This window comes from Trifolium pratense, linkage group LG2, assembly GCF_020283565.1.
Source record: "Trifolium pratense cultivar HEN17-A07 linkage group LG2, ARS_RC_1.1, whole genome shotgun sequence".
NCBI lineage: Eukaryota > Viridiplantae > Streptophyta > Magnoliopsida > Fabales > Fabaceae > Trifolium > Trifolium pratense.
Window position 1 is genome coordinate 19914877 of NC_060060.1, and position 71228 is coordinate 19986104.

General features: G+C 30.9%; 3 protein-coding genes and 1 long non-coding RNA gene across 4 annotated transcripts; 2 read left to right on the forward strand and 2 right to left on the reverse strand.

Moving 5' to 3' along the window:
- Positions 1-13221: 13221 nt before the first annotated feature.
- LOC123906865 (protein NSP-INTERACTING KINASE 3) lies at positions 13222-18015 on the forward strand. Its single transcript, XM_045956881.1, has 11 exons — positions 13222-14283; positions 14645-14777; positions 14898-14969; positions 15334-15477; positions 15577-15648; positions 15806-15865; positions 15965-16059; positions 16160-16306; positions 16393-16734; positions 16948-17339; positions 17492-18015. The coding sequence occupies exons 1-11, from the start codon at positions 14181-14183 to the stop codon at positions 17807-17809; spliced, it is 1878 nt and encodes a 625-aa protein (XP_045812837.1). The 5' UTR covers positions 13222-14180; the 3' UTR covers positions 17810-18015.
- Positions 18016-23705: 5690 nt separating this feature from the next.
- LOC123906866 lies at positions 23706-25445 on the reverse strand. The gene is made up of 2 exons (XR_006809046.1): positions 25236-25445; positions 23706-24012 (listed from the first exon to the last, which is right to left on the reverse strand). It is a non-coding gene; the product is annotated as an uncharacterized LOC123906866 (long non-coding RNA).
- A 2356-nt stretch (positions 25446-27801) lies between these two features.
- Positions 27802-29163, reverse strand: LOC123906867. The gene is made up of 2 exons (XM_045956882.1): positions 28942-29163; positions 27802-28824 (listed from the first exon to the last, which is right to left on the reverse strand). Exons 1-2 carry the CDS (start codon positions 29014-29016, stop codon positions 27856-27858), a joined length of 1044 nt encoding a protein of 347 aa, XP_045812838.1. The 5' UTR covers positions 29017-29163; the 3' UTR covers positions 27802-27855.
- A 9017-nt stretch (positions 29164-38180) lies between these two features.
- On the forward strand, positions 38181-42388 carry LOC123906868 (protein trichome birefringence-like 2). The gene is made up of 5 exons (XM_045956883.1): positions 38181-39030; positions 40134-40326; positions 40417-40607; positions 40989-41147; positions 41822-42388. Exons 1-5 carry the CDS (start codon positions 38294-38296, stop codon positions 42162-42164), a joined length of 1623 nt encoding a protein of 540 aa, XP_045812839.1. The 5' UTR covers positions 38181-38293; the 3' UTR covers positions 42165-42388.
- Positions 42389-71228: the final 28840 nt, after the last annotated feature.

Here is a 71228-nt window from a genome sequence, read left to right on the forward strand (position 1 = left end):
TTTTAGTAGTGAAGAACTTATGGATTTTAGTACTATTAACTATCACTATCTTATCTAGCCCATTTGGTATAGTGAAGATTAATTTTCTAGAGTTTGCAGTTTTCTAGTGTGTGAAGGGTCTTGTTCTGTTAATTGGTTTAGTGTGTGCAGTTTTCTAGAGTTTTCAGGTTTTGTTTTGGGTTGTGACTTTAGTGTGTAGTCTATGTCCCTTAGTGTCTTGTGGCGGGTCTGTTATTGAAATCCCATTAAAATTCACCAACTATGAGACTAAGTTATATTTGATTTGATATTTATGATAGAGCAAAGAAAAACAATAGATTGGTTTGTGTATTGTTGTTTTATGTATATTTTTATTAAGCTAATGTGGCAACAGTTCTACACAATACCTATTATAAAGAGAGATGAAAGATCATCGATTTTGTTTATTTTACTTATAAGCCGGGGTAATCTATATCACACTGCTTTTTGTTGTTGCGCACTTCTCTCCAGTTCAGTTGTGTGGCGTTAAGCTTTTGAGAGAGAGAAGCAAGACAAGCAACAAGCCCGATGAAATAATAGGGAGACAACAACCCCTGGAACCGGTAGGCAACCAACAACCAAAAGGAGCTGTAGAAAAACAACACCTAGTGTCAATGATTCATGCAACCCTATTGACTTCAACACCATTCCTAAGGTAATTTTTTTTTATTAACTCCAAAGTTGTAGTGATTAAACACACTTATGAAAGAACTTCTTTCGCTTCTGTACTTCTTTTGCTATGAAAGAACTTGTTAATAATATGTAATGGTTTAGGGTATATCATCCATCAAAATATTTCAGAAACTGTGAAGAAATTGATTCATAAATTGAAATCAAAGAACAAGTCATCCATAACCCTTAAATTTGATGGAAGAGAGCTCTCTCTGGCGCGATGCCTTTGACTGCATTCCTTATCCAAAAGGTATCTGAAATTTCTATACTTGATTTTCATGACATTTCAAGTGCTGGTGTATCTTGATTAGACACATACCTCTGCTGTTTCACTGACTGGCATGGTTGATGATTACTTCTAGGGTCATTGGGTTATGAGGTTTTGGAAGAAGGAACCTGTAAGTATCCATCCATAACTTAAAATGTTATGGTCAAGTACTACTAGTACTATTTTTACAAGCTTATAAATATCACTGAAAATAAGACTAATAACATTATCATTATACACTAGTGAAATGGAGTGATTGTAACAATCAATAAAATTATTTTTGTTAGCTTTCATCTAATTCTTTTGTTTTGCTTTCGGGATTTTCCTTGATTTAACATCTCAATGTCTATACTCTTTTTATATTGCTTTGAATACTCAGGTTGAATTATTTCTAGGGAAAGAAAACCTATTCAGATTGGGGCCATGTCGGTGATGCTATAATGTTTATGATCAACTCATATCTACTCACCCTGATGACTTTCGTAGAGTCTTAGCTAAGGTCTGTTACGCAGTTGATATTAGTTGCTTTTTAGGCTATGTGTCCTCTCTTTTCTGGTTTAATTGTCTTCTACAGTTCTACTAATTTGCCTTTATCCTGGTTTATTTCTAGTAGCATTTGTGCCTTTGACCTGTTCTTACAAGGCAGTGGCAGGGTTCTTGGTTTTGGTATTCTGAATTTTGGTACAGTTGTTATGCTCATCGCAACAGTCGGCTTGTTTTGAGCTTCTATTGACACAATGTGGAATCTCTTTGTGCCTACGTTCGTGTTGGGTATCCCATGATCACTGATGCTCTTAATGCTCTCTAGGAGAAGGTATGAATTATATGGTATATGATAGCGATGGTGGCATTCTTTGATTTTAAAATTTTGGTGATGTATGGTTGAGATTGACTATTATTGTATTTGGGTTTTCAAATTTGGACTTCAGTTTTGTTCTTTATCTATCTCTTTTTTCTTTATCCATGGTTTTAAAATTATTAAAAAATAGGGAACCATACATTTGTTGTCTTATTTGGTATAATGCACTTATGACGTTGAAATCCATTGAATATCTCATTTTATTTGTACATGAATTTTACTATCTTATTATAAAAAAGAAAAAAAAAATAAACACTTCCCCTTTCTTCTTTTAACTTAACTCATATTGATTATATGTTGGTTCCAAAAATATAACAAATTAATTCATATGGCTTAGTGGTAAATGTAATAAGAAGTGTAACTAAAAGGTTAAGGGTTCAAATCCTATTAAGAAATCTTTTAGCGTTTTTCTACTAATTTTTTTTAATAGAGACACAAAATAACCCTGAATTGATTATGTGTCAAAAAATGAAAAAGGGGCAAATTGGGAATTTCATATGTATGTTCTTTTCTTATATAGTAGATGGTTCCAAAAATATAACAAATTAATTCATATGGCTTAGTGGTAAATGTAATAGTTAGTGTAACTAAAAGGTTAAGGGTTCAAATCCTACTAAGAAATCTTTTAGCATTTTTCTACTAATTTTTTTTAATAAAGACACAAAATAACCCTGAATTGATTATGTGTCAAAAAATGAAAAAAATGGGCAAATTGGGAATTTCATATGTATGTTCTTTTTTTATATAGTAGAATATATTCAGAGATCTCTTTAGTCAAGGTATGTTCTCTACTGTTACACTTCTTTAGTCATGGTCATGGAAACAAAGTATCACTCACTAATGGCATGCTGAATTGTGAGAAAAACAATAAACAAAAAGAGATACAGAACCAATAAGTCATTGCAATGATATCATATTAAAGCTTGTAGTTTATCTAGTTGGACTATTTCTTCTATATTTTCATCAGGTTTTGTGAATTGAATAACTTTCAGGTTAAGATGCTCTACACGCAGAGGGAAGATTAAATCAAATAGTAGATAAAGATCTAATGGGAAAGTGACTTAGTTTAATAGGAAGAAATGGTTCACGTTGCACTCATGTGTAAACATTTTAGGTGACTTTGTTGATTATGTAGAATTGCATTGCATATGCCTCTAAGCATTAGTACTAAGGCACCACATGAAATTATGAATCTTGTGACTATCCGAGTTTATAAGCAAATGATTGATCAAGTCTGAAATTTTGATACCTCTAGTTATATGAGTTGTATTTTGTTGTTGAAACTGATACCTGTTGTAATTTAGTTGGGATTAAAATTCTATTTGAAATGGTGTAATTTAGTTTATTCTGTTAAGTTTGATGCCGCTTGACAAGGTACTTAAGAATAATATAAGTTTTTCATTTTAGGTCTTGTTTGACATTACAAGATTTTTTGTTTTATTAGAGCTAGTGAAATATTATATATTGGTACTATTTTAAAATTTAAAGAGCTTATTGTCAAAAGTAATGTCAAACAAAAAAAAAAGAAAACAACAATTTTTTTAAAAAAGGACAGGACATACAATAGCGTTTTTTATGCATGCGCTATTAAAAGCTGATCCAAAAAAGGAACCAAATCAGTGTCCCTATGTTTTTTTTTTTTTTTTATAAAGAAACATAAAGACATATTGTTACATGTAAGACTAAGTACAAAGTCGAAGTAGTGGATTTCCTTTTCTGGATTGGTATTCCCATAGTAAGTGTATGTTTCATCGAACTAGGTTAAAAATTATTTGTGTTCTTTATTACTTTCCTTATTGCCAATATTCTTGCATCATATTGTCTCACATGTTGTCTCATACATCATACAACGTATACACTTGTCTCAAACATCGGGTAAGACATCTGTTCTCTAAAAAACTGAATTACAATTCATATTAGTTATAATAGAGTAATATTTAAGACTTATGCACCATAGTTTGTCAAAAACTTATGCACTATAGAAGATTTAGTGAAGTCTTTCATATTAGACGAAGCCTAATTTTAAAGCCTAAAACAAATGACGCCAATATTGTCAAATAAATATAATTAGGTGAGCATTGCAATCATGAGAAAGTCATCAATATATTCAGCAAAGAGTCATGAGTTTGATTAGAAGAATCAAAAGAATTGAATAAAGTAATTGAAAGAAAGAATTGATATATCTTTAACTTCTTTGCTGAAAAAACATCTTTAAATTCTTGAATGAACATAAATGGGATAGGAACCAATGCCAAATTTGGTCGTTTCTAGTCATCTGGACCACCATGAGATTGAGTCTTCCATTCCATTTTAGGAACTTACCCCTTACTAAAACATTACATGCTTTGTTTCTCAACTGATCATTAATAATCATCTTGATCTTACTAATCAAAGTGATCCTTCTATTACCGATCGTTAGGTGGTTCAGTGGTGATTGGTGCTGAACTTGGTTGGGAGGACCGCGGTTCGATCCCCCGCAACTGCAATCGAAAAAGGACTGAAATCACTTGATGTCAGAACTGACCACCGAACCAGATTAAACTGGTGGTGAAAACAAACAAAAAATGATCATTCCATTTTAACAACCCACTCATTTATAATTTCGTTTTATTAATTGTGCTATGTTTAAAAGTAGTGTATGTTATAGGAATAAGTTTGGGTGAAGTCTTATAGTTGGTACATTCGTAATCGTTCAATCAACATTAGATAATTCAAATTTTAGTTTTTATATTAAATTAAAAAAAAATTGTTTGAAAATTTGAACGGTTCAATTTTAATCGGACAATTCTCAAATGATGACTATACTTAATTGTACCAATTTTTTTTTTGAACTACAAATGAATAATTTCATTAATAAAATGGTGAAACTGAGTACAAGTGATACTAAATCCACCAAAAAAGATATTACATAGGAAAAAAACCACAAAAAATGATAACAACAAGTATTATCTAAGCATACAATCCACCGAGTTCGAGTCATACTCATAAAACATACAAGGAGCACCCACTTTCTTTGCCAACAATCATTGCCAAGAAAGTCTTTTAATGTAATCCACCACTTCCGAAATCGAAGCTTGCTTATCGGCAAAAATTGTGTGATTCCTTGTCTTCCATATAATGCCCATAAAGTTGAATGTCACACAAGCAAAAGCCCTTTTCCACCTTTCTTGAATCTAACTAGCGAGCAAAAGCTTCGAAGTAAGGCAAACAATTCCCCGAGAGAGTAAACACCACACCGAACCAATTAAAATTTCTGTACCAAACAAACCCCGAAAAAAGCATTTTATAAAGATATGTTCTTCGGATTCCATGTCTAATCGACAACTAGAGCACACTTGATATGCTTTCTCCGTGAATACAATTTTATAAAGATATGAATTTTATCTGCTAATATTTTCGAGTACAATTTTTTTGACATGAAACTATATATGACTAATTAAATAACATTTAAAAGTGGGATTTATTCTGAATTTCTGATGCATTTTTATTTTTTCCAATTAAACAAATGATAAAGAGAAACATAAGATTTTGTCAACAAAAAATGGGAGAGAAAGATAAGATAAATAAAGATTGCCTCCATCAATTAGTTTTCCTACTCTTTTTTCAACTCTCTCAAATATACCACCCTTGTCATGTGATGTAACTCTGAAAAAGTTTTCTTTTTTGCTTACTTTGTGGTCGGGGGTGTATTATTGAAATTGCATAATTATGTTAGAGTTTGACATTGGTAGGCCATGAGACCATGATGGTGATCAGTGGGAGTATATAAGATCGAATAGTTGCAACACCATTCAAATTCTTTGGTTGAATTTTAAAACCACATAAAGTAAAGATGCAACGTAACAAATTAATACATAGTTCTCTTTTGTTAGTGTGAGGCAGATATTATCTGAAGCAATAGACGACAAAGCTCTCTTTCAAAAAATGTAACATCATTGTATCATAGGATCATGTAGATATGTGAGTTCAACTTTGGCACTCGCAATCAGTGTGAAAATCTCTAATCTATGATTTTGAAGTATATTGATACATCATGTGTATTCTATTCTATTAACTATTAAACACAAATAGGATCACAAATCTTTGTGACCTTATTTATAATGATGAAGTTGTGTCAATGAGAGTAAGTAGCTGTGGAATAAGCACATGCTATGATCGATGCTACACATTAATAAAACGAATGTCCATCACCTTACTGGATTCTGTTAATCAAGGATTTGGTGTGAGTGGGCTGGGCTGGGCCCCATGATGAGAACCTTGTCGTGTTAGTGTATGATATTTCTATGTCTAACAAAAGTTAAATAGCCCCAAGTTATTCAACGCAGTTTCATCTAATATATTTTTATATAATAAAATTATATCATAATGTTGAAAATTTGATGTAGATAAACGTATCATCAAATTTGGTAGAACTCTTAACCAAAGATAAGTAAATTTGAAAAATCTTAGAATACACTTACTGTTAAAAATAGTTTATTGTATTCGAAGTATTTTTGATAATGTGGTGTTCAAGGTCTAGACCGAGCCGACGGGTCACATTTTCAACCCTAGACTGAGCCGACGGTCTAGTCTTCAATATCAACATTGCACTGAGTTGATTTGGATCATGCGATTTGTAGTGATTTTTCTCTTTTCCTAGGTTTGTTATTTTAGAAAAACGTGTCGTAAGAGCATATCTTAAGAAACTCTATATAAAAATTTTGTCTTTCAAGTCACACATTCAACTTTTAAAAGTTAAAATGTTATTTTTGTCAATTCTAAACTTCCACTTTGATATTTCTTAACATGTGCCCTAAAACACATATTACGGAAAAAAAAACTTGTTAGCACGACAATCAAATAATAATCATTTTCTTAAAATTATTTTAATATGACTATATTTTTTTTATTAGATATGCATGTATAGGCAAAGCCTAATACTTTGGAATTGATAAGTGTTTTTGTTTGCTTAAGCCTAGCGTATAAAATGAGTCAATTAATTATATATACTCCCCCTTTTTTTTTATGAGAATATATACTCCCTTTGTTAGATATTATAAGTAAAGGTTACAATGTACCAAAAAAATTAATGTACCAAAAAAAAAAGTAAAGGTTACATTTTAAATTTATTAAATAATTGATGTATCTGATTTATCGTTAATTAATAAGTATATTAATTATTTAATAATTTTTTTTACAAGAATTATTTAATAAAATTAAAAAATAACTTTTGCTTTTAATATTATAGTTGTGAAAAATTGAACAGCAGCTCTTTCTAATATCAATGACCAACGAGCCAACGAACGGTTAATTACAGACTTCTAAATTTACCGTGGTAATAATATCACACAATTACATGTAGTAATTATAATCTCAATAAGTAATATGAGATCGATTAAATTACAATCAATTAAAATACTTCATCCGTGACAATATATAAATAAAAATCATATTTTTAGGTTCATTGCACATTCAATGTATCTAGTCTATATTATAGACTAGATACATTAATTATGCAATGAACCTAAAAATGTAATTTTTACTTATATATTGTCACGAAAGGAGTAATTCCGAACATTTATTGACATCATATTATTGATGCTGTAATCTACTAGTCATTCCAATGTGGAACATGAACCCAAATGTGTTTTTTAAATATTCAGTCATGCAATTCCCAAAGCCATGGCCATGGATTGGTGTTTCACAGGTTTTGTCTGAAGCATACTCCACCACACAACACAAGTTAATTTAAAGCAAAAACTATAGCAGTCAAAAAATTTAAAATAAAACATTTATTTAATACGAAAGGAATATTCAGCTTTCCCAATGCGACAAAAATACCCTTGATTGAAGTTGGGTTTGTAAACTTTGTTTGGCATTTCATCATTTATGATTATGTTACATAAATTAATCTCTTCGAGGTTAGTAAACTGATTGCATTTTCTTCGTTAAGAAATCTGAGTTATGTTATTTAACTACTCTCTCTACTAGTGGCTGTGCCTAATTTAGGTAGCTGTTGTGGTTGGTTTGAAAACCGAGTGTACTATGTATCATTTCATTTGGAGGAAGAAATATAAATCAGTCCACAACACGTGTATACATAAAACATAAAATAAAAAGTGTGTAAAAAAAAAAAAGGTAAATAGTTAACCTTGCAGTTAATCTTTTATTTTTGTAAGGTATATAAATTGAAGATAAATTTTAATATGGACCACTTAAGTGGTTCATGGTGGACCAATTACAAATAATATTATAACGAATACGAATTTTACAAAATTCACCGTTGGATTGAAAGTTTAGATCATATAGATCATCCATAAAAAAATTTAGAAAAATTGAAAACCATTTGATATGTTAATGAGACACGTCAAGATTAACGGTTTATTAAATAACGTAAATCTTGATGGGTCTCAATAACATATCAAATGATTTTCAAAAAAATTTAAAAAATTTATAGATGATCTATACGATATAAACTTTCGATCCAATAACGAATTTTATAAAATTCATATTCGGTAGATCACTTGTCCACAGTGGACCACTTATCTTCTTTTATTTTTGTGGTTATTTATTTTTTTATACAATGTTAAAAGAAGATAATTCACTTTATATAACTTACAAATTTTCGAACAAAAATTAGTAGTCTTTTCAATTATTATTATAATTTTTTTTAATATTTATTATATATTTAATGTATTTAAACTATAATTTTGTTTAAATACGTACGTCAATTATATAATAAATCTTAAAAATATATTTTCTTATAATAAAAAAAAGGAGATAGTGAGTACTAAACTTTGTACTATAGTATCTTTTTGGTATCGAAGTACGTGAAATAGCCCGTGCCATTCAAAGATTGAGAAGTTAATGTGAAGACATTATAATTTTTTACATAAAAAAAGTCATGTTAAATAGTGTTTGATACAATGGTTAAAAAAATACAAATAGAAATGAAAGTAAAAGCTTTAAAAAGAAAATTTATTTTTTTATAATTTTAAGACATTATTAATCGTTAGTTGGTACAATGGTGATTGGTGTTAGACTTGGTAGGCAGGATCACAGTTTGATTCCCACAACTGCAATTGAGAGATGATTTGAACAACTTAATACCAGAACTGATCCCTGAACCAAATTAGGCGGTCAAGTGGACCAAATATTAGTGGTAAAAACCCAAGAAAAAAATCAAGATATTGAATAAATTACTTTCAATATTATATTATTGTTAAATATGTTTGGATCTCATCCAAAAAGCTAGTTCGTAGGTGAGGTTGCTCTCACATATTTATACACTCAACAACTCGAGAACCTAAGCAATATGAGATTTCAAACAATCTCCAACAACATAATCAATACCCACCTTCACGCATAGCGTGGTCCCGAGTCAAATGTTCACATTATAGTCTTTAATCCGGCTCTGATACCATATTAAATATGCTTGGATTTCATCCCCATAAACTAGCTCATAGGGTGATGTTGCCCTTACATATTTATACACTCAACAGCTTAGAAACCTATGCAATATGAAACTTCAAATAATCTCCAACATCACAATAACATATTCAACAATTTCCATTTTTATTTCTTTAATCATTGCTTGGAGTACTCTTTATTATTTTCCTAAAAAATTACTATCAAACAAAAAATGTGTCCAAATGGTAAGGGCATTTTAGAGATTTTAATCTCATACTATCAAACAAAAGAATAACTAGTATCACACACTTGAGAGATTGACACATTTCCTTCAAGTTGTAATTATTACCAACCTTGTTGCTACCTCCACCACAGCTTATTCACCACACAAAAAATAAAAACACCTTATTTTAGCTCTCACCTTCTTGGCACTATTATTTATTGGTTGTTACATTTTACCTCAACAAGCCACTTCATTTGTTTTTATTTACTCAAGTCATTTCATTTGTTAATCTCACGTCAAATTGTTTTTCTTGTCCTATTAACTAAAATAAAACAAAGAAGAAAAATGCAAACATTTGAATATTTGATGGATGAACATGACTTAACCCCACATTTTAGTCATCTTGGTAAAGTATATATACCAATCTAGTAATGCTATTGCTAGCCTAGTGTGCCTAGCTTAGCTAGATAGGACTAATGCTGCATTCTTACCCTATGTCAATTTTTATTTCTAAGTTTATAAACCGAGATATATATATATAATTATAAAGATTAATCTCATGAAAAAAAAAATATAGGAGCAATGAGCTAGCGACAAATTTTCTCATAAGTTTACAACAACACAAACTTTCTCACAGGTTTACAAATATTCATCATTTCTTAAGGCAATAGCGAGTCCATGTAAATGTAATAACATATAAAGCACATTAACACTATAAATAGTACATGATTATTAACGAGGAGCAAGGAAAAAGTGATTGAATTGAGTACTTTAATGTCAAAGTTATATTTTAATGTAAGGAAAAATAATTATAACTGTATGTGATATATGACAATAATTGACATTGAGTAATGAGATCCATTGGGATGAATCTAACGGTCTTAGCGGTGTTGACGGGAGAGCATTCGCTACAGGGCTGTAAAAGAACAATGGTGTATATTACCAACTTACCTTGACTTGTATGTGATATTACATGAATTGAGTGTTTTTTGATTGGACTTTGGAGTACTTGTAATGTGCGTATTGGACATTGGTCTAGTCCGAATTAAAAATCAAATATCATAGTTAGCGGCACAACTTATTATTAGTTTCTTGTCAATTCATGTGTAATTCACTAAATATATTAGAGTGAAATGCCAAATACCCCCATCCCCCTCAAATTTTAAATTTTGTCAAATATCCCATGAAATTTGGAAATAGACAAATACTCACTGAAATTGTAAAACGTCAATCAAATTGCCCCATGCTCCGTTTATTTCATCTATTTTGATGACGTGACTGTTAACTGCATATGTGACACATGCCAACGTGACACCACGCCACATGAGAGAGGTAATTGATCAAGATTCAGGTCACAAGGGAGTAATTAACTAAAATTTGCAAAATCGAGGGGCTAATTTCAAAAATAGAGTTAGAGAGAGGGGATAAAAGTTAGTCAATTACCCTCAGTGATGTGTATCTTGATCAATTACCTCTCTCATGTGACGTGGCGTCACATTTGCAGGTGTCACGTATGTAGTTAACAATCACATCATCAAAATAGACGGAATAAACAAAGCATGAGACAATTTAATTGACGTTTTATAATTTCATAAATGTATTTGTCTATTTTCAAATTTTAAAGAATATTTAACGAATTTTGAAATTCCAAAAAAGATTTAGTATTTCACTCAATCATAAGTATCATCTTACTTTGAAAGTTTCTTCTTAAATATCATTCACATTTTCCTACAACGAAATGTTAGACAACAACTCTCCACATAACCTTTTCTAAAAAAAATAAAAAATGTTATGCAAACAGAATAATAAATTTTATAACTTTTATTATTATTAGTATTGTAGAAAAGAAAATCTGTTAATTTTTTGTGTACTGAATAAAAAGTGAGGTGCAGTTTAGCAGGTGGCATTTAGAACGCACAAATTGTTAAATTTGTGCATGGATGCACAACTTTATAAGTTCATTTTTAACCATTAGATCAAATAAGGAATATAGTTTTCCAATAGTCTATCAACACTAGATTTTTTCTCACCCAGTCTAATCCCATTCTTAATGAATAATCTGGACATTACTTTTAATCAATTAGTTTTTAGGAATGGGTAAATCACCGAATAAATCAGTCCGAAGAACCAAAGCAACAACACACCATTTCTAGAGAAAAGAACAAAAAGACAATAATGGTTGCCGGTGTAAACGTCGACCTTGACTCAAATGTTGAAAAAATTCAGATCTTGGAGAATCCGAATCCAAATCCAGATCTCAAAGACGAAAACTTTGATTAGGATTAGATCTTTTTTCGCAAGAATTAGGACTATATCTGATTCCGACAACCAATTTTTTTATAAACAATCGAATTACTGTGTCACCAAGTGGTGGTTGTGTTTCTTTTTTGTTTTTACGGTGGTGGTTCTGTTATGCATTTGTTTTGGGTTGTAAACATTAAATATGCGATTAGTTGTTAATAGTTTATTTGATTTTTGTTTTTTTTTTCCTTTAACATGATTGGGTGGCGTTGCTCGTAGTGTTCACCGGTTCTATAGTATGAGGAAATAGCAACGTGATGGGAAGGAAATGGAAAGACATAAAATCTAGTGTGGGAGGAGCAAGCTTAAGTTTGATTGAAAACTATAATCCCATTCCCACAGCAAGACAGTTTTTAGGAATGGGTGTAGTTTTTTTTTTGTCAGAAACTAGTGATGGTGAGGAGGGAGAAGGTGATAGAGAATGAGGTTAGATTTAATTTGAGTGTGAGATAAAATCTAGTGTTGATAGACTATAATAAAATTGTGTTCCTTATTAGATCTAATGGTCAAAAATGAACTTATAAAGTTGTGCATCCATGCACAAATTTAACAATTTGTGCATTCTAAATGCCACCAGTTTAGCATGGCGGGCCATTCCCTGTTATAAACTGCAGAATGTGACATGTCTCATATGATATTGAAATATTGAAATGAAATTTGTTTTACCCAAATTCTGAAAAAGTTTATATTTTCAAGCCAAAAGCAAACAAAGGTGAAGACAATCCAACCACGTGATCTGTCAAATTGAGTAAAACTTACCTGCCAGCCACCCACCCATCCATCAACCAAACCAATTTTTTTTGCATTCTCATTATATTCTCTTTCATCAAATCCCATATATCCCCTTCACTCCAATCAATCTCCATTCTTTTCATAATTAATAAAACTCCTAACCTTTACAATTAATAACTCATTAATTATATATTAAGTTTTTTTTTTTTACAATTAAATTAAAAATTGAACGCATGACTTATAACTAATTAATTATTTATTATTAGCGGATGAATTGTCAATCACTACTATTATTAGACATTACCAACATAAATTAAGTTTTCAGGGTCTAAAGACTCTCCTTATTATACCTCACTAGCATACAATTTATAAACATTTATGAGAGCCTCTATTGTGATAATCAAAGTTTGTAGTTAAGATTTGGCCACTTTCACAAAATAAAAATAATAAAAAGATTTTTATTTATAAATATATATTCAGATCATCTTGCAATTGACGTAAGATTTTTGACGTTTTTATTTATGTCCGATAATATTAGACTCGATATGCATATATAAATGATGGATGATCTGATAAAAAATTTAATAACATGTGGTATAACAGATTTTGAAAGAGACTCTGATATAAAAATATATCCATCCATCTTACAACATATGTGAGAATTCTTAACAAAATAAAATAAAATATAAAAATTAAATAATATATATTTTAAATAGTTAAATAATAACTATATATTATATGAATGTGTTCCGATAAACTTGTGTTCATTCAAATGTTTTACTATATCTAGAAGACTTTTGAATTTAGTTGTTTCTTTTTATTGGTAATTTTGTAGAGTAATTTTAGTAATACACTTAATTAATTATTGCATAGAGATTATTAGTATATAAAATAATGATTTCTTAAAAATATAATAATACTTATCGATTAGTATAATAAATAACTTGGAGTAGTAACATTCTATGAGCCTTTATTCAAAAAACATTCTTTAAGCCTCAAAACCCGATTAGCCAAAAAATCTATGTACCAAAAAAGAAATCAATTAACAACCCAAATACTATTATTATTTATTTGAGCTGGTTTTAAATACTAAAATTTAGAAGAAAATTCAGATACTGATTATGTAGCTTTATGTGTGTAGTAGTACATCTACATTTGTGTCCACTTTGTCATTTTTGTTTTGTCCTTTGTTTGTTGGTTCTTTCTTTGGTTGTGAGCGTGTTTCATGCTCAGTTGCTTTTTATTCTCTGCAACTGCTAAAGATACAAGATAATGGTTGTAATGGAATCAATCTCCAACAACAACAACTCACATGGAATTCCTGTTCACAGATCTCAAGGATCTCACAATTTCACTCTTCAATAAAGTTTTTATCTTTTTGGTTATGTTGCTTTCTTAGTTTGATTCAAATTCTCCATTTTCTTCCAACTTGGTTGTTGAAAATTGATAAAAGAACCAATTTTGGCATCTGGGTTCTGTTTGTTTGATTCTCATTGTTGAATTCTGTCTTAATGGAAAAGGAAAGTTGAAGTTTTTTTATGAGAATCTGATTCTAAATAGTGTTTTTTGTTTTGTTTTGTTTTGTTTTGTTTGGATAAGGTGATAAGGACTTAACTTTCTTTGTGTGAGAATGTGTTGTTTCAAATTATTCATTAAGTTGAATTTAAGCACTTGTTAATGGTTTTGTAAAGGAGACATTGCATAAGTGATTATATAGAATGGAAGTTTTCAGTTTGGTTTTATGGATACTTGGTTTGTTGCTTCATTTGCTGATGAAGATTTCTTCTGCCACTCTTTCTCCTTCTGGCATCAACTATGAAGGTTAATTTTCTTTCTATTTTTAATTTTGTTATCTTAGTTTCATTCATTGAGATCTTTGGTTTATGATAAGAAAGATTATAAATTGATAATTTAATGTGTGACACAAGTTTAGCTTATTGGTCAATTCAATTATGCTTAAAAACTGTGAAGCTTAATTAATGGTTGATTTGATGCTACTTATTACAGTAGTACTTATTTTCTTTCAATTTTTTTTTGGAGAATTTAAGCTTAATTAATGATTAATTGGTTCCTTTTTTCTAGGCTATTTTTTTATTAATAATTTTTTATTATGTGATGGTAAAATAAGAGAATTTTCAAGTTTAAGTTCTTATCCTTTTCTGATTATTTATTCACTTAACAGTTGTAGCTTTGATGGCTATAAAGACCGAGTTGAATGATCCTCACAATGTTTTGGAGAATTGGGATATTAATTCTGTTGATCCATGTAGTTGGAGGATGATTACTTGTACTCCAGATGGTTCAGTTTCTGCATTGTAAGTTGTTTAGGTTCAACTTTTTTAAAAAATGGCAAAAAAGTTCCAGGAAGTTTTGATTAAGTTGTTTAGGTTCAAGTTTGATTTTTTCATTTAATAGAATTTTCATCTTTGTTTCAGGGGATTGCCTAGTCAGAATTTGTCTGGTACACTATCTCCTAAAATTGGAAACCTTACCAATTTACAATCTGTGTAAGTCTATGTTGATTTTTATTAAGATGCTTCATATCTTGGTTTGAATTTGATGATGATTGAATTTGACATTAGTGCTTTGATTATTACTCATTGATTCCGTTTTTTATAAACTTAATACACTTTATTTACTCTTTCGAAAGAGTTATAAGGCTAATTAAGTGGAATTGTTTTCGTGTAAGTTATAAGCTGCTTTCATAAGCTATCCTGGAGAGCTTATGAAAATAAGCTGAAAACTGCTATTGGACATGGCATAAGTTTTCGTACATATGCCAGTAGATAAGGTCAAAAATAAGTCACTCCAAACAGGTCCTAAGTGAAGGAGATTATATTGATGCATAATTAATTGTTTTTGCTTTTGCAGGTTACTTCAGAATAATGCTATTTCTGGTCATATTCCAGCTGCAATAGGAAGCTTGGAAAAGCTTCAGACACTTGATCTCTCTAATAATGAATTTAGTGGCGAGATGCCGAGTTCTTTGGGAGGCCTTAAGAACCTGAATTATTTGTAAGTTACAAAATCATATACACATACATCATCATACAATTGTTTGATCATTTATGAAGTGTTTCTCATTGCATTTGAATTGTCTTATGTGCATGCTAGGCGGTTAAATAATAACAGCCTTACCGGAGCTTGCCCTCAGTCTCTTAGCAACATCGAAAGCCTTACCCTTGTGTAGGTCTTTGTTACCTTATTTCCAAATTATATTTATGTTATTCATGTTTTTTATCGAACCGACAAGGGCTGAATCCAAGTGTATTTGGCAATTTTAAGCTTTGATTTTTCTCTCAAAAATGGTATACTAACTACTATTAATTGAAAATAAATGTAGGGATCTCTCCTACAACAATTTGAGTGGTTCATTGCCAAGAATATCGGCAAGAACATTAAAGTAAGTTCGTTTTGCGTTTCCTCTTGTCTTTAGTTTTATATTCGAGTTCACAATAAAATGGTGAAGTTAATTAATCTCTTAGTCGTTTTTTGATTTCAGGATTGTAGGTAACCCGTTAATTTGCGGTCCAAAAGAAAACAATTGTTCTACGGTATTGCCCGAGCCACTTTCCTTCCCGCCAGATGTATTAAAAGGTGTTAATTAATGACATACAGTATATCTTTGTTCGTTACTTTTTCAGTTTTCGTATTTTTAACAACTTCATGATTTGATGTATTTTATTCTGATTTTCAGCCAAACCAGACGGTGGTAAAAAAGGCCATCATGTAGCACTTGCTTTTGGTGCAAGTTTTGGTGCCGCGTTTGTCATTGTGATTATAGTTGGACTTCTCATTTGGTGGCGGTATAGACACAATCAACAGATATTCTTTGATATTAATGGTTAGTCATCGCTAAAGCCTCCTCACTTTCCTTTTATACTTCTGTTTCATAAATCTCGGTTTTAGTAAAAGTTTTTTACTTCGCAGAGCATTACGACCCAGAAGTGCGCCTTGGTCATTTAAAAAGGTATTCATTCAAAGAGCTTCGGGCCGCAACTGACCATTTCAACTCAAAGAACATTCTAGGAAGAGGTGGTTTTGGAATAGTTTACAAGGCATGCTTGAATGACGGATCCGTTGTGGCCGTTAAACGGTTAAAGGACTATAATGCAGCTGGTGGTGAGATCCAATTTCAAACAGAAGTTGAGACAATAAGTTTGGCTGTCCACCGAAATCTTCTGAGGCTTCGAGGGTTTTGCAGTACTCAGAATGAACGACTCCTTGTTTATCCATATATGTCTAATGGCAGTGTAGCCTCTAGATTAAAAGGTTAGCTCCTCGAACTTTCCACAATAGGTTGGTTTTATCATTTGTTTCCCTTGGTTAGTTAAACTTTAATGGATATGCACTGTCGTGGAATATAGTTTTACACTGACATCCAATGAAAACTCATCATATTGCCACATTATACATAACCACTTTATAACTGCATTTGAAAATAACTCGAAATACTGAATCTCGTTGGATTTGGATTTATACCAGATCATATTCACGGTCAACCAGCTTTGGATTGGACGAGGCGAAAGAGGATAGCGTTAGGCACAGCAAGAGGGTTGGTTTATTTGCATGAGCAATGTGACCCTAAAATTATCCATCGCGATGTCAAAGCAGCCAACATATTGCTAGATGAAGAATTTGAAGCAGTTGTTGGTGATTTTGGTTTAGCTAAGCTTCTTGATCATAGAGATACTCATGTGACCACTGCCGTGCGTGGCACTATTGGTCACATTGCTCCTGAGTACCTATCCACTGGTCAGTCATCAGAAAAGACCGACGTGTTTGGATTTGGAATCTTGTTGCTTGAGCTTATTACAGGTCATAAGGCTCTAGATTTTGGTCGAGCAGCAAACCAGAAAGGCGTAATGCTTGATTGGGTACTCTCTCCCGACTTTCACTCTTCTCAGTGTCTCTTATCTCTTTTAGTATAGTTAACATAGTAAACTTTTACGAGTTCAAGAAATATATATCTATTTCCACAACATATAATGAATACTAAATATGTTTTTGATCCGTATAAAACTTTCAGGTTAAGAAACTACACCTTGAAGGAAAACTAAGTCAAATGGTAGATAAAGATCTTAAAGGCAACTTTGACATAGTTGAATTAGGAGAAATGGTTCAAGTAGCACTCTTGTGTACACAATTTAATCCTTCACACCGTCCGAAGATGTCCGAAGTGTTAAAGATGTTGGAAGGGGACGGTTTAGCTGAGAAATGGGAGGCGTCACAAAGGATCGAAACACCAAGGTTTCGGTTTTGTGAAAATCCGCCTCAAAGATATTCGGATTTTATAGAAGAATCATCACTAATAGTAGAAGCAATGGAGCTTTCTGGCCCTAGGTGACAAGCATCTTAGTTTGTTTTTTTAACACTATAGTTTTCATGTTTAAATGAACATTGTTATTAGTGTGTCAATAGCTAGCTATCTAATGCTTGTATTCATGTGTAAAAAGAAAAAGGGAAAGTCATGTATAAGTCTTATCTTCTTTGTTGGAATGTTGATTTAATTGCTTCATAATTTTTTTTAATCAATGTTAGAAATTTGTACCATTATTGATGTCACTTACAATAATGTCAAAAACTACCAAACAAAGAAATTCAAAATTACTCCTTTGAGTCTTAAAATTAGGTTGTGATAAAAAGTGTGTACTAAATACGAATCTGGATTGGGTGCGGTCGGCACTCCATGACTGCATCAGTCACCAAGATCAGGATTGTTTGATTTAAATTGGACGATCCAAATTTTAGAGTTAGAATAAAAACTATATTAAAATATGAGCCGTTTGATTTTGGTAGACGGTAACAATTTATTGATTGCACAAGAAGTACCAAATAAAAAAGGTAAAAAATCTGACTATAACCAAAACAAAATTTGAAATACACCATGATTACAAAAGTACCCCTATGATAACAAGATGGACAAGTCTACAAAGGCTATGAAAAGAAGGAAAGATAGAAAATGCATGGTAACATCCAAGAAGCTAAAGTCCACAAAACCATAGGCAACAAAATTACATAAACACCACTCTGTCTTCATCTCCTGTTCATAACTTGGCCCCCATCACTCATTGTGCAGTGGCAGATTCATCTTATAGTAAGGGTGTGCCTTTGCACCTTTGAGTTTTGGAAAAGAAAATTATACTAGGGACCTGCCTACCTAGTCTCCATACCCCACAATTTTCATCAACTCAATTGTGTCCTTCATATTTTTCGCAATAAATATAAGTTTGAGTCAAATTTGACCGGTTTACAAGTGAGATAAGTCTTACGTCATATATTCTATTATTGAATCAAATCAGAGATGATGAAACTTATTAATCAAATCATGAAAATACACTTGTGCACGATGGAAGTCTATTTTACATATGCATGTAAGAATTTGAAAATTTTTGAAATTCCGACTTTTTTAGATTTTTAAATTTTTTGAACATAAATAAAAGTTTCACATTTAAGGACCAATTTTAAGATTTTTGATAACTGAATTTGAATTTTTATTTTTCAGGACCAAATATGTCTCTATAATTTTACTTTTTTTATACACACAAGTTTGAGTTTTTATTCAAACTAATAATGTTGAGTGACTTGAAATTTGAAAAAGAAAAAAAAAAGGTTACAATGAGTCGTATAAGGGGTCCATGTTTGGACCAAAAGTCCAAAACCATGTCAAAGTAATCCAACCTACTCCATATTTTTCTAAAATACTATTTAGAAATTTATATGTATAGTAATAATTTATAAATTTTATATGTACTTAAATTAAATATGGTCTTCACATGGTTGGTGTGTTGATGACTTCATATTCATAACACTCTTTCTTCCTTTCCTGCCATTGCCAATATCACACCAGTTCCATGTCTACTTGAAACCATTGCAGCTCCCACTTGTTAGGATCTTTTGGTCCAACATATCCATCATACAAATGATTTTACTTATAGTTTTTCTTATTCACAAAAGGTATAGATACATTCTACTTGTATAGACTTATTATAATAATAATAATAATAATTGGGCCTAATACATTCTACTTATATAGACTTATCATGCATATATAATATGATTCTTTGATAATTTAATGGAGGAGTTATTATCACAAAAGATTATTTTTCTCTTATTTCCTTGATCAAGCTTCATATGACTTAAAATGTTCCTCAATCATATTCCTTGGCAAGCGCACACGAGGTGACATAGTAGATAGAGTTACTATGGGCTGTTTTTTTAAAAGATCATGAGATTGCCCATGGTCAAGTTTCCATGTATCTAACGGCTAGACATATAGAGAAAGCCAAATCAAATATGATCGCTAAATACCATTTACTTATAACTACTTGCATTTGAGGCTTTTCCATTTACACTTAGTATTTATACGGTGTACGTGAACAATACCTTTTGTTTTTGTCAAAATATATTTTTTATTTAAAAAATTAATATAGAGATTTATTTTTGTAACACACAGAATAAAGTGTGTTGTTAACCAACTTTACTACTTAATATTTAACCACAAAATAAGTCTCACAACTACTGAAAATAATGTTGAATTTATAATAGAAGTGACTCATTAATTCAATACCTTAAATTTTTTGGTGGAGAGATGTCACATCTTCCTATCTTGTGGTCTTAAAACACCGACTCCGTTGTTTTTCCCAAATTTTCTTAGACTCCCCAACAAAAAGTATACGTTTTAACCAATTTTTTTAACATATATATAATTAATCAATTTAATTACTTTATTAACTAATAAAATCACTCGTTAATTAACCATTATTATTTTATAGGATAATGCTTCAGTGCACGACAGGATTTGTCATCTAAGCGCACGATGTACTCAGTAATTATACTTTGTTTTATGCATCTAGTAACACCAATTTTACTTTGGCATTTTCTATGTATTTTTTTTTGACATACCTTAATTATATATAATTTTGTTAAATTAGTAGTTCCTCCCGATTTAATGAAAAATTAATATATATGATCCTACAATGAAAAATTAATATATACTAGAACTTTGACCCATGCGGTGCATGGGTCTAATTAGGTGTAATATGTAACAATAAAAAATAAAATACAAAAATTCTAAGAGCATTTTCAATAAGAGTAGTATAGGGAATTTAATGGACTAATTATTCTATATTTGTTTATGTGTTTATTTTATATTTTATATATTTTTTAAATAATTTTGGAACCCCATCGTTTTGTTTACTTATTAAAAAAAAATTGCTGATAACTAAAGGTTAAAAAATTGATGATAATTAAAGGTTAAAAAAAAACTAAAGACATAATCAATAACATAAACTTAAGTAGACATCCATAAATAAATAAAAATTGTGATTAATTCCGCCGTTCAAATTTATTGAAGACAGGGTTAACATATTAGGATTCCTAAATTCTTTCATAATTGAAGCACATATTTTAGCGGTTGAAATGTTTTATTGTAAGTAAGGGATGCAGGTTCGATGACAAATCTGTATTTTTTTAATATTAAGCTGCAATAAAAAGAAAGAGAAAATGAGAGGGGAAAAAATTTAGTTTAGGGTTAGCTTATGTTAGCAAGCTTATAATATAAGAGATTATCGGTTTTTAATTGTTTAAATTGTACAATGAAAATTGATGGTGCTTAATTATCGTATGAAATCTTTCCTATGAAAGTTGATGGAGCTTAACACTTTGTGGATATAATTTAAATCACAATTGGTCTGCTAGTGCATATTGTATCAATTGATCATCGGTTAATATTAAATATGCAATGTTAAAATCAAAATAATGAATGCGATTAATGACATAACTATAGTTGTGTTTGGTTGTATTGCAAAAAAAAAAATGATTTAGCAGAATTGAGTTTGATAATAACTTTCCAAATTACACGTGATAATAACTTTCCAAATTACACGTGATAATAACTTTCCAAATTTCACATAATAATTATTCTCTAAATTTATGATCCGGTAGAAAAAAAATCATTGATCAGGAAAGACATAAAAATATTTCGTGATGAATAATATAGTCAACAATAATTTTGATATGATATACTTTTAAAATTGATGGTGCTTATCAATTATTGCACATAATTTTAATCACAATTGATATACTTGCCATAGTGGTTGGAAATATTGCCTTGCATCGAAGGGTTGCGAGTTTGAATCATAGTCAAGACAAAATTGTATTATTTTTTAATAAAAATTGCAAGATAAAATGGAGGGAAAACAGGGAAAACAAATTAGGGTTTAGAGTTTGCTTGTGTATACAAGCTTATAATACTAGAACTTTGACCCATGCACCGCATGAGTCTAATTAGGTGTAATATGTAATAATAAAAAATAAAATACAAAAATTCTAAGAACATTTTCAATAAGAGTAGTATAGGGAATTTCATGGACTAATTATTCTATATTTGTTTATGTGCTTATTTTATATTTTATATATTTTTTAAATAATTTTGGAACCCTGTCGTTTTGTTTACTTATTAAAAAAAATTGCTGATAACTAAAGGTTAAAAAATTGATGATAATTAAAGGTTAAAAAAAAATTAAAGACATAATCAAGAACATAAACTTAAGTAGACATCCATAAATAAATAAAAATTGTGATTAATTCCGCCGTTCAAATTTATTGAAAACGGGGTTAACATATTAGGATTGCTAAATTCTTTCATAATTGAAGCACATGATTTAGCAGTTGAAAGATTTTATTGTAAGTAAGGGATGCATGTTCGATGACAAATCTGTATTTTTTTAATATAAAGCTGCAATAAAAAGAAAGATAAAATGAGAGGGGGAAAAATTTGGTTTAGGGTTAGCTTATGTTAGCAAGCTTATAATATAAGAAATTATTGGTTTTTAATTGTTTAAATTGTGCAATGAAAATTGATGGTGCTTAATTGTCGTATGAAATCTTTCCTATGAAAGTTGATGGAGCTTAACACTTTGTGGACATGATTTAAATCACAATTGGTCTGCTAGTGCATATTGTATCAATTGATCATCGGTTAATATTAAATCTGCAATGTTAAAATCAAAATAATGAATGTGATTAGTGACATGACCATGGTTGTGTTTGGTTGTATTGCAAAAAAAATTGATTTAGTAGAATTGAGTTTGATAATAACTTTCCAAATTACACGTGATAATAACTTTCCAAATCTCACATGATAATTATTCTCTAAATTTTAATATGATATACTTTTAAAATTGATGGTGCTTATCAATTATTGCACATAATTTTAATCATAATTGGTATACTTGCCATAGTGGTTGGAAATATTGCCACCCATTGAAGGATTGCAGGTTCGAATCCTAGTCAAGACAAAATTGTATTATTTTTTAATAAAAATTGCAAGATAAAATGGAGGGAAAATAGAGAAAACAAATTAGGGTTTAGGATTTGCTTGTGTATACAAGCTTATAATATAAAAGATAAAAGATGATTCACATTATAGACAAAATACATTAGTTTTTCAATGAATTTAAAAAGTAAAAATTTATTTATAATAAGGCCGGAGGGAGTAAGTAACTAAAAACTTGATGATACTGATACTTATTGTGAAATTTATTTAAAAATAAAAATAAATTAAGTGTTTGTTTTGTAAGTCCAATAAGTTATTTTATAATTTATTGGATTAATTTATAAATTTGTATGATAAAAATGAGACGTTTTTGGTAAAAAGTTTCTCTAATTAGCTTATAATATTTTTAGATGCTATTTCAAATACCGTTTGACTTATTTTTTTGCTTATGAACATAGTTTATACAAATAAATAAATTTTTAGGTTAATTCATAAGTTTTCGCTAATAAAAATATTAGTTTTATAAGTTATTTTCTCATAAGCTATCCTGAAAAACTTAGAATAATATATAAAAAGCTCATTTATTTGTATAAGTAGTTTTTCATAAGCTCAAAAATAAGCCATTTCAAACGGACTTTAAATCATTTTTTACTAAAAAAGACAATAAAGATCATATAGTTAATTCCTTATCTAAAGTAAACTGATATAAATCATCAATAATATAAAAAAGGGCCAGCGCAGAGGCGAACATGTCGTGCATATGGCTATCGTGCCATATACTGTTGATAACTAAATAACGATTTATGAAATATTAGAATATGACATTTGCGTACCCTTTTTATATATGAGAAGGAAGTTGTCTTTCGTGTAAAGTTCATTCAGTGTAATCCTCGCCGTTCATTTCTTTTTTGTTTGCTAGAGGTTTAATTAAAAGGGTCATGTTAACTTGTGTCAAGGGCAAAAGTAAAAATGCACAATTTGCAAAAAGTAATTTCCTTATTTGCTTCCTTAACATGTGCCTTAACATGTTAACATTATCCCAATTAAAAAGGTAAAATTAAAAGGTTGAGATCCACACTTTATTATATGCAGTGAAATTATCACCTGAGATAATCCACTCCCTTATACATGACACCGCAGACAAAATCATGTATGAACCCACGATCCAACACATTTACACAAAGAATTGTACATACATTTCACGATCATAGGTTTTCGGCACAAATGTTTGGGACAATCTGAATCTTCAAAACATCTACTGCTCCTTGCAGCTGTAATGATGAAAGATAATAAAATAATATAATTAAAATGTTATAAACCAATGTGTACAAATTAAAGAAGGATACTTGAAAACAATAAAAATGACTTAACTTTAACGTTTGTTTAAGACAATAACTATCCTATTTGTTTTCTACGGTGTCCAATGTAAACTTTGCTATCTTTCTTTTGTAATGTGCTATTTCTTTTATGACTTGTTTTGATGTGTGCCGTACGTCTATGAGAAAAAAAAAGTAGCTTAGCGTCGGCCTGTTCGACTCTATTATATGTGTTGACTTTTCAAAAATTAACTTTAGAGTTAGATGGGCCGAGGCTAAATTATTTTTTTTTGACTTTCTAAATATTGACTTTAGAGTCGGATTGACCGAGACTAACTTATTTTGTTGAATTTCTAGATGTTGACTTATGTAACGCCACATGTAATTAGAGTCAGGTTTAAACTCGCCACAACCGACCCTAAAAGCTATTTTTCTAGTAGTGTGTTTTGACGGAATTTGGCCTGAGCATTTATTCATATTTTCTCAAATATCATTGTCCATTGTCTAATAGTTGAAACAAATATAAAGTATAGCGTGTAGGATAGTATGAAACTTTTTTTTTTCACCATCAGTTTAATCTAGTTCGAGGTCAGTTCTGCCACCAAATAGTTTCAGTCCCCTCCTGATCATAGTTGCGGAGATCGAACTATAGTTCTCTCTATCAAATTTAGCGTCTAACGATTGATATATCGATAGTTCTCTCTATTTTAATTTTTTCTAATAAAGTATCGCTCATGATTTCTTTCCTTAAATAACAGTGGTTTCACGTTCACCTAAACAAAAAAGGGAAAATAATATATGCACATACAATGTAAACTAATTTTACACTGTCATTCAATACCAACCGTGTATCCCGCCAAATCGTCCCACTACACCCCACTTCTATTATATGACATGAAGAAATACTTGATTCTCATTGGATGTCAGTGTAGAATTTATTTACACTGGCATAACATATCAATTAAACTCGACAAAAAAAAAACTTGATAAATTCGAAGAAAACATCATAAATTTTTAAAAACCTTCATAAATTTATAATCACCACCATCATCTTTCTTCTGTCTGTTTAAAAATATCTTGAAAAACTAAAGCTTTACCACACACATTTGCGAAAATGAAAGGCAAAAAATATGCTATTTAACATATAATAAAATTTAAAAAGAAAAAGAATGACTTACCTTCAACATTTGTTACAACAAGAAATAGCAAAAGAAAGATAATTATATCATAAACTAACTTTATTTCAGCCATAATTCTCCACACGACATGTAACAATTCGTTTTTATCGCTGCATAATTTATAAAATTGATCATGTCCACTCCTTACATCAATAAAATAATTTTTTAGTGCTTATTGCGTGGTAAAAACCCCTTCATGATACTAGAATAATTATTAAATGTCCCTTAAGTACATGAATGGTTTATTTTGTCCTTTAGAAAACTTAATAAAGAGGTGACATAAACTATTATTTTTTTTCTTTTTTTTTTTTTACTAAATTTCCTTTATTTTTATAACTTTTCATAATAGGAAAGAGGTGTTGAACCTATTGCTTACAGCACAAGTTACTTATGTAACTACAATGTGCGTGGATCATGTAGACTAGCATAGCTTTCTATGAGTTAGTTAGTTAGTTAGACTGGTGTTGCCAGTTAAGTTTTTTAAAGAAGTTAGATTCAGAACTGTGTATATATTTACTCATTGTAACATTATCTTCTTCATCATCAATTCAATAATCAAAAGAAGTTAGGTTCTATAATCTTCCATCATGATTGATAACTACATGAAGAGGAAATTCATAAAAGATGTGATTGTTGGATCAAAGTTAACTATGGTACATCACAAAGCCAAGCCGATACATACGATAGGCGAAGGAAAGACTCCCATTTCATAGCACCTGAGAAACGCTAGTTTGATCGAGGATTGGAGTGTCATCAAATTTATTGTTTGATCAAAGTTAACTACCAAAATTGGTACATTAATTCATTGTGATTGCTTCATGTAACCCCTAGGCTATTACAACTGTGTATGTTGGATTTTTTTGTTTATCAATAATTCTTCAAATCAAAAGTTCATGATTGGTATTATTTATGAAGCCTAGATATATGATACGAGACATATATATGCGAAACAGTCATACAAATATGACAATAGAGGAAAATTTTAAAATTTAAGATACAATACGGCTGGGATATAAAATTTCAAATTAAATATATAAATATAAATTATACAAACATAACTAAAATTGATGATAAAATAAATATTTACATTATTAAAATTATGAAATCAAGATAGTGAGTACATATGTTAAGTACCATCTAAAATGAGTATCATTAATTAGTATTAATATTAAGGGTAAATGTGTTTTAAGTCCCTATAAAATCACGAACTTTTAAGTCTAGTCTCCGAAAAAATTTACTCAATTTTAGTCCATATTTATATTTTATGGAGACTATTTTGAGGGACTAAAAGTAACTATTTTTTGTTAAAACTTTTTCAAATAGAGACTATTCTTACTAAGTGCAATATTACGAAGCACTCAAATTACTATTAAAATTTAATAGGACTAAACTTGAAAGCTTAGTCCTAAGATTGTATAAAAGAAAGAAATTATATAGATAAAAAGAGTCGCAAAATACGGTAACCTATTTGCAAGAAAAAATTGATCATTGAGATACATGTAAAAAAAAAAAGAAGTTACTTAACTTCTATTTTTCTCATTATATATTTGAAAAGTCATAAATATTATGTGAATTAAGAATTTACAAACCATGTAATTCGAAAACTAAAATATAAAAGGGTAGAGATTCGTTAAGGGTATAATAGGAAAAATAGTTAAGGATATAATAGGAAAAAAACATTAATGTAAAACGACTTATAATTTGGTACAATTTTTTCCTCTTAAAGCGACATATAATTTGGTATGGATGGAGTATTACATAATTGGCCTTCAACTTGAAATTTGGCCTTGTAAGTGAATAAATTCGAAGCTTTGGACACTACAAGAAAACAATGATTTACTGGCGGCCAAAAGCCCTCAGTAATGCACAATTTTCGTCAAAAATACATGCATTACTGACGGCCATGGACCCTCAGCAAAATACTCGCCGGTAATGGTTACTGGCGGCCCAGGACCGTCAATAACGTTACTGACGGCCTGGAGCCGCCAATAAAGCACAACGGTCTCATCAAAAAGGCAATGCATTTGTGACGGCCTGCAGCCGCCAATAACGGAATTCGAGGGTGAATTCCTGGCGGTCTGCAGCCGTCAGTAACGCTTAATTAATTTAAAAAAAATAATTTAATAATTTAATTATTTAAAAATCAATATTAATAATATTGATTTTTAAATAATTAAATTATTAAATTATTTTTTAAAAATTCTAGTTTTAATAATTTAATTTTTTTTAAAAAATAATTAAATTAAATTAATATTATTGATTTTTAATAATTTAATTATTTAAAAATCAATATTAATAATATTGATTTTTAAATAATTAAAAATATTGATTTTTAAATAATTAAATTATTAAATTATTTTTTAAAAATTCTAGTTTTAATAATTTAATTTTTTTAAAAAAATATACTGCATATTAAATATTTAAAAAATATTAAATATAATTTTATTTTTACAAAAAAATATTAAAATTTAATTAAAAGCATAATAAAAATACTTAACATAAGCATAATTAAACATAATAATAATATTGTCATTACAAAAAGAAAACAATTAAACATAATATAAATTGTCGTTATGTTATACAAATAATTAAATCAACAACAGATAATTAAAATTACACATCAAGGTTGGTCAGGCGGCTGATATAGTGGTCGCTTCCCCTTGCTACTGTATGTTGGTTGACGCGACCTTCCTCGGCCTCGGCCTCTACCTCCCTCATTTATTATGACTGCGGGGAGTGACGTTCGCGGAGGTCGTGCCACAGGCCTATGAACGAAGTTAATTGGGGCTTGATTGGGATCAAAGCTGGCTTGATTCGGGAAGAAGTTGTCTTGGGGTTGATTGGGGTTGTCATGTGGGATTATGAAGTCTTGTTGATATGGATTTGATGATCTCTGTCGATGGTATTCGGTGAAAGCAGTTTGTTGATTATTTCTACCGCTTCCGCCACTACTGCTTCCACTTGTTTGCCCAACAGGATCAACAAATTGTAAATGAATTGGTTCATTATTAAGCATTTGACTCATATCCTCTATGCTCATACTCAGTAGTGGATCACCCTCTCGGTACTCCGGCAGCTGATTCAAATTGACCATGCTATTCAAATCCGGTCGATATTCTTGTTCACCGGCATTTTGATTTTGTCGTGCCGATCCCTGAGATGATGATCCAACCCCCGCCGGCGCCGGCGCCCTCTGCTGCACAAAGAATTCCTGCAATAGAAGTTGGACCCGTTGGTCCACCCGCTCATTAAATGTTGCTTCGTACTCATCGCGGAATTCTTCTCGATACGTGGCCCTCATTCGCGCTTCATACTCATCATCGGTTTCCTGTCTTTGAGCTGGACGAGAGCGTCCTGTACTAGATGAAGATGAAGATGTGTAAGTGACATCTCTCAAACCAGTTGGGTCACTTGCATATAAAGAAGATGTACACCCAGCAGCGAATTTGCGACCTCGAGTCGCACCACCAGCATTCTTAACAAAAGCCAACGACATCTTGTTTCGACGAACCTCCTCATTATCTCGCCTATGAGGTGGTAGTCGTAGTTGGCTTGCATTATATTCTTCAGCCCAAATTTGCGTCAACCTCTACAATAAATTAAAAAATAATTATAATTAATTAATTATAATGTTTAAATATAATTATAATGTTTAAAAAATAATGTTATAAGAAATAAATAATAAATAATATATATAAATACTTACCGAAACTTCTTGCGCCCTTGCCCCCGTCCATTCACCGGAATCTGCATACTTGTGCATCATGTCATTCATTTCCATAAAGGTGGGTGGACGACCAAATTGTTGAATGAACTCAAGACGAAGCGTTCCGGCAGATTTCGACCCTCCAGAGTGTACGCACGCACGATTGGCTTCATCGGTATTTCTGTTGGCTTTGTTCTTTATACACTTTGCCTTATACTCTTCCTCTTCTCATCTGAGGCACAACATAGGGTATGAATTACCAGCGAGCCAAAGTGGTGGTTTTGAAGGATCCTTTTTAATCTTTTTCCGCGCTTCAAAAAGTAGGGTCGACAGACGCTTGGTGGCTTTTTTGTTGAATATAGCCTCAATAGCCGCTGTGTGGTGATTTAGCCAAGTTACTTGCGACTACGAAAAATAAAGAAAAATTGTTAATAAATTAGTAAATATATGTTTAGTAACAAAATTGATTGGATAAAAAAGTAATTATAAATAAAAAGTACCCTGAAGCCATTCCAAAATTGTTGATATCCACGCTCATCTGCCCTGACCTCCGTCCAGTTGAGATATGGAGCCTGGAATTTGGATTTCAATGCATTATTGATTGCCTTATTCGCCGGATTTTGGGGTTGCAAACTGCACAATATATATATATATATATATATATATATATATATATATATATATATATATATATATATATATATATATATATATATATATATATATATATATATATATATATATATATATATATTAGTTAAGAATAATAATCATATATATATCCAATTAATTTATTAAACACAAATTCTTAATAATAATTAACTTACTCTGTGGCGGTATATGGCATGATGATGGGTCTACCACACCGGTCAACCAACAATTCATTTTGAGGAGCTAGAAGAGCAATATCGGCAATTTCCTCGTCCTCGTGGTCATCATCGTCGTCGTAGGAGTCGTACTCCTCTTCCACACCATCTACGGTTCGAGACTTGGGCATACCCTCCAACCATCGATTCCGAACAACGCGGCGGGGTAAAGCACGTCTACGTCCACCGCGTCCGCGTCCTCCGCGTCCGACACCCGGTGGTGGTGGAATATCATCAATGTCATCATCGACATTGTCATCATCGAAATTTTCTTCATCTAGATTCATCTATAATAAAAAAAATATATGACAAATATATTTAAATAATTAAGAAATACATGACAAATATATATATATATATATATATATATATATATATATATATTGTTTTATAATTCATCATCATTAAACGATAAACAAATGCAACCAAAAACAAATATTCAAGTACAACGATTAATATTATTACAATGTGGATAACTATATTATAAAATTAATTGTCATCCCAATCTGATACATCTTCATCATCACTGCCTTCATCATCACCATTAGCTTCGACGTCCTCTTCATCAACATCACCATCAGAAGGTACTTCTTCGGCTTCTTCTTGTACACAAAGTTGATTAAAAGTTTCAACTGCAATGACATCATCAACATTGGACATCTCATCTTCCTGATATGGTTCATCTTCACGTTCATCTATCTCATTTTTTTCAATCAGACCCCTTGGTTTTGATGTTATTGCGGCACACCAACCTCGTTTATCCCTTGTAGTCGATGGATAAGGGACATAGTGAACTTGTCTGACGTTATAAGCCATAGCAAACGGATCATACAATGGATAATGTTTGTTCATTTTTATGTCCACGGTATTAGTCTTTGAATCATATCGGGTACCTCTATTTGAAGGATCAAACCATTTACAGTAAAACAACACGACTGTTTTCTTGTAATCAAGGTAATTGTATTCGATTTCAAATATGTTCTCAATGACACCGTAAAAATCTCCTTCACCATTTTCAGTCACACCTTTCATACACACTCCACTGTTTACTGTTGTTTTTCCTTCACTCCAACTGTGTGTCTCAAATCTGTAACCATTGACAAAGTAGGTGTGCCATTGTTTAACGGTTGACTTTGGGCCATCAGATAAGTTTCTCAAGTGTTGTATGATACGAGTTGCGGGTGTTTGTTGGTACATGTATTCTTTGAACCATGCTGGAAATTGCGAATTGATTTGAGCAGAAGTATGTTGTGTTAAAAACATCCTAAGTTATTAAATATCGTTAGTTATAAGCGAACTTAATTGGAATAAATAATTATTTATTAACTAATTAAAAATACTCACTGTAAATATGGCTCGACTTCATTGCAATTAATCAGCAAGTGAACATGCGCCGAATAGAGAACTTTGTCACCAGGATACAACACTTTCTCACCACCACCATTACGACCAGGCAAGCTGAATATTGACATGTTTAATGGGTGAATTCTCACAGGCCGAGATGTTTCAGTTTCATTGCGAATATGGCTTGATGACAACGTGTCTTTGAAGTAATGCGAACAAAAGTAAATTGTTTCACGGTGTAAGTATGTTGCACAAATTGAGCCTTCGACCCTAGCTTTGTTTTTCACGGCACGTTTTGCATAACCCATGAACCTTTCGAACGGGTACATCCATCTATATTGAACCGGCCCACCAAGTCTAGCCTCGTATGCAAGATGCACCACAACATGCTCCATAGAATCAAACAAGGCAGGAGGAAATATTCTCTCCAACTTACACAAGATCAGTGGAATGTCATTTTCCATCTTGATGAGATCAGCCTCTCTTAGCGTTGTCGAACACAAATTCTTGAAAAATTGACTGATTTCAATAAGCGGATTCAATACATGTTGGGGTAAAGAACTAAATGCAATCGGAAGTAAAGTCTGGAAAAAAACATGACAATCATGACTTTTCATCCCACGCATCCTTCCGTGGTCAACATCAGCGCATCTCGCCAAATTCGACGAATAACCGTCTGACATCTTCACTTCTTTTACCCATCGACAAACAGATTTTGCTTCGTCAGGAGATAAAGTATAGTTTGCACGAGGTTTAAGAAGTTTGCCGTTAGATGTCTCCACCAACAACAGTTCGTTACGTTTGCAATACAACCCTATGTCTCTCCTCGCGTTGTCATTATCTTTCGTTTTTCCTTTGACATTCATGACAGTGTTAAATATATTTTCAAACACATTTTTCTCAATATGCATAACATCAAGGTTGTGACGTAAAAGGTTGTCTTTCCAATACGGCAGATCCCAAAAGATACTTCTTTTTGTCCAGTTGTGCATTTGTCCATAACCACGCGGTTTAGAGGCAACACCACCTACAACCTCAACCTTTGGAATATCTTTCACTTTGTTCCAGACTTGTCGGGATGTCAAATAATCTGGTGGATCACGAGTCTCGGTGTCACCATGAACAAAAGCATTTTTATTTCTTCTAAACGGATGATCAATAGGCAAGAACCGACGATGACAGTCAAACCAAGTAGCCTTCCCACCGTTGTGTAACCAAAACGCTTTGGTGTCCATCATGCAAATAGGACATCCTAGTTTACCATGTGTCCCCCATCCAGACAACATCCCATATGCAGGAAAATCATTAATGGTCCACATCAAAGCTCCTCTCATATTGAAATCATACGTCGCAACACCGTTCCACAATCTCTTCAAATCATCAATCAAAGGTTGTAAATAGATATCAATACCAATAGTTGGACTAGATGGGCCTGGTATTACAGCGGCTAAAAACATGTAAGGTTTTGACATGCACATATCAGGAGGAAGATTGTACGGGGTAACCAGAACAGGCCAACATGAATATGGAGTGGCTGATACTTGAGTATATGGTGTAAATCCATCTGAGCATAACCCAAGTCGGACATTCCGTGGCTCCGAAGCAAATTCGGGATAAACTTGATCAAAATGCTTCCAAGCCAATCCATCAGAAGGATGTCGCAACTCACCTGACATTTTTCTCCTTTCATAGTTTTCACGATGTCATGTCATTTTACTGGCAGTTTGCATCGATGCATACAACCTTTGCAACCTTGGTATTATGGGTAAATAGAACATCGCCTTTCTTGGGATTGGCTTCCTTCTGACTGACCGTGAATTTCTTGTTACACGATATCTTGGTTCTTGACAAAATTTACATTCAAGTAATGCACCGTCATCTACACCAAATTCGTTGCTATAGTACAACATACACCCGTTAACACAACAGTCAATTCTCTTCGCTCCGAGTCCTAACTTTGCAACCAATTGTCTTGCTTCGTAATAATTTTTTGGCAAATCAAGAGGACGGTCTATTGTTATATCCAACATCAGTTTCGTTATCAAGTCCATGGTGTATTCTGAAACAAGACATTCAGACTTGATACCCAAAAGTCTAATACACACCGTTAACTTTGAGTCTCGAGAGCCTTCACACAACGGTGTATTTGTCTCTTTCAAAAGATCAAAAAATCGCTGGGCTTCCTCATTTGGTCTCTCGACGTTAACATCAGCGTCATATTCATCATCAGCAGGGTCGTCGACATCATTTGGCACATAAATCGGCGTATTAAACCCAAGGGCATTAGTTATCATATTGTCCATCTCATTAAACGGATCATAATGCTGATGATAATATTCGGGAACAACAACGGGCTGAAAAACACTGCTTGAAGCACAATTTTGATTCACGGGAACAGTCGTGGAACATCCTCGCCATGACTTGACCAAACCCAATAATTAGGTTGGAATCCCTTTTTATATAAATGAGACCTAATTTCATCTTCGCTCCGTATTCTTGTACATCGACAAAGTACACACAGACATCTAATTTCCCCTTCACGTATCACAATGTCATTATATTTTACTGTATTGATAAACATTTCGACCCCTATTTTAAATTCCTCTTTAACCCGGCCCCTCTTTCCAGGATTATGTCTATCGTACATCCAATTACGATTGGTAAAATCCATATCTGCGTAGTTTAATTAATATATAATTAGATCAATGTATTAAATTTATTACTTTATTTTTCAAAAGTATTTTGGACATATATATATGTCTACTCAACAATAACATATAAACTTTTAACATTTTATTTTTAAAGTTTATGGTTTATTAAATCTAAAAAATACTAAGTTTTTTAGTTGACAAAACTACCGACTTTTTAACATATATATTATAATTTTTTAAAATATAATTTTTTTTCTTTTTTTAAATACATAGTAATAATAAAATGCTAGTAACTATTTCTAAGTGTACGGTAAAAAAAAAATATCACTAAATATTATAAATTAAAATTACATATATTACTTACTTGGGTGCCGGGTAGAGTCTTACTTGGCGCGCTCCTAACCACAAACTCCGCTCCTAAACCACGACCTCCGATGACCACGAGAATTTGCTAATAAAAATTGTAAACAACAAAATATTAGAACATATACATTTAAATAACAAAGTAAAACTTTTAACTTTAAAAGTAAAACACAAACACTTACCACTTTTTAGATGGAGATATGAAAATTACATTACTTTTTTGAAAATACACAAACTGTTAAAAATTTTCTTTTTTAAAAAGAATTTTTTAAAAATTTCGTTTTTTAAAAAAAGAATATAAATATACTGTTTTTTTTTTAAAAAAAATATTTATTTAAAAAAAAATAAATTCTGTTTTCGAAATAAACAAAATTAAATATATTTTTTAAATTTTTTTTACAAAAACAATAATTTTTATACATAGTGATAAGAAAATATTAGTAACAAATTACAAAGTATTAATTAATAACTATTACTAAGTATACGGTAAAAAAAAACTATCACTAAGTATTATAAATTAAAATTACGTTACTTACTTGGGTGCCGAGTAGATTCTTACTTGGCGCGCTCCTAACCCACGAACTCCGCTCCTAACCCACGACCACGAGAATAAGACTTGCTAATAAAAATGGTAAACAACAAATATTAGAACATATACATTTAAATAACAAAGCAAAAATTTTAACTTTCTCAAAATAAAACACAAACACTTACCACTTTTTGGATGAAAATATGAGAGTTAAAAGTATGAAATTTAAGAGAGAAGTTAGAGAAAATTTAGAGAGAGAATGAAAATGTAAAAATGAAGGGAAGTAAAATGAATTTGTGGAAGAGTAATATATAGGAGAAGTGACCGTTGGAAGAATTTAAATTTCGAAAAGCATTACTGGCGGCCTGCAGCCGTCAGTAATTCACAACGGTAAGTGCATTATTGACGGCCCTCCCTCGTCAATACGCAACATCAATTACTGGCGGCCTGCAGCCGTCATTAAGGTTCAACGGTCAACATTAATTACTGACGGCCTGTAGCCGTCGTAATTTCCAACACCTTTTCTTACATTACTGACGGCCCGTAGCCGTCACTAATGCCCAATCTGACGTTTTTCATTTTTCAAGGAGGGATAATGCATTACTGACGGATTGTAGCCTTCAGTAACTTAAAAATACATTACTGAGGGCTTTTAGCCCTCAATAAGTTTAGTAAATAATATCATGTTTTCTTGTAGTGGGATAGTAGTTAGCTTTCAAGTCCCATGGTGCATAATTTGCCAATATTATTGTAACAAATACGAATTTTATAAAACTGACCGTTGGATTGAAAGTTTATATCGTATAAATCATCTATATTCTTTTAAAACAAATCGAAAATCATTTATATGTTATTGAGACTCATCAAAATTAAAGGTTTATGGGTTTTTATTGAATACCTTAATCTTGATTGGTCTAAATAACATATCAAATGATTTCCAATTTTTTTTTAAAAATAATTATGGATGATCTAAACGATCGATCGATTTTGTAAAATTCATATTCGTTATAATAATATTGGCAACTTGTGCACCATGAAAGACTTAGTGATTTACCTATGCCCTTTTACCTAGTTTTCGTCGGATAAAATTGATAAAATTGCATGACAATGAAAAAAAAATGAAAAAAAATGAAAAAAATGAATAGATAAAATTAGATAAAATTGAAGAGGATCCAAATTCATCAGATTCACATATGCCCTTTTACCTAGTTTTCGTTCATCAGATTTGCGTCGTGTCACTTCACCATGCATGACAATGCATGTACGTCGGTGGTGCTACACAAAACAAACAATCACTGTCACATGGGCCTCCATCAAAGTTTGTGGTTTTGTAAGTTTGCACCTCTTAATTAATTTGATGGAAAATGGAATGGAAACGGTACGTTAGGAGTATCTGTCGGTGCTAAATGTTTTTCGTAGTACACTTTCAAATACAATATTTCAAAAAATTCTAATTTTACTGTTTTGACAAAATTCTAATTTTTTTGTTTAGGTCAAAGACATAATTCTAATTCTATTATACTGTTAAGTTAGTTTTATATTTAACTATTAATTAAGTTTATATTATAATACAACTAATTATTATTAATTTGATTCTTAAAATAGTGATTAATATAAGTAAAATTTGACATAATTAAATTTTATTTTGAAATATTCATTAAGTTATAAGAATATATTTGAAAGCATCGTATAAAAGCAGAGACAAATTTTATAGTTTTTTCGATAAAAATATATAGATGGTTTTATACAATTATACAAAACAAAGTTAAATCGCTACATAGTTTTTGTTTTGCGTGTTAATCCTTTAGTTCTCTCAAAAAGAAGTTCTATAGAATTCAAAATCACTAATTATGGAGCGATGTACTCTAATATGAGTAGATCATATCAGAGATTAAGGAGACCAAAATATTTATTTAAACCAATTGTTAGCGCTTCTATTTTTATATATCTGGACTTCTATTTTTATACTGAGTTTAATTGATATGCATTGACGATATAAAATAATTTTACACGATCGTTCAATAAACACCGTCGATGCATATCAATTAAATCCTTTTATACTATATTTATAGTGTAGATAGATTGTATATAGTAAAAATAAATTTTGCTTGCTGAATCTCCTTAATTTCAATGCCAGTGTACGTAACATATCTTTTTATAAATTACTAGTGGTCAGACGGATTCTGTGTGATCCGATTTTATGAAAACAAGAACGTGTTAAAAAATATAAATGGTTTGATGAAAACAAAAAAGTATAAATGTAAATTTTTTTTTAAGGAAGAAATTATTAAGATAGATGTTATTAAATGGAAGTTAAGAATAGTTTTAGAAAAATGTAGAAGCTAAGAAGAGTTTAAAAAAAAAACTGTTAAGAGTATTATGGGAATTAGAAAAAAACTACACCAAAAACCAAGTTTTCCGTTTATATATAGTAAGTATAGTATAGAATATAGATTATAAATCTTTGTTTTAATTGCTTAATGTTTGCTGTTTGCACCCAAGAAAGAACTGGCTATTCATAATTCTTTTTCTAATCAGTCTGTTTTTTGGTAGTTTTAGAATAACAAAAAATGACAACGATGTAACTAAATTCATGCAACGTCTTTCTTCATCAAAAATTTGATAACTATAAAATTATAACAACTCAATTTAAATAATGAAGGAAACAAACAAACCAATAATCCGTTAGTAAACAGTGTATTTCAAATTTCTAATACTAATTTTAACTAATTTTAAACGTTAGAACCAAATATTGGTCAATTTTAACCATTTTCCCCTCTCACACACACACATATATATATATTTCCATTTCACAAGAATCTCACAACTAATCCCTCAACAAAAACTAACAATTCAAAAAACATTTTTTTTTAACAAAACTGAAGTCATATTCTACAAGAATGTGTCTTCAATTTTCACTTTTCACATAAGAACTTCACGAGTAAGATTTTTCCGTCGCCCTCTAAGTTTTGGCATACGGTATAGTCCAAAATTGAATTGTCTCCATTGAAGATCTTGTTGGATTCTCTCTAGTTGAAATATCCACCCTTAAAATATTTCATTTTCAAACTTTTTTTTTAAAGCCAAGACTTATCTATGTGTGAATTCTCACGGGAGAGAATCCACTCCCGATATAACCTAGTGTAAGGCTCATATCACATAACCCACATTTGATAAGTTTCTTTAACGGTGCGTTACCAATTCACGACAGAAAACCACATTGTCGTAGAAGCTATAATTTGAGGCTACTACAAATTACGGTGAAAGGGTCTTAGACACGCCCTTAACGGTAAAAACATCAAATCAAACACATGCATTGTATGCTCATAAGTTACCCGAGATAAATTAGTCACATTATTCTCGAATCTATTTATTTTTCCATAATCACAATCATAATCATAATCATAATCATAATCATAATCCAATGCATTAATGGGCTAATTACATTGTAGTACAATAATGTTGGAAAGAGAAAAATTCTCACATAATTGAACACTCCTAAAAACAAAGTTGCACACTTTCATACTCTCTCTCTCTCTCTCTGAAACCAAAACACTTTCACTTTCACTTTCACTTTCACTTCTTCTTCTTCTACATCTATGGAGTACAAAACGAGAATAACATTCTCAGAATCCTTTGTATCACACAGAAGAAAAGTGTTATCTGGTTTCACTTTAGGTCTTGTAGCTTCTCTCCTTTTTCTAACTCTTCTCTTCTTTAACTCTTCATTCAAATTTCCCAAACTCCAACTCTCTCTTCAACGATCTCAATCCAATCCAAACTCTTCATGGCATTTCCCTTTTTCCACCAACAATTCAATCACTCCTCTTAACACAATTCATGAAAACCCACAGAATATGAAAACCCGTGAAGTGAATGTCTCAAATGAGGGTTTTAACAATACCCATTTGGGAAATCTTACTGAAAATGCAAAAGATCGAAATGGGGTTGATAAATTTGGAAACTTGTTTATTGGGAAAAATGAAGTGAATGTGTCAAATGAGGGTTTTGAGAAGACCCATTTGGGGAATGTTAGTGAAAATGCATTGGATCATGATGGGGTTGATAAAGTTGGAAACTTGTTTATTGGGAAAAGTGTGATTGATGGAATTGGAAATTCAAGTGAATCAGAGAAGAGGAATGAGAAAGTTGGGGTTTTTGATTATGAAAAGTGTGATATATTTGATGGGAATTGGGTGAAAGATGATTCAAAACCATATTATCCTTTGGGTTCTTGTCCATTTGTTGATAGGGATTTTGATTGTCATCTTAATGGGAGACCTGATAGTGATTATGCGAAATGGAAATGGAAGCCAAATGGATGTCACATTCCAAGGTATGTTTGCATGATTCATTATTGTTTTTTATTACTACAAATTTAGTAATGTTGATTAATGTTATCATTATAGGAGAAATTAATTAATAGTAGAATCGCAAGTTGAGTAAAAAGATATAGAAAGATTGTGTATAACTATTTTGCAGAATATAGAACTGTAAATTGGTCTTTCTTATTATAAATGCTTAAAAGTTTAGGAGGCAAAAGTATATAGATTAGGGTGATAAGGAGTGTAGTGTTCTAAATTGCAATATAAAAGGTTTTAGATGTCTCTGCAACGGCACCATAACTACAGTTGCGGCCACAACAGCTGCACTTTGCGGAAATATTAAAGTTCCATAACTGCAATATAGAAATATGACAAGGAAATTGGATGATATAGAGTAGAATGGATGCCTTATGGTGGTAGATCTTTTGATGATATAGGGTAGATTGGATACAGTTTTATTTTTATCAAGGGAAGAAACGACAGATAGACGATGATTATATATGTAGGCATCAAATTGAGTTAAATGGTACTATGATCCCTTTAAATGTATTTCATCATAAAAATGATGTGTATGATTTCGTCCATAAAACAAACCCGTTTCACATTATTACCCCCTGGAATAGATAAAAAGAGGTGAAAGTTAAACGAGTTTGAATAATTTTAAGGACTGAATTCATTAATAGAATCTTAGTTTATGAGTTTGAATTCATTAATTCATTAATAGAATCTTAGTTTACATAAATTAAGCACAATTTATAAGTAAACTATAAATATGACTTTAAATAAAAGGAATGTTATCTCCCCCATTAACCACCCATTTGGAAAATAACTAATTTTGAGTTTGAGGTAGAATTGTTTCACTTACGTTCCTTTCCCATTAGGCTTTGGATTACCCTTCAATCTCTCAACATTCCTAATTCAAAGTAAACAAGTGACTGTTTTGGACTGTTAATAATGTTCAATATACTGTGTTTTAATCTCGGAGTCGGTGTTGGTTTACTGTCATTTCAACTATCAGAAAACAAGTGACTGTGTCGTTCATTTTAAACCATAGAATATATGAATCCTATCCTTGTATATTTATTAATTATTCATTATTGATTTGATTTCTCAGTTTGAATGCAACTGATTTTTTGGAAAAGTTGCGAGGACAGAGGTTGGTTTTCGTTGGGGATTCACTGAACAGGAACATGTGGGAGTCCATGGTGTGTATCCTACGTCAAAGCATCAAAGACAAGAAGCGTGTTTATGAAATTTCAGGAAAACATGAATTTAAAAAGAAAGGTGTCTATGCTTTCCGATTTGAGGCAAGCTTCTAGTACATCTTTGATATATATTTTCGGAGTATAAAACTTGTAACTGCATCTCATTGAAATTTTGTCTTTGCTAACTTGTAGGATTATAATTGTTCAGTCGATTTTGTGAGTTCACCATTCATTGTTCAAGAGTCAACTTTCAAAGGCGTAAATGGAACTTTTGAGACATTAAGATTGGATTTAATGGACAAGACAACTACCACATATCATGATGCTGACATCATAGTCTTCAATACAGGACATTGGTGGACCCATGAGAAAACATCTAAGGGGTGAGTCTGTCTTTTATCTATGCAAAACTTCTTCGCATTGTTACGGCTTTATGCTTGAAAGTGGTCTTGAAATCCTTAGCAATAACGGTCTTGCTTGAAGATGAATGTTAAGATATAAATTCCAAATTATCGTATATTTACAAAATTACAACTGAAATATAGTATGAAATTTAATTTTAGTTCCTTCCTACCATATTATCATTATTTATTTTCTGCCATGTACGACCTCTGGTCTCATAATTGAACTATCTGGTCCATAATATGGACCAGATACATTAGTTATTTAATGAACCTGAAAAATGAATCGTTGCTTATCCACGAGACCGGAGGGAGTAGTGCTCACCATTTGTGATGCTAATTCGTCATCTGGTATTGTTACAGAGAAGACTATTATCAAGAAGGCAACCATGTATACCCAAGACTCAAAGTTCTGGATGCCTATAGAAGGGCATTGACCACTTGGTCTAGATGGATTGACAACAATATTGATCCAAATCGAACACATGTTTTCTTCAGAGGATACTCAGTTACTCATTTCAGGTATTGGTCTTTTACAAATATTTTTATTTATGTCTTTTATCCGAAGCATGAGATGTATGAACATTGCATGAGATTGATTCGTATGTTTCCAAAAAATTAGTGATAAAATCAGAAAGTTCTTATCAGCTTAATACTCTTTCAGTCTTATATTTCTTTCCTGGTTGAAATCTCCTTAGCTACTTTATCAATTTTATCGATAACTGATACACACTCTAAGAGTTGTTTGTATTTGCTTTCTAGCTCTTTGGCTTTGCAGCTCTCTTAGGCTTTATGACCGTTGTATATCTTCCAATGATGTTTAGACACGTGATGATTGGTCTAATAAAATTCAGCAGATTTTTTTTAGAAAAACCAAATCAATATTTGGTTGGATGTTGCATTGTTTGTAACTCATTCGATGGCAAACTACCATTGACTTTGGAGATCGTATTTACAATTTTTTGTACCATGATCCAGATATTTAATTTTGCTCCATTAGCAATGTACACTGAATCACTAATTTTTGTCACGAGCAATGTTTAATGAAAAGATTTCCCACAACGGTTAATTATATTTTCTTAAGTGATGATATCAATAGTATACGACTGTATATCAACAATAAACAATTTGCTGAACCACATCAGCTGGTATGGCCTTAATGAATTCTAATACGTTCTGACATGGTTTCATTTCAGGGGTGGGCAATGGAATTCAGGAGGACAGTGCCACAAGGAAACCGAACCAATATATAAAGGAGCTCACTTACGGAAATATCCCTCGAAAATGAGGGTTCTAGATTATATCATCCCAAAGATGAAAACTCCAATTATTTATATGAACATAAGTAGGATGACAGATTACAGAAAAGACGGTCATCCTTCGATATACAGAATGGAATACAAGACAGAAGCAGAACGAACCACCGCGGAGCAACATCAAGATTGTAGCCATTGGTGCTTACCAGGAGTACCAGATACATGGAACGAATTACTCTATGCCTCTCTCTTAAAATATGGTAAAGGTCATTGGAAAAGCTGAGCAAAACTCGTAAAAATCTTCTCGTACCACGATTCTGGTTCATTGTACACGTTCAGTTCAAGATTCAACACATGTATATTCCTTGTGTAGATGATTAATTAGAGTGACTAGTTTATATGTATTTTGTGTATTCATCTAGTTGAAAACACATTTTGTTTGTCATAATATTATTACCATGAAAGTTGTAGAATTTGTTGATCAAAGGCTTGATTTGATTCATTGCATTTGATTAGTTACAGAAACTTAATGATCAATCAAACTTGTGAGAGAGTGAAACTGGTAGGTACTTGTATGTCATTGTAGGCCCAATTGTTCAAGGCCCACTCAGAGTCACCCAAAGAGGAAAATGAGAGAGAGAGAGAGAGAGAGAGAGAGAGAGAGAGAGAGAGAGAGAGAGATTGTCCATAAGCCCTAACTTAACTGGCAATGCCGATATTGTTAAGTTAGACGCCTTCACCCGAATTCGAATATGGGACCTCGCAGTGTATGTAAGTTTCAGTGATATTTATCACTTCTTCTCTGAGAGTAGCTCTGGGTCGTAGGAGTTCCATTCTAATGTAACTTTCGTTTTCAATTTATAATACTATTTTTCGGTACTCTCTTAATTCGGATTCGTATCAGTTTTTTTTGTTGTTGTCTCTTTACTCAATATTCTCTATTATTCAGACAATCTTATTCTATGTATCATTCTCTATCAAATTTCATCTACTCACAAATTCATTGAAGTTAGATAATACATTTTCACATTCCCTCTATCTCTCTTTACTCATAATTCCATCTCTCTTCTCTGCATTTATAAGATGGAAAAGATGACACCTCTTTAACTAGGTCTTTACTAATTTGAACAAATGATTGATAATTTAAGTTAGACATCCTCATGATATATGGAACTTCTTAGCTTCAACATGTTTCTTATGATGACTACATGGTGATTATGTTGCTTCATTATTTGAACTACCAAACTGGTTAACTTCATTGAATTCAAGGGAGACACCTTGAAAAATGGCATTGATTGTTTTCATTATTAACTTCAACCTTAGTAATCTTTAACTTTAAGCAAACATGGTAGTTCGCAGACACTCAAATCAACGGTTAATATATGTAGTCGTAAAGTACTCCCTCAGGTTGAAAATGCATTTACAAGGATCAAATACACAACGTTGGTTAAGTGACAGTAATCTTTAGTCAAATAGTTTTTTTTTTTTTTTTTTGGTTTACACAAATAGTGTATTTTTAATTAACATGAATAATACAACCTTACTAATTTTTCTGACACCATATTACTTGTGTGACATGAACCATTCTTTAATTTCTCATAAGGTCATAATTCATAACATAAACAAACAAGCATACATTCATGTCGAAATAAAAAACAAAAGAAAAGGAACATGAATCAATGATAACAGTTACCTACCTTAAACTCTCATCTGCAGAAACCGAAACAAGAAACAGTCTCTCTAGTCAACTGCAAAATGAGTGAATTTGAATTACATCACAAAGTTGGCAACTTCTCAAAGGAAGACAACACCATCTTTATGTTTATTATTACATTCTACTGCAAGAAAAGAACTATAATAATCTATGAAGCACTGACGCAGACACCAGACACACCTTCAATCTGAAGTATCAGTGCTAGATAGAGTGATTGATACATAGCCATAAAGATCCCAAAAAGGAATCCATTGCCTTTTTGTGACTTGCCGGTTTGCCATGCTATAACCAAAAAACTTCTGATCCTTTGGAGAAAAATGCTTAATTATTTGCTTCTGCTACTCAGAAAAAAGCATATGATCCCTTTATGATATGAGAAGCCAATAGCTAAAGCACAAAGCAAACTGTTTTTGAAAATGGAGGGAGAGTGTAAAGGGTCTTGTTTAATACTACCCTCTTACACTTCTCTCCATTTTAGTTTTAAGAACCATGGATTGATTTTTGCCAACAAAGAAACTTCATTGCTTATACAAGATTCAAGTCTTGATGGATTGGTTTAGAGGATGCTTAAAGGGCTCCACAAAGAAAGATAGTGGGGAAGTTGGTATCTCTGATCATTGTTTTAAATACTTGTTATGGTTGAAAGAGAAGTATAAGAAAGTGGTGTGTGTATCATTCTTTTTCATTATCCAATATGACTATTTAACACCATCAAAAGTTGCAATGTATAGGCACTAATAAAAAGAAAATAGTACTACTTTGTGTCCATTAAAATAATTCAAATGGATTAAGATGTTTGTTTGATTAATTCAATCTTATTCTTAACCTAATGACCTAACCTTTTGTTGATCTCAATCTCATAGTAGCCGCGACATATTAACCTAATTGATCTTTTATCTTCATGACCCGTAATCTGTTTTTTTAATCATATCATAGTTGCGACGTATCTATCAGCTTTGTCAATAATTATTTTTTGTTAAATAATTGAACGCTCTATTTTTAACGGGGTCTCGCCTTTCAACTATATTTTTTTCATATACAAGATTTGAATCAAAGATCTTACGTAATATATCAGAGCTCAGTTCTATTTAAAACGAATCCAATGTTGGTGATCCATAATCTAATTTGATACCTCAACTTTTTTCTTGTACTATTTAAGATGAACTCATTTTTTTTAATATTTATATTGAATTTAAGATTTATATATCTTGATCTTGTCAATCTTTAGTCTTCCACAAATACAGATAGTAAACTAAGTATATATTTGCTCATAAAGGCACTTTAAGTACTTTTAAAATGAATTAGTGAATCATTCCAATTTTCCATAGAAGAGACATCTAATTGAAATTTTGTATCATGATTCATGAAATGGTATAAATATCAAGGTCAACATAAACTTTAAACATGGGTTCCCACCATATACTTTTTCATTTATGCTTGACCTTTGATAATAGGAGGCTTTTATTGCATAGTGGATCCACTCACTAAGACTCTATCCTCACCTCTCTCTTCCAACAATAATTTTATATCTTGTTGAATCTATTTAATATACCTCTTAATTAGACAAGAAATGTTTTGTTTTATTTTTATGGAAAAAAAAAATCATACATTCGACTACCCTTCCGGGAACTAGATAATAAATATCACATTGTTTTGGCCGTCCTTAAATTTCGACTGCTAAATGAATATTGGACGGCTAATCTTTTAGATGTATCTTAAAGTTAATTTGATGAAAGTAAAAATTTAAATACGAACTTTTTGATCTTTATTCAATGGTCTCAGATTTTTTAGCATGTCTAACGAAATTCAAATATTTATATTAATCATACTGACATTGTGTTTCAAAATATTTACCAAAAAAAAGAAAAAAAAATATTTACATAATGTTTGATTCGGTTTGTAATTTTTTTAAAATTGATTTGAATTTGTTCACCCCTATATACATTGGCTTGGTTTGAAAGGCTTAAAATTTATTAACTTTAACCCTTTAGGAGCCCTAATGGTTTAACTTAGCTGTCAATTAATTCCTATCAAAGCTCTCCTTTCACATTTCTAGAAGCCATTTTTTAATTTAAAAAATAAATAAATTCTTGGAGCCATTAATTTCAACTCTTTTTTTTCTTTTTTAATTTAAAGCTCTATATTTTTTAGTCAGAAAAAAAATGAGTAGCAGTCAATAACTTGAACTTACCTTGAAGAGTCATTGCTGATTCTCTAGCCGGCTTTAGCAATAACCCAAAAATTGAAGTGATCTCCTTCTCAGATATGCACACAATTATAGCAACTAGCTAGATAGACTATCCATTATTCAATTTATTTAAGCTTTTTGGTTTGCCTCTTCTTTAAGCAAAAAACAAAATATTTATGCCTTTTTTGTTCCCTCTTCGAATCTCACTTTTCTGTTTTGATTATTATTATTATTTATTATTTTATATGTATTTTATTTTAGAGAATAATTTTTTGAGTCTATGTAAGATCATAATAGGCGACAAAACTCTCTATTAAAGGGAGTTTTAGAACACCTCTAATGTTATTGTTGGATTTAAACATAGGATCCGCTAGTTGAGTTTAAAGAGATTTGAATCATTTCATCTAAGTGTGGTTGAATATTATATTACTTGATCTCTCACTCATTGTGAGTGTCGTATTTGCAAGAAATAAAAATAGTTTTAAAATGAGTGTCATTTTAACTTTTAATGTAATAATAATTTCTTTTTTTATTCCAATTATAATATCTAAATAATATTAGAAAAAAGCTAACATGTGCTCTAAGAGCACTTGTTAGTGTACTATAAATAATAATTTTGGATTTTTTTTAATTATTTAAAAGTCAGCAATTGTTTTGTTTAAGGTAGAATTATCATATGAAACATCCTTTAACATCTGCATGACCCATAATATTATGTGCACCACTTATAAACGAATCTTTATAAGAGATTCAAGAAATTAACTTCAACGGTTCTCATAAGAACAAACCCTAATTTATATCATTTTCATCCAATCTCTCGACCACAAATTACATTGAACAATGAATCTCACAATGTACACTAAATGTTTGTAATTGATTTTTAATCCTAGAATCTCACCCTCAAAAGCTCTTAACCCTTAAGTCTTGATTCCCTAAGAAGTCTTTCTTTTCGGTCGAATTCTAGCCTCCAAGAATAATCAGCAAAAGTTGTCAAATCTACGAAAAATGCAGGATTTATAAACATAGATTGAACCATACGCCCTACATCCTAGCAAAACCTCCCAAAAATGTTTTCGCACTACCTTGAGGATTAAGAAAATCATTTTCTTGTTTCAAAAAACAAAAAAAAAAAATCATTTTCTGATTCTTAACTTGTTTCAAAAATGTTTTCGCACTACCTTGGGCATACATATATTTATCACTTTTAAAAATAAATAAAAAAATTCCACTTTTCTTTGTGGTCATAAGTTATTAAACAACAACAAAAATAAAACTCTGAGATGAACTAAAGAGTTACTACTATTACAATAAGTAAAAGTAAATGGGAAAGTCAACTCTAGCTTGCTGAAAAGAAAGTTTGATTCTGCTGTAAACGTTTTTTTAAGTTTTAATTAAAAACTTAGGCTTATTGCCTCAATAAATCTGATTAGATTTTATCATTATTGTCCACCACTTTCAATTGGACAACAACGGAAAATATTAAGTGGTCCTAATTTGATTTTGATTTGCAATCAAGTTTTGGGTCCCTTGTAATCCAAAATTTCCAAGTTTTACTGTTAATTCAGTTTAGTAGTTCAAACTTAGATGATTTCATAATTAGTCATAATCGTAGTAATTTTAAGTATGGTCCATCCACTTTCCACGTGCCATTTGAAGCCATAGGACATGTGAATTTTGAATTTTCAATCAATGTGATTTCTATTTTGAATGGAACTTATGTGGTCCTTGTTTTCATTATTTTTGGTCCAACAAACAAGATCAAATCTCACTCACTTTTGGGTTATTTGTATATTAATTTTAATTCCTTAGTGCTAGTTTGATACAGTATTTTTCAATAGTTTTTGAGTTTTTTTTTTGCTAACAAGTGTTCTTTAAGATACTCTTTATAAGAATTAATTTAAAAAAATTATTTATTTAAAAAATTAAATATTTTAACTTTTAATACATTAACTCTGTGCATTTTTATAAGAAAATATTATTTAAACTTTTTAAAGAATGTATCTCAGACACTCATTAGCAGTTTTGTTATTTTTATATAGGAAACACTAAACAAAAGAATAAATCTTGACCACTAAATTTATCTTCAATCTAACCTGTGAGATTCTTGTGTTTCATCATACTAATAAATAGTACAACTTTTATGAAATTGAGAAAGAAAAAAATATTATTAAATATTTTTAATACTTATTTTACAATTGTCTTGAGATTTGAACTCCGTATCATGTAAATTATAATGTTAAATTTTTATAACTTCACATCATCTAATCTCATTTTAGTAATTATTTAGTTTAAAGAAGTCGAGATGAATTTCATATATATATTAGTATATTACACATCAATTGATGTAATATGCATGTGTAAAGCAGTGTCTCTTATTTATATATATTTTTTAAAGTCTCCATCCAATTTAAAGACCGAATTAATCTAAGAGACTAATTATTTGGAGAGTGTCTATTTAATTAAAGTCCGAATTTAACTATATATATAATAAACTACTTTAAGATAGAAATTAGCATCTGAGAAATTCTAAACCTTTTAGAGAAAGATTCCCCAATTTCTGAAAGGTTGTTTGTTGCTGCTATTTGTACCTCTAGGATCCCAAGGATTTTTTTGAGAATTTTTTTTGCATTTTAGTGCAGCTGTCAGCTGGTGACTTTGTCATGCTTTACAGATTTGATGAGCTGGGTATAACAAAGTTTATGAAAAATTAATAAAAGTTGCAATAGTTCTTATACTCAAATTTTTTTTGTTTGTTTTTTGAAGAGCATGTCATGATGATCACTATTCACTATCGTATGTTTGAGAGTAAAGTCGGTAGTTTAACTGGTTTGAACTAAGGGTTAAAAGATTTAAAGAGATAAAGATCTACGATTTTGTCAAACAGTCTGTGTGACGATAGTTCAGTTGGTTTCTACCAAAAGCATTATAGGATGAGCAGGGGCGGCCCAGGCCCATGTGTGACATGGGCCGTCGAACAAGGCCTCTTAAAAATGAGGGCCACAAAAAAAATTATAGGGTAGTAGTATTAGTAAGTTATGGGTTGTAAAAATTAATTATTTATGTAACAACATGTTGTAAATAAGACCCAACCCGTTTTTCTGAGGAAAAAAAAAAGTAGTAGAATAGAAAAAGAAGGTATGTACGAGTACGATCAAAACAACGAAACAACTCCTCTTTTTTCTTTTTTTTTTTTTACGGTAAACAACTCCTCCTTCTATATTCTTAAAAACTCCATTAATTCACCACCGTCACCGGCGGCCTGCCACTGACACCATTACCGGCGGCCTTAACCTACTTCTCATTGGCTTCTTCTATTCTCAAAAAACTCCATTAAAGTTGAAACAAAGGTAAAAATTAAATTTTACAAGTTAGGGTTTCTAAAATTTGAAATTAAAAATCACAATTTGACTTTCCCTATTCCGAGTTGGAATCCTCTCCATTTCCAAAAAAAATGGAAACTACAATTACTAAAGTTTTGGTGTATAAATATTTAAATAATGTGAACAATTCTCAAAAAACGTGTATTTATATCATTGATTTATGTCAAAACTATAGTAATGGACAACACCATTTCTTTTGGGAAATGGAGAGGATCCCAACTCCCCAATTCTCATCATTCTTTTTCTCCCAAAGTTAATTACCGATAGACTATGAATCTATTTTATGTTAATTACAAGAATGATTATATTTTTATGTTATTTGTAATTTAAATCGATGATGGTTTTTATAAAAATTTTACGTTTTTTTTTATTAAAATGCCACTTTTATATTTCGCACAGAGCCTCCAAAAACTCAGGGACGCCACTGAGGATGAGTAGGGGAGTTCAAATCCCAAATTCTCTAAATATGAAACAAACTAGCATTTAGTTTTAATTAGTCTTTTGGTTCCTTAAATATATTTTAGGTTTCACAATGGTCCCTTAAAGAAAAAAATGTCCGGATTGATCCCTTAAAGACACATCCGTTTCTCAATTGGTCATTTCCGTCAATTTTTTACAAAAAAACGTTAGTTTTAGTTGACTGAATTGTGGATGTCATTAAGTGTAAGTGGTTCACCAAAAACCTTATTAATTTTTAAAATTTAACCATTGGAATTTTTTGTTATATTTGGAGTTAAAATTTAACGGAAAAGACCAATATGACAAACATATATGTCTTTAAAGGACCAATCGCCAATCGGTGCATTTTTTTCTTTAAGGGACCAATCCGGACCTTTTTTTCTTTAAGGGACTATTGTGAAACCTAAAATGTCTTTAAGGGACCAATAGACTAATTAAGCCTAGCATTTATATTTTTAAAGTTGTGTTCTTTGTTGTTTCATAGAGTTAAAATCATCAATTAAGAAGAATGTATATATATCTACTTCGGCTATATATACTTTGCATCTAACTTCTAAGATAATCGATTAACATGGAACTGTTGTGGCAAGTGTGAGTGGTTAAGTCCCACATTGCTTAGAAAAGTGGAGGTTGAACACTTTATAAGTGAGATGACCCATAAACCTAACACCTTAAGGTTTTGGGTAAGAGTGTGGTGTCCAACTCACTTGTAGAGTTGTTCTTAAGCCCAATGTGGATGATCCCCCGGCTGCCCCCTCGTGATGACCCAACAGTGGTATGGTTTTGGGTAAGAGTGTGGTGTCCAACTCACTTGTAGAGTTGTTCTTAAGCCCAATGTGGATGATCCCCCGGCTGCCCCCTCGTGATGACCCAACAGTGGTATCAGAGCCGATGGTTCGACGAAGGGTTGAACTGGCTCCTTGTATCGAAAGTCTTCCTGACAAAGGTGGTCAGGCGGCGAGTCCCGTGGAGCAGTGTGGCTTACGGCGGTACAAGTGTAGGATGAAGAAAGCTTCCGCTTGAGGGGGAGCATATCCAAGAGTGGATGGACTCACACTTGAGGGGGAGATTGTTGTGGCAAGTGTGAGTGGTTAAGTCCCACATTGCTTAGAAAAGTGGAGGTTGAACACTTTATAAGTGAGATGACCCATAAACCTAACACCTTAAGGTTTTGGGTAAGAGTGTGGTGTCCAACTCACTTGTAGAGTTGTTCTTAAGCCCAATGTGGATGATCCCCCGGCTGCCCCCTCGTGATGACCCAACAGGAACTATATAGAAAACATACTTGCCGGTGGATAAAAAATGTTGCCTCAAAAGCTGTATAGTTCCTAATTCTTATCCACCGGCGAGTAGGACAGGTGTAGAAAACATGGAACTAGCATAATTTATGAACACACTTCTTAAAACATGAGTATTCAATATTAGTTTTTTTCTAATAATTCTAATGAACTAGCAATAATTGTTCCTGCAAAAAATATAGAACGGGTCTTATTAGCAATTTGCTATAATCAAAGTTCTAAGTATTCAAAATTCGGCCGCGAAATAAGTATAATCTAACCAAAAAATATAGTTTTCTTTTCATCAATGAAAAGGAACGGATCCCCACAATTCTTGAGTAGTTCATTTATGTATTAGAGGTTTTCAGATTTTAACCTCTCTCACTATTGTAGAAGGGTCACCTAGTTAGGAAACTACTCTACTACGAAGTTAATGCCATAACTGCGTTTTGGAGTAGTTTTCCCGAGTTAATAAGAAATGTGGCGGATTTGCGTTTCTTAGATAATAGATGGGCCTTGAGTAAAAAAAAAATGTAGGTGGGCCAAGATCAAAATAAGGTGGGCCGAGTTCGGTGAGTACGAACTAAGTGTGGGGTGAGTACGGAGAGTATGGGTTGAGATAGTCAAATATTTATGACGGTCCAATAATCAATTATGGTTTTTTTTTCCTAATATTTTTCTTCTAATTTTTGTTATTGTTAGTAAAAAGATATATATAAATGTCATGAACTATTTGTATTTGATGGTGCTTAGACAATTTAGATTTATTAATATTTTGATGTACCTTTTTTTCTTCAAATGCATCTTTTTATCATCTTCAACTATATGTACAAACAAGAGTCTGGAACTCGTTAGATTTGTTAGTCCGGCCCATCAGCCCAATTTTGCCTCATGCTTACTTTACCCAATCCTCTCTTCCATAAAAACTATTAATAAATTAATTATTTCAATATTACCTATTTACTTTAAGATTTTTTGTTTTAGTAGTACAAATGTCACATTACTTTCACTTTATTTGGGCCTTTTTACATGATTAATAGAAAATAAACAATATAAAAGTCTGTTAACTTTTCAACAACATTTTCATTTTTTTACTTTTACTTTGCATGTGGGTGAATGAAATGACATTTGTTTGAGTTTTATTCTTTAATTATGATAGAGAAAAGAAAGAAGCTAATTAACGCATTTTTAGAAATATTGAAAATAGGGTTGGTAATAGGTCAGGCGGTCTACAGGGGCCTTCGGCCTGGCCTGTATAAGCCTGGCCTGAAGCCTGGCCTGGCCTGGTTATTAAAAATGTCAGGCTTAAGCTTTGAAAACGGCCTGTTTACATAAATAGGTCAGGCTTAGGCTTCTAAAAAGGCCTACGAAGCCTGATAGGTCGGCCTGTTTATAATAATTATTATTTATATAATATTATTATTTATATCTTATAAAAAAATATTATTTATATAAATATTATTAGCTTTTAATTATTGCGACTTTTCGTAATCGTATTTGTTATTTTATTAGTTTTTAATTATTGTGTTAATCATATTATTAGCTTTTTCTTAATGTTGTAGAAATTATAAAAATTTAAATGTGAACTTTTTAAGGCCTATTTAGCCTATTTAAAAAAACTATATAGAGAAGCTTTAATGTAACACAGACTTTTAAACAGGCTACAAGGCCAGGCCAGGCTTTTAAAAGGCTCAGGCCAGGCCAAAAAAAATAACATTTGATAGGCCACAGGTCAGGCTCAGGCCTAAAAAAAAATCGTAGGCCAGGCTCAGGCCTGTCAAGGCCTGGCCTGGCCTGTTCCCAACCTTAATTGAAAAGAATGTTTTTGAATGTTTTAGAATTTTATGAGTTTTATTCTTTAATTATGATAGAGAAAAGAAAGAAGCTAATTAACACATTTTTAGAAATATTCAATCTATTTTTAAAATGTATTATAAATAGCGTATTCTATAGGATTCGGCTTTTCTAAAGTGAAGAATTTACTTTGGAGTGTAAAATAGAGAATATAGTCATTAACTAAAAAATTAAATTGATTTGAGTTAAGAGCTAAAAAAGTAAAGTTAAGGTATAAAAGTATTATGATTTAAGTCATAGTGAAGGAGAAAATTCTAACATTCTCAGCTAATTATTTACTTTAGCCGTTTAAAAAAAATTGTAAGTGCTTCCTAACAAATCAAAAGTTTATTAAAAGAACAACTCTTAATATTTTCGCCGGACACTTGAGTCACTTTAGAGGATTCAAATTTATTTGACGAGGAAGACGTAAATTATTTATGAATTATATATTTGTGAGTTTCTTTTGTCATCCTCTAAGCCGCTCGCGCCGCCCTAAAATACCATGCTCGAGTTCTAAAATTCAAACTATATTTTTGAGTTCAAAAACTCGAACCGGAGAAAAACACCAATTGAGTGTTTGTTTAGTAAATTTATTGGACTAGCTTATAAGTTTGTGTGATAAAAATGAGATGTGTTTGGTAACAAGCTTCTCTAATTAGCCTATAGCATTTGTTGAGTTTTTTTTTTTTTTTGATAATCAAAAATTTATTATAAGGGAGTACAGAGGGGTACTCAAACCCTCTAGTTTTTGAGCTTATAACTTATAGTTTTTTACATTTTATTCCACCCTTATTATTTTCATTTTACTGTTTCTTTGTTTTTTTTAAAAAAAATAATATAATAACTACTCATTAACCATGGAATTTTATGTCATTTTATACTTAAAAAAAATTAAATTAGTCAAACACTTCAATTTCATTCTACTAATTTTTCAGCTACATACCAATTATCCGGTGCTTACATTTTGCAAATCAAACGCATCTTAAAAATTGCTCAGAGTTTTGAAGCAAACCAACATCGCCATAATAAGTAAAAGTTTAGAGTTATTCACGTTAATAAGATTGAGACAACGATGTCTTAATCGGTGTTGATTTCAACAAAAACAAGACAAACGAACAAAAGTTGAGTTAGCTACTCAATCGTGTGAAATCAAGATAAATACAATTTTCCTCATAAAGAAATCGAGACACCAAGACCATCTCCGGGTGGGTACTTATTTTTTTAAGGACTAGTACATAATAGGTACTCCATTGGAGCAAAACACAAAGAGTACGTAATAGGTATTGGTTCTACAATAAGAAGTGGTACCTATATTATTTTTATGAGACCTGTTTATAATGATGTAGAGTTATTGGTGAGATGTGTTATTGGTTGGACCTATTTAGAACTTTTTAAGAGATGCTGTGTTGGAGGGATGAAGTACTTATTAAGTACTATTATTAAAAAATTACAAATGAATGAGGTGTATAAGTAGAGGCCAGTTAAGTATTCAAAAATGAGTAGCTCCATTGTGTATGCTCTAATAATTGTTTTTATCTCATTTTTAATTTAAGACACTAATAATTGTTTTCGTTTTTTTTGTTGAACTAGCATAAGCTGAGAGTTAGCGACAAGTGTGAGGTGAGTTAAAGTCTCACATTGCTTAGAAAAATGGAGGTTGAGTACTTTATAAATGAGAGTACCCATAACCTAATACCTTAAGATTTTGGATAAAAGTGTGATGTCCAACTCACTTCTATAATTGTTATGAACCCAATGTAAATGCTCTGTCGCCCCTATTGATCCAACATTAGCTACTCTATCTTTGAAGATAAGTAATATCATAAGTTTCTATTTACAAGTAACATCAATATACCATAGACCATATATGACACTTCCCCCATTAAGAAGCCACCACAAATATATGTGAAAGTAGTTCAAACCCTTAAAAAGGACAATGACAAGAGTGCACAAAACCAGCAAGCATTTTCTCCTTGTTATTCTTTAATTAACATAAAGTTTAAAGGTATGAGCCTACTTTTCTATCTTTTGAAAAGGAAGTGAAAGAGCCTACAACTCATAACAATCATTTTCCACAAGTCAAAAACATAATGTGCAAGAGATATTTGGTTGGTTACTAATCACAATAATTGAACTAATTATAGATATATAGCTCCCAAATTCCCAATAACTAGTGGACTTATATAGCCAACAATAGCTTATTATGTGTCCATTTGTTTAACCAATTAACCCTATGTTGCACAAGTACCTTGTCGGCCAAGTTTGTTATGAACCATATCTTGATAAGGCACTTAAAATTTAAACTTTACATTAACCCTTTTTCAAGTATTTTTGTGAGCATCCAAGTAAAAAAGCAGCATAGAACAAAATTTTCTAAAGCACAAAATTAGACTTATTGGGAAGTTAACGAGCTAAACTTATTTGGGCTTTTTGGTTTGACTTATTGATCATGATAAGTTTATTTAATTACTAAGACTGCACTTTCAGGTGTTGTGGTCTATGAATCTTGCTTTTGAGATTAATCTCTTTTAATACTCCTTTTTAATGTCTTTTAATTAGAAAGATTGTGATAACGAATGATCTTTGACCACTAATTGGGGTATTGTATTAAACATGTGTCCTCTGTTTTTATTAAAGAACAAAGGTGCATGTAATCAAGATATTAAGTTTAAGTGATGAATGAGTTCCCTCTACGATGAATAGTTAGGGAGAATTCGAATTCAATTTTTGATGAAAATAATTATTAGCCAAAATTTATTTATCTTGCGGCCAAATTTTAAATTACCGAGTCCTCTCCTAAAAACCAGATAGATTAAAAAAATAAACGTTGCATTGCATGTAAGGGAAATACTTAGTTGGACACAAACCCAAGAAAAAATTATTTAGACACACACTTATAGATGAAGAAAAGTTAAAACAAAACTAATATCTTTAAGAAAAGTTAAACCAATCCGAATTTATTTTTTTTAAGGGACCATTGTGAAATCTAAAATGTTTTAAGGAACCCATAAGTCTAAATTAAAACATGTGAGCACTACACTTAGTAGAAAGCAAGAGGAAAGCCGAAAGCTTTTATATTTGTATTTTTTTCATTTCCATATAGTAATTTTAAAAATTCTGAAATCAAAATCAAACACATTTTACATATTAGTTTACATTGAGTTGGATTCTTCAATCTTTTGGATATGTTATTTAAAAATGGATCAACATTCTCTGAAATTTGCATCTATTCACAGTTCAAGCCAACTACATATATATAGAGTTAAGAAAGTGCTCCCATTGTGTCCAAAACACTTAATTTTCTCATTTCTCATTAAGCCAACTCCATTTCCTTTCTTGTATCTATCTCCCCACAAGCACAGCCAACTTTTTTGCAATTTTAGTCATACTTAGGCAAGTTAGCTACAAATTATATAAATATTAATAGTATTCATGAGGCGCACCCTCGTGTCATGTCTGAGAGAACCGTCAACGGACTATGATGAATATTTATAATCGAATTGAACTCGAATCACAACAAGCATGGACAAAATTAAGATCAAACACGTTTTGGTCTCTTAACAGGTACACATTATATAGCACTATGTATAATTGATGTAGCATGTGTGTACTACGTACGGATAATTTTCTTTATAAATTTTATAAAAAAAATTATTCATTCACATTACACATATATTAGTTTAAAAATATTATCTTGAAATTTGTGTAGTCAATATTTTTAAAATATAAAATATAATTTTTTTATTGCAAAAGTTACATTTTTTTTATTCCTTAATCAGTGTCCAAAAATAGTAGTCAGTATGACCCATTTTATGGTAAATTCTAATATGGACCACTCACTTCATCAAGTGGTCTATGGTTGATCAGTCATGAATAACATTATAACGAATACGAATTTTACAAAATCCACCGTTGGATTGAAAGTTTATATCATATGATCATCCATAGAAAAATTTAGAAAAATTGAAAATCATTTGATATGTTATTGAGACACATCAAGATTAACGGTTTATTAAATAACGTAAATCTTGATGGGTCTCAATAACATATCAAATGATTTTCAAAAAATTTTAAAATATTTATGGATGATCTATATGATATAAACTTTCAATTCAACAGTGAATTTCATAAAATTCATATTCGGTAGTTCACTTGTCCACGGTGGACCACTTGTAAAGGTGTCTCACCTTAGTATTAGCCCCCATTTCATAAATTATGGAAACCAATTGATTGCGTATTTTATCAAGGTGTGAGTGGTTAATATATTTCAACTATTAAGATTTAATTGTTCCGATGCGGAGTTTAGTGTAGACTAGGATAAACGACGGTCTTTAGGATATCAATTTGATTTGTAAAAAAAAAAATGTGTGAAGATTATTCTGTTTGAAGGTCTGAATGTGGATATAAAGCCTCTTGAGGAAGGTTTGGGGATGAGATTTTATCTTCGTCCCACGGAAACTTCTTCTCGAATATTTTATTAAAATCCTATACAAAGGGCTCAAATTTAAATTTGAATCGCGTACTCCCCATTTATTTTTATAAGAAAAACACAAACTCAAAAATTTAAAACAAAAATAATACAATTACATCAATTAACATCATTTTATTTTTTCTCTTTAATTTTTGTTTGTTTTGTGAATGTCTCTAACGTGAAAGGATCCTCTCAAGTAATTGAGAGTATCCATTTCAATCTATACCATTCATTTATTTTTTAAAATTAAATTTGCATCTGCAAAAATCATAGGAGAGGTTTAGATTCCACAGGAGGAAGTAAATTACTGGAGAGAATCTGCTCTCGCCTCTAACAACTCATATTTATATTTGTGCCTATCAAAAATTTTCCTATTTTTATATTATATATGCTCTCTCTAATTTCATATCCCCCTCCTCATGATTTCCATTCATGGTGGTCTTTTTTGTTCTTACTGTTTAAGGTGGTTTGATTTCTTGGTTTCTTTTTCTTATTCCTCACTCAAACTTGTGAGAAAACCGTATAAACGGACCGAATGATCAATCTATTCATCCATCAATCAATCAAATTAACTTGCAATGTAGAAATTGAAAAACAACCAAACAGTTTCTTAGTTGCTTTGCAGTGGGTTTGAGTCAATGCATAAGCAACAACAAGCCATGCCAAACCAAAAAAAAATCACATGCAAAAGACAGAACTCGACAAGCAAGCAATTGCACGGAAATGGATCCTCTTTTATGATTTTTTTTCAATTGTTTTATCTCTACCATTAAATATGGGAGAGAAATAAGAGATAAAATTACAAAGAAAATAAGAGAATTTATAATTTTAAGCATTACAAATTTTTTTTCATCCTAATAATAATTCAGGAATAAAATGGCAAATATTTCCCTGAAATTTCAAAATTCGCCAAATACCCCCCTGAAATTTGAAAATAGGCAAATATCCCATGAAATTGTAAAATGTTAATCAAATTACCCCCTGCTTCGTTTACTCCGTCTATTTTGATGAGGAAAAGATGGATGAGACAAGAATTGATAAAAAATATGATTTTGGTGATTGGTGTTTCTTGTCTGGTTATGAATCTGATGACTTAGATTGGTCTATTGGGTGGTTATAACCTCTTGATTCTGATTTTGAAAGCAATGATAATGATGATGGGGATGATTTTGATGATGATAGTTTTGCTGTTTTGGTTCCTTGTTATTTACCTGGTTGCAAGTAGGTTGAAAGTTCAAACAATGTGTTTTGGAAGCCTCAAAATAGACGGACCAAACGAAACAGAGGCAATTTGATTGACGTTTTACAATTTTATGGGGTATTTGTCTATTTTCAAATTTCATGAGGGCATTTGACAAATTTTGAAATTTCAGGGAGATATTTGACATTTTACTCAATAATTCAATTAAGCAACAAACAATATGTGAATTTACAACTAATACAACATGTATATTAAAAAAAAAAAAACAACAAACCAGAAAATATTTATTCAACAAAATAAACCAACAAACTATATCTAAAAAACCACAAAATTTCTATTCGAAAAAAAAAATTTCTTTTGAATATATGTTAAATCATGGGAATGGATTCTCTCAAGTGTAATTTACACTTGAGAGAATAAAGTGTGGTTTGTTACCATTGATCAAGAGAGAGAAACATATAAAAATTTAGAGAAAATGAATTTAGATGGTGTTAGATTACACTTTATTCTCTCAAGTGTAAATCACACTTGAGAGAATCCATTCCCGTTAAATCATGCATATCACTTGTTTAATTCAATCAGCTTATAACATATTAAAAAAATTTCAATTTTACCCCTATTTAATTTTTATTTCAATTTTACCCGTATTATCTTATTTGAAAAAATTAAATATTAATTAAACATTTTTTTATGTCGTATCATATTTATATGCTAGTTTAATTTCTAATTTTACGCAAATGTATAAATTCAATTAGTCTACTATTTTTTGACAAAAAAAGTCAAAGTTGATTACTATAAAATGAAACTATATAACTTAAAATAACACTTCATGTATATCAAAAACTTGAAATCATCAATAATAGACTATGAACCAATATTTACACTAATACTTAAACTAATATGTATACGAGAGACTTACAATTATCAATAATAAACTATAAACTAATATTTACATTAATATTTGTACGAATATGTATACAAAATAATTTAAAATTATTTATAAATTTGTTATTTTTAGAAAAATTTGGACTGGGGTGTGGCTACACCAAGCCTTGAACAGGTCCGCCAGGGGTATAACTAAAGAATCTAGAAAATGGCTTTTAATGAAATTCTAATCATTAATTACTAATTAGTAGTATTTATGGCTTAAACAAATAGTATAACGAAGGATGTAAAATTTAGAAAATGGGTTGTCTTATTAAACAATGTGATGATGTTGTTATAGTACTATTTTATATTTTTATGTCATTTCCTTCCTTCTACTTTTTGTCCAACTTTGACTAGAAGAATTTTAAATGTGGATCCCACTAAAAAACTTACAGTATATCCTTTCTCTTTTATGTGCAAACCTAACTATGGAAGGATCTTGGACTTTTTTATCTTTCGTTACCCAAACTTTTACACTCCAATCATTTTTCCCTCCAATCACCAATAATAGAGAGGAGAAATATGTAATTTTATTTTCTTTTTTGGAGGGAATAAGAAATTTAATTTGTCTCTTAAATTGTAACTATTGATCAAACTAGTCACCATACCTGTGCGTTTGCACGGGTCAAAAATCATAGATCAATTATATTATATCTCTTGTTGCTAATAAACAAAGTAATTCATGTACGTAGAAATTAAAAATATTTATTGTTTAATTTATTTTCACTAACTTACGTAAACATGAAAGTACAAACAATCATAGAAATTACGGAAAATTTCTTTATAAACTACATTTGAAGTGGTATTTGTAAGGTTGCCGACGACTAAAATCTTCAAACTATTTCTCGATGTGACTATTGAAATAGTAATGTATAACTGACCATGTGAAAATACTGATTGCGGAAGATATACTCTAACATTTTTCAGTGACTGACTCTTGTTAATATTCATGACAAATGAAACAACGATATGAAACTACCGACGTTGAAATTTGAAAAGAATTCTGACGTCATATGGTGTTAAGGATAATCTGGGATTACAAACTTTGTCGCCTGTACTGCTTTATTTAATTCTAAGCAAGTGATCCAGGTTCGATTCCCATGGTTGACAAATTTCTAATTTTTTCAATAAAGCTACGTGAAAAAGCTCTCGCCTAAACTGCAAAGCTAATTACGTTTAACCTAGTTGCATATTACAACCATTAGAAATAAAAAAGATAAGAAGGATTTGTGTTGTTTTTTTTTCTTTCAAGATTTGTGTTTTTTTTCTTAGTGACTGATAAATAAAGAAATCTACATAGGTTTATTTTTTTTCAAATTATTAATGTCTAATTTCATGTACAAAAAAAAAACTATAATAATTCGAATAGCTGACAATTCCCTTTCTTTTTTATTCTCATATACGTATACTACTAAATACATAATTCCAATAGAAAAAATAAAATAAAATCAAGTTAATTAAAATTCATTTCATGGTGCTTAATTGAAACATGAAATCTTTCTTATTTGGGTATGAACAAATTAATTCCGCAAGATTTATTCATAATTGTAAAGTTTCGATATGGTTAACACCTTATGAACGTAGCTTCAATCACAATTGGTTTACATGTCATAGTGGTTGAAAAATTTTATTCACAGCAAGTGTCTTGGGTTTGATTCCCATGATAGACACTTTTCTATTTTTTTAATAAAAAAGATGGTGAAAAATTCCCTCCAAAACTGCAATGCAAACCCTAGTTGCATATTATAACCATTACTAGAACTTTCGACCCGTGCGATAGAAAATACGGTAGAAAAATTTTAATATTAGAAGGTATATGAAAAATTGGAGTAACAGTGCGCCGGATACTAGTACCGAAAACAAAAAAAAAGTTGACAAAAAATACATCATTGGTGTATTTGTCTTGACCAGTTATGAAATTTAGATCTAATTGTCATATTATACCATAAAGAAAACAATTACTAAATGAAGTGAATACAAAAAAATATAAGAAACAAAGGATGACAACAATGCACCTCCCAAACAATGAATATCAAGATTTGTTTCAATTAAATTGTGAGACGTGATTAAAATTTGCAAGAAAAATCAAGTGTATGACTGGAAATAGTTGAACTTGAGATGATTATGATGAATAAAATGAAGGGTTAAATATATTTTTGGTCCCTATAGTTTCACAAAGTAGGGTTGATTTTTATTTAAACAAAATTAAGCATTGATTTCATATTTATTACATGTGGGTTACCAAATTATATCCGATTGATTGATGTAGTCTATAGTGGTAAATGCACCAAATAATTCGCAAAGGTCATGAGTTCGATTCTTGTTGATGTATTTTTTAACATTTTATTTGAATTAAATTAGGGTTAAAATGAGAGGGAAAATGAGCGGGAAAATGATTATGTTTAGAGTTAGCGTATCGGAATAAACTTAGAATATAAGAGATAAGAGGTATGTATGTATATATAATCGTATAATCATTCATATCAATATTATCAAAAATAGAGCCGACACTGTTTGTGTATTATCAATCAGTTTGGGTATCCAATATAAGTTTTCCTAATTTAATTATATAATCATTCCTATCATTATTACCAATTATACCTCTAAAATTTTTGTTGTCCTCATCAATCAATGAGTATTTGATTGCATTTTTTTTATCATATATTTGAATTACCGATTTTATTATATTATATATTATATTTCTTACTTGATTGCATTTTTTTCTCATATATTTGAATTAATGATTATATTATATTTATATTATATTATATCTCTTATTTTTGTTATCATATTTTTATTATAAAACGACACTAAAATTTTAAACTTAGATTTTTATTGTATATTTTTGAGTTAGTATTTGTTGTAAAAAAAAAGAGATAATAAAAGATTTTTATTATATATGTTTTATATTGATGTGTTGTAAAAATCAAATAATGATGGAGATAATAAATTAAAAATGGATTGACAGAATTTATTTAGTTTAAATGGTTGAGATTAGAAGAAGAGTTGAGGGGAACACATAGAAAAAGAGAGGAAAAATAGAATTAGGGTAATACTTGCTTTTTAGAAAAGCTTAGAATATAAGATATAAGAGATATATGTTTTATAATTTCCTCTTTTTTCTAAGAAAGAAATTGCGTCCGATAAAAGGCTAGTAGTTATTTTCCCAAATATGTTCACCCAACCACAATCTAATAAAAAAAATCATGGAAAATTATTTGGTGATGTAACACTTTATTCTCTAGAGAGTAGAGACGTGCTAATTATGTGGATTCAACTTCTAGTCTCATGCCTTTGTTTAACCAGTCATATAATATTCTCTAATACTAATTTAATGCGTCAAAAATACCTTTATTTATATTTCGTTTTTTTTTTTAACGTAAAAAAAAACGAAATATAAATATTGCATGTACAACTTATAATACCTGCATATTTAAAATCTGCTGCAAAATGTAACAATGTTACATGAAAAGTACTTGGGTTGGGTTGAGGGTTGAGGGTCCTACCTTAGAGGGCCCAATGTTTAGAAGACCATTGCAAGGGCTTCACATTCACATGCTGCTTTGTAGCCTCTACTTTGTCGTTTCACACGTGAACTTTGTCCCACCATTTTCATTCTCAGTCAGTTTTGTTTCAAAAGGCTCAATTATTAGAGTTTTACATGATTTAATTTTTTTCGGTCATTTTTTTTAAGGGTTTTGTGTTAAGAAATCTCACGTTGAGATGAGATTAATATGTGTTTATAAAGTAGAGACAATCATCACCTTATAAACTGGTTTAAATAGAGGTAATTTTCACCTTACAAGCTGATTTTGTAGGATTGAGTTAGGTCCAATATCTAATTTTAATATGTTATCAGAGCCTCCTCCACGATCCGCTGAACCGCCTGCAATCAGGTTTCTGATCGGGTCATCCACCATTTATTTCCACGCATCAAGCCCAATAGTGTTGGGAGCGAGGGGGTGTGTTAAGAAGTCACGCATCGGTTACGAGATGAGTGTTTATAAAATATAGGCAATTGTCACCTTACAAGTTGGTTTTATACGGTTGAATTAGGCTCAATACCCAATTTTAAGATTTTGTCTTCTTATTTTACCAAAAAAACATTACAGTTTTCGTAAGTATAGTTTAGTTGATAATGATATTGTATTTTATATGAAAGATTGGTATTTGAATATGAAATTCCTCACTTATTCACTTTAAGATGTGAAACTTTAATCACCGGACTTCTTAACAAAAAATAGTACAATGAATGCTAACAAACTTATTTTTAGTCTTCGTAGTTTATTTTATGTTTCAATTTCATCTTCTATGTTTTAAAAAATTTATGTTGGTACCTAATAAAAGTTTGATCTTCTATGCTAACAAAAAATTTGATTCAAACTAAGGGTAAATTATTTTCTTATTACATCAGAATAAGATTTTTAACTACGAAAACATAATATAATAAGTTTTATAATTAACTTATCATAATTTAGTAATTTACTATCCCAACAAACACCGAATCAAGAAAAAACATGAAACAATTATTATATTTGTCTTTTATCCTGTCAAACTTTTAAAGTAAATTAGACATGGTATATTTATTATTGATAGGTATGGTCTATTTTCTGCACTAATATCAAACAGCTGAATATATTTGGATTTGAGGCCCAAAACAAAATATATTCTATCATATTGTTTGTGTGAAGACAACCAACCACGTTTCTGGGAAAAAATGGCACACGATCACTGCCCCCGTATAGCCCAGCTTCTTCTTATAGTACATTTTTGGGACAAATTCTTCTTATAGTACCTTGTTTGTTGAAAGAATGTCAAAAGAGAATTCAACCAAAAAAAAAAAGGAATGTCAAAAGAGAGAAATAAATAAGACATGTTATTAGAAGAGTGAAAAAAGTGAGAGAAATAAATTAGACACACATAGAAAGAACAAAAAAAATAGAGATGGGTAGAATAGTCTTGTTATGATAATGGGTTGATTAGTAGATTCTTTTTATAGTGAATCTATTAATCAACCTGAGATTTGATTCCAATTGTTAGCAGCATCATGTCGACCACTGCATTAGAAGGAATAATATATATGTTTTATGGTTGCATTACAGTATCAACTTCAAAAATAAAATAGGTTCAAAAGTAAATTCTTATTACTATTTTTTTTAGGTTTAGTAGTTTATTGGCTAAAAATTTCACTTTAAAATTAAATAAATGAAGTGTTCGGAGTTCAAACTCTGACTCCTGCATTTATAATACAATGTTCTTACCACCAACTGAACTAAACACACAGTAATAGTTGCATATAAATTATATAATCTACTATTTTACTAAAATGATAAATTCATATTTAAATATGCAAAGGTGCATGAGTAAAAACACAAAAATGCAAAAGTGCCTAATAGCTAGTGACAAGAATATTTAAACTCTTGATCTAAGTTATTTGCCTATTTTAAAGTTTGAGAACGAAATCAAGTCATTGAACTCAAGTGGTTAACAAGCATCACTAAAAGACGGATCATTCAGAAGAATCGGAGTTTGATTTCTGGATAGACAATTTTTTGGGCCAAATTTTACTTACCTCGAGGCCGAACTACAGATTACTAGACCCTCTTCTCCTATGAACCGGAGAGTTAAAAAAAGTTTGAAAACGGTTTAAAGTGGACCTAATTAAACTCTTTTTTATATGCATAATTCTATAGAATGGTACATAATTATGAGGTCAAAACTTGACCCAAAAAAAACTAATGAGACATTGATATTCATGATAGAAAACTAACTTGTGCATAGTGCACTAGCTAGGCTAATATAGACCAAGTTATTTACCCCCCTGTCCTACCATAGTTCCATCCTATAGAAGATAATGGAAGTGCTTTACTTTACTGCATATTGTGGAAGAATATGAATGATTCTAATATACTTATTAAACTTAGTATAATAAATTTAATTTGTTTCTTTTCTCCAGATATGTACAAGAGCTAAGATGAGTTTGTGCTGACGATATATGCCAAGGTGCCTTCCTTTCTTATGTTTTTATGTCTTCTCTTCTCATGCCCATTTGTTTATTTTTAAAGAATTAGAGTCCAGTTCTTGGAGTGAATGAATCAAATCCTTCTATAGATTCCTTTAATTTATTCAAACAATAAGAAAATAAAGAAATCAAAGATTCTTTAAATTATTTAATGCGGGAATTTGAATTTAATTTTAAGGTATGCTTCGTACTTCCGTTTATTTTTTTTACAGTAAAAGGCTTATATCATTTCATTCATAATAATACCGTAAATACATGTAGGAATATCTATAAAATTATGGAAATTAGCTAACGATGTAGCCGCCCCGGCAAGCCTATGAGCAACTTCATTTGCTTGTCTCCTGATGAACTTAACATGAGAGTTCACAAGAGTAGAAGCTAAAATAGTTCGATCTACAGTCACCTAAGATAGCTCCAAGATCAGAAAAATAGGTTTTTTTGTTATAAAGATTATCTACTATCCTTTTGCAATTCATCTCAAAGTCTATGTCGTGTAATTGTAGATCCACCGCCCATTTTAAAGCCCGTAACAAACCAATGGCTTCTCCAAGCTCCACATCAAGAATAGGTTCTACCCATTGTGTTCTGGCAGCCACAAACCATGGTCATCCCTTATACACATACCAATACCCACCTTGTTCTGAGTAAGGGAAAAAGAAAGCGTCTACATTGCACTTGTACCTTCCATGACTTGGCTTGACCCAAATCATCTGTTGCGGGTCTGTCTAAACAATGTTGGTTAGAGAGCGGATCTGTTGTGCATCGCGCCAACTTGTAATTAAATGTCTAGCTCGTGCTACCACAGTTTGGTCGGAGTCGGTGATATTATCTCATATTTGATTATTTCTGCGCTTCCATATACTCCACACCATCACACTAAAAAATTCTTGCTGGTCTTTTTCTAGCCTGTGCAAAACTGAGAACAAATTCTCATCAATATTATTATTAGTATTCAGACCTACATTTACATGATTCCATAGCCTGCTCGCTGCCAGCATCGCCTACTTGTCGTACACATAAACAACACGTGCAAGATATGTCTTCTTCTGCGTCGTTACAAATAGCACACTGCACCGGACATTGTACACCGCAGACTTCCTTTTATTTATTTATTGTTTGTCTTCTTTAAATTATTTAATGCGGCATTCGATTGTTTTATGGATTAGTTACCCAATAGAGGTGTGCTGACTAATTATCATAACATAATTTTCAACTAAGTTTTATGGATTAGTTACTCAACACACCTCCATATCCATAAACTCATATTGATGCAATTCTTAATTTGTCTTTTAGGATCACAAATATATCAATTTTTACAGTTTTTGTAAGACAATCAACAAGTTGGTCTTATGTACGACAATGTGCAACATCAACTTCCCATTCATCATTCATGACTTGTTCTCTAATAAAATGAAATCTAGTCTTGATGTACTTGGATCTTTCATGTGAGGCATGATTTTTGGTTAGATTTATAGTTGATATGTTGTCAATGAATAAAAGTTTCTTCAATTCTTTAGCAATAATCCAGCCAAATGAGTTAACAATCTGCAATTATATACTTGCAATATAATATATTCAACTTCACATGATGACAAAGATGTCATTTACTGTTTCTTTGAACACCAGCTGATGGAAGCACCATGGAACATGAACACATTGTCTGAAGTACTCCTTCAATCAATTTTATCTCCACACCAATCAAAAATTGTCCCTTTATCTCCTTTAATCCTCTTAGTTGTTATCAAGTGTGACTTCCTATGATCATTCATGAAACTACTGATGACACTTATTTCATAACATATATATGTCACCTATTTCATAACATATGTCAGGTCTTCCATACAGAGATATATGAGATATCAAACTAGTTGCTTGTACATTTTGCTTCCATTCCCAAACCAATTTATTTTTATTTTTTACGTTTAGGTGATTGAGTTTATTTTGAGATTTGTTTAGTGTTAGATTTTTATTGGTGTTTGGTTTTGAGACTTGTTTAATGTTATTGGGGTTTTATTGATGTTTTGTTTTATTGCGACTTCTTTATTTTGAAAAATGACATTTATTGTTAAGATGTGACGAATTTAAACCAAATTAAATAGTAATAGTTTACGTGAAACAATTTGGTTTCATATATATATATATATATATATATATATATATATATATATATATATATATATATATATATATATATATATATATATATATATTTCTTATAAAAAAAAATCAGTTTCATATTAAATTATTATTATTATTATTATTATTATTATTATTTACTGCATAATTTGAGTTTGTTAATCTTTTGAGCTATTTTTTATTATTAGTTGATGAAAAATATTTCTTTTTTAATTGGTTTACGTGAAACAATTTGGTTTCATATTTCTTATAAAAAAAATTGGTTTCATATTAAATTATTAATTATTATTATTATTATTATTATTATTATTATTTACTACATGATTTGAGTTTGTTAATCTTTTGAGCTATTTTTTATTATTAGTTGATGAAAAATATTTCTTTTTTAATTAAAAAAAACTTCAAATTATATACCAAATCAATAAGCAGAAAATAAAAAATAAAAAAAATTGTTTGTTGACCGGCCCACTAACCTGTCAACTCATTAGCAAGCGTGGGAAACTTGAATTTTGAGCTCAGACAATTAAATTTATCCACCCTACTCCACCCCAATTTTAGACATATTTAAATGCGGCGGGCCTAAACGGGAGGGATTGTCTTACCACCCCTAGGAGTTCTTATAGAAAAACGTTTAGACATTTCTACTTCTTTTTTGTTGAATCAATAGACATTTCTACTTATAAAGCTTATACATGTACAAATTCCATTTTAAAGTCTTGGCAACTATTTGGCATCCTGATTCCAATATTTGAATGAATGTTGTCAAAAAAAAATTCCTATGTTTGAATAATATGTCAATAAATGTGGGATCCACGTCCAATAAATTAATAATCATTTTGTTTTATTTTTCAAAATTCCTTTTTCTATTGTTTATAAACAGTAAGTAAAACCAAATTAATAATATTCCTATACACATGTTATACATACCTATAACATAACAAATAAGCATAAGCAGATCTTCTCGGAGACTTGGAGTGTCCACGAGCATTCCAAAAAATTTCATTTTTCTTAAGAGATAGATATACACTCACTCTAATCATTTTTATAAAAAAATATACAAGTCAATAAAATTTAATAAAAATTGATACTAATCAAATAAATTTATGTTATATATGAATTTGAACCATTTGCCTAGAGGATGACAAGCAAGCAAAAATTAACCATTGCCAATCAATGATGTGCAGTGCAACAATTAATTGAAATAATTTTATAAAATTCTTTGAATTTTTGGCACTTCAATAAAATGACTCAAGCTTGGCCATATATAATAAGGGGAGACTTATGCATTATGTGCATACAATTATTATGTCTAAAAGTATAGTAATATAAAAAGATAGATCTTGAATTTAGGAGGTCTTGTATTCGAACACTAGCCTTAGACTGCAGTAGGGAATAAGAGTTTGGGTCCATATGACTTTAATTTCTCATTTTTAAATTTTTTTTGGGAACTTATCAAGAGGGAAATAATGGAGTTTTTTGATGAATTTATGGCGACTAAACTTCCTTCAAGCTTTTCTTCTTACTTTATTAATTACATTGGTTCCAAAACTGTGTAGTCCACATAATATAGGTGGGAGGATAGTGCTCCTTGATCCGGTGGTGGCGTCAATTCCAATTTTGTTGAGGGGCTCCTTTGAAGCGGGGGTAAATTTTTTTGGGTAAGTTGAGACGATGTATGTAGACCCAAAAAAAGGAGGCATTGGGGCGAGAGACCTAAACTGTTTAATGTATTATTATTAACAAAGTCGAGGTGGCGGTTATTAGTAGAGGTGATAGAGAAGTCAAACTTTTCGCTACAATGAGAAACAAGAATGGAGCCAATGGATTATTCAATCTTGGTGTTGTATTAGGTATCGGGTGATGCATTTATGTTGTGTATGGCTTTGGCATATCTTGCCTTTCAAAAAAAAAAAATTAGTAGGAGGGGATATTTCGATATATCTCAACTTATTTGACATAATTTTTTGGGTATAGAAACATCATTTCTCAGGAGTGTACTTCTTACCAAGTACTAGTACTATGGGCATCGATTCGTAATTTTCATGTTTTATTTTATTTTGAAAAGCATATGACACACATGGTACGAGTGACAATTCATAAGCAAAGTGAGGGGAGGGGTTGAGGCCTATTGACCCCTAAGTAGCATTGTTTAGCCTAGACAACCCAAACCATGTTTCCATAATTTAAGAAAGGTCGTAAGCCCCCCCCCACCTGATGTTTTTTTCTCTCAAAATATGAAGTATAAAATAAAATTAGATAAAATAAATACTACCTCCTTCGCTAAATATAAAATTTATAAAAAAAGAACAAAGAAAAATCTTTAAAAAGTCTTATAATTGAAAACAAATGTAATAGAAAAAAATTTAATTAATATACATCGAGAGCATAATACTTTTCTACACATGCATATGTTTAATGCCTCTATTTTAAAATAAAATGTCATTTAAATAGTAGGAGTGAATGGATGGGTGGTTTTGCCAAAGGTTTAAAACATTGTAGCGTGGATGTGGTAGAGTTGTGGGGAGCTTGGGAAGTGTTGAAGCTTGCGTGGAATCTATTGTCGAGTAGAGCTGCGCGTGGATGCTCAAGCTTGCGTTGGAGTCTTTGCAAAAGGATTTAGAGATTGTTGGAGCTAGAGTCGGAGTCTAATTTGGCATACTTATTGCGAAGGAAATTTGTGTGCTTGCACATGAGTGTAAGATGGGTATTCATGTGATTATTTACGAGTTTTGTCCGACTCAAATTCATGATTATGTAATAGTTGACGCCGGTGAAACTAATGTTCCAAGACTAGTTGCTATGTAATTCTCTTTTGAGTATATATATATATATGTGTGTGTGTATGTAACAATTAAAGAGTACAATTAAAAAAAATAATCTTATATTAAAAAGTATAACTAACATTTATTTTAAAATATTTGTTTTACTAAAATGACACCCTTTTTTTTTGTCAAGCTAAAATGACACTTTTAATTATTTTAAAATAGAAGGGGTATAAATCGCATCAAATATTTGTAAAGGAGTCAGGATCCGTTGACACCAACTAGTTTGACACCAAATGTTACACCTCTCAATAACGTTTTAACCGATATAAATTTTATAAAATCCACCGTTGGATTGAAAGTTTACATCATATAGATCATTTGTGTAAAATTTCAGACAAATCCAAAATCATTTGATATGCTATTGAGACACATAAAGATTAACGGCATTTAAAAAATACAAAAACCGTTAATTTTGATGTATCTCAATAACATATCAAATGATTTTGGATTTATTTGAAATTTTACACAAATGATCTATATGATGTAAACTTTCAATCCAACGGTGGATTTTATAAAATTTATATCGGTTAAAACGTTATTGAGAGGTGTAACATTTGGTGTCAAACTAGTTGGTGTCAACGGATCCTGACTCTTTGTAAAGATATTAATGTCCATAAAAAATACACTATGATATACTCCTTTCCTCCCAAAATAAATGACCTGATTGACTACTGTCATGTTTGTTAATATACAACTTTAATTGTTAATATTTTAAATTATATTTTATTAAAAATTATATATTTTGAAAATACTTATCGAGACAAATCATACAACATCTCATATGTTAAAATTTATATATTAGTAGAAAGATATAATCAAAGTAAATCATATGAATAGTACATAAAGTCAAAAATAGATCATTTATTTTGGACGGAAGGAGTATATATAACCAAATTTTAATCCATATCCAT

What these genes read in the sequence shown, in the direction of transcription:
- LOC123906865 (XM_045956881.1), top strand. Translation starts at nt 14,181, where the DNA reads ATGGAAGTTTTCAGTTTGGTTTTATGGATACTTGGTTTGTTGCTTCAT. An exon ending in TGTAGCCTCTAGATTAAAAG is followed by an intron (nt 16,735 to 16,947) that starts GTTAGCTCCTCG and finishes GATTTATACCAG; the next exon opens with ATCATATTCACGGTCAACCA. An exon ending in AAGGCGTAATGCTTGATTGG is followed by an intron (nt 17,340 to 17,491) that starts GTACTCTCTCCC and finishes TAAAACTTTCAG; the next exon opens with GTTAAGAAACTACACCTTGA.
- LOC123906867 (XM_045956882.1), bottom strand. Translation starts at nt 29,016, where the DNA reads ATGGAAATGAATGACATGATGCACAAGTATGCAGATTCCGGTGAATGG. An exon ending in CAAGGGCGCAAGAAGTTTCG is followed by an intron (nt 28,825 to 28,941) that starts GTAAGTATTTAT and finishes AATTTATTGTAG; the next exon opens with AGGTTGACGCAAATTTGGGC.
- LOC123906868 (XM_045956883.1), top strand. Translation starts at nt 38,294, where the DNA reads ATGGAGTACAAAACGAGAATAACATTCTCAGAATCCTTTGTATCACAC. An exon ending in AATGGATGTCACATTCCAAG is followed by an intron (nt 39,031 to 40,133) that starts GTATGTTTGCAT and finishes TTGATTTCTCAG; the next exon opens with TTTGAATGCAACTGATTTTT. An exon ending in CATGAGAAAACATCTAAGGG is followed by an intron (nt 40,608 to 40,988) that starts GTGAGTCTGTCT and finishes GTATTGTTACAG; the next exon opens with AGAAGACTATTATCAAGAAG.